At 34.7% G+C, this 72,089-nt stretch overlaps 4 protein-coding genes and 1 pseudogene across 5 annotated transcripts; 2 read left to right on the top strand and 3 right to left on the bottom strand.

Moving 5' to 3' along the window:
- The first annotated feature begins 15,992 nt into the window (after positions 1-15,992).
- On the top strand, positions 15,993-28,202 carry LOC11427231 (serine/threonine-protein kinase dst2). Of its 2 annotated transcripts, none has more exons than XM_003614082.4 (18): positions 15,993-16,811; positions 16,916-17,004; positions 17,105-17,212; positions 17,533-17,640; positions 17,865-17,955; positions 19,955-20,007; positions 20,860-20,922; positions 21,517-21,561; positions 21,938-21,973; positions 23,249-23,304; positions 24,012-24,093; positions 25,253-25,381; positions 25,535-25,685; positions 26,068-26,185; positions 26,558-26,780; positions 27,041-27,241; positions 27,335-27,423; positions 27,664-28,202. In XM_003614082.4, exons 1-18 carry the CDS (start codon positions 16,076-16,078, stop codon positions 27,761-27,763), a joined length of 2,478 nt encoding a protein of 825 aa, XP_003614130.1. In that variant the 5' UTR covers positions 15,993-16,075; the 3' UTR covers positions 27,764-28,202. The 2 variants fall into 2 exon arrangements, with proteins under 2 accessions (XP_003614130.1, XP_024639703.1); XM_024783935.2 differs by having other exon boundaries at positions 27,338-27,423; positions 27,664-28,164.
- A 4,191-nt stretch (positions 28,203-32,393) lies between these two features.
- On the bottom strand, positions 32,394-34,863 carry LOC11426644 (putative FBD-associated F-box protein At5g56700). Its single transcript, XM_003614080.3, has 4 exons — positions 34,135-34,863; positions 33,140-33,310; positions 32,881-33,042; positions 32,394-32,441 (listed from the first exon to the last, which is right to left on the bottom strand). The coding sequence occupies exons 1-4, from the start codon at positions 34,861-34,863 to the stop codon at positions 32,394-32,396; spliced, it is 1,110 nt and encodes a 369-aa protein (XP_003614128.3).
- An 8,253-nt stretch (positions 34,864-43,116) lies between these two features.
- Positions 43,117-45,405, top strand: LOC11435824 (uncharacterized). Its single transcript, XM_003614079.4, has one exon. The coding sequence runs from the start codon at positions 43,216-43,218 to the stop codon at positions 45,208-45,210; it is 1,995 nt and encodes a 664-aa protein (XP_003614127.2). The 5' UTR covers positions 43,117-43,215; the 3' UTR covers positions 45,211-45,405.
- A 5,627-nt stretch (positions 45,406-51,032) lies between these two features.
- On the bottom strand, positions 51,033-53,059 carry LOC25494665 (protein RMD5 homolog; annotated as a pseudogene).
- Positions 53,060-53,241: 182 nt separating this feature from the next.
- Positions 53,242-58,358, bottom strand: LOC11432553 (uncharacterized). Its single transcript, XM_024784807.2, has 2 exons — positions 58,274-58,358; positions 53,242-54,943 (listed from the first exon to the last, which is right to left on the bottom strand). Exons 1-2 carry the CDS (start codon positions 58,356-58,358, stop codon positions 53,397-53,399), a joined length of 1,632 nt encoding a protein of 543 aa, XP_024640575.1. The 3' UTR covers positions 53,242-53,396.
- Positions 58,359-72,089: the final 13,731 nt, after the last annotated feature.

The following is a 72,089-nucleotide window of genomic DNA, read 5'->3' as shown; positions in this document are numbered from 1 at the left end:
ATAACATGTTTTTTCATAAACTACATTGACAAGCTTATAAATAAGAGAAATGATATTTGAACATTCATTTTATGACAATTTTTGTGACAACTTTCTCTCTCATACTCACATTATTTTTTACTTTATATCTCTATTGCTTTGGTTTTCGTGCAAATATCAATTTTTTCTTTGTAAATTATGGTTGTCCCAAAAGTTATCAACCAAATAGTTGTTCAAATAACACGCCTCTATAAATAATACAAAACAGTTCATTGATTAGCATATCTTATTTTGCATAAGTTCAAAATAAGCTTTATCTAAACGGCCCTTATGAATTATAATTTCGTCGGTTCAATCACGATTTAGTCAAATTCATGAAAAGTAAATGAAAATTATTTATAAAAAAATACTTCTAAATGTAATTGAAGTTGAACCAACCAACAAAGTATAGTCGGTTTTTGATTGAATCATCCGGTCCTATTTTTGAAACATTGATAATAAATATGAATTTTAAAAATTTTGTAGAATCATCTCCCACCACACCACTAGCTAGTATTCTCAAGCAAATTGGTGAAACTGATCTGTTCTAGTCCAAAATATCCGGTCAGCAAATTGTTTCACACAAATCAAGGTGTAATTAACTTTGTTTATTATATATGTAGGATCTTTTTGTTTTTTTTTTTTTTTATTTCGCATCGATTTCCGACTCACTAAAGGTAGGCGACTAATCTGACTCGTATGTAGAGGCATGCGCACTGATCAAGCGTTGTTCCTCCTGAAAATTGAATCCGGTATTTTATAGGATCTTTTTTTTGAGGTTATTATATGTAGGATCTTATAATTTATTTTTCTTCTTTTTTGGTTTATGCAAAGTAAGGCTATATATGGTGAGATTCTCATCATGTGGCTATAGCAAGTATGGGATGCAGTGGTATTAGTCAAGCAAGAATCATCTCCATGCAATGGTGGATGTGGCGGCAGGAGATATACGTTGTTGTGATGGTCACACCATGCATGCAACCAGTCGTGCATATGCAGATTCCTTTCAACCAAGCGCACTATGGATTAATTTTCTGCTTTTTGACTGCTATAGTATAATTTGCAAACTATTTCTAGGAGTACACTCATGCAAGTGGTTTATGATGCATCAAATATTAGAACACCAAGATCAAAAGACTTTATTATGAATCAAATTTTCTTATTTTTCTCCCTTTGCCATGACCCGCTACTTTCAAATTTCAAGGACACAATGCGTCAACCCTCACCTTATTAAAACCACTTTATCCTTTCTCTCCACCACTTCACTCAAGATATCATTAAAATAAGGTTGATGTTAATATGTGTCATAATTTTTTTTTATAAATAATAAGTATTTATTAAGAAAAAACAATATTTAAAATTTTGAGAAATAAACTGACAAAAATTTCTAATACGTAATTTTCATATTTGGTATATAAAATGTGCCCTAAGATACATGTTAACATTCTCCTTTGATTTTAATATTATCTATCATATACTGTTTTGGTTTGTAAAGTGGGCAAGATGTCTTTTATGTTTCCGGGTCTTCTGATTGGTGGTGATCCGCGGAGGTTGTCTTTTTGAGATTTGGTTCTGACTCGCATTAAAATAAATTGTCTCGATGGAAGAGCTGATTCCTTTTTTTTTGTGGTCGTTTGATTCTTCTCAAGTCTGTCCTGACTTCTTTGCCTGTCTATGTTCTTTCCTTCTTCAAAAGCTCTGACAGGTACAATCTCTTCTGTTGAATCTTTATTGAATTTTTTTTTTTTTTTTTTTTTTGGGGGGGGGGCGAGGATCATAGGAAAATTTATTGGATTGTGATATAGGGTGTTGGTAAATGGTGCAGGAGGATGTTAGTAGATAAAGGAGGTTTGTGGTATAAGGTGTTGTTAGCTCGTTATGATGAGGATGCAGGGAGGTTGATGGTTAGGGGACAGAGTGGTTCTTTGTGGTGGCATGAGGTTGCGAAAATTCGTGATGGAGGAGGGTGGTTTGAGGAGTGTCTCCTGAGAGGGGTTGGGAATGGGGCTGAGACTTTTTATCTGGACGGATCCGTGGTTAGGAGGAGCTCCTTTGTGTGTACGGTTTCAACGCCTATTCGACTTGGATGGTAATAAGTTGAGTACGGTTGCGAAAATGCGCGGTTTAGGGTGGGGTGGATTGCCAGTGGCGTCGTCGAATGTGGGCATAGGAGGAGGATCTGTTAGTGGTGTGTAGGATTTTATTACATGATATTTCTTTGCAATTTAATTCTAGAGATGAGTGGCAGTGGAGACTTGATCCTAACAACGGCTATTCAGTCAAGGTCGTGTATACCTTATTAACTAGTAAGAAGGCTCAATGTTCGGATGCAACTTCAGATTTAATTTGGCACAAACAGGTTTCTCTGAAGGTATCTATTTTGATGTGTAGACTATTGCGGAATAGGTTGCCGATGAAGGATAATTTGGTGACTCGCGACATCATTCCTCGTGACTCACTTTTCTACGTAGCATGGTGTGGAGCCACAGAGACGGCTCATCATGTGTTCCTATCATGTCCCTCTTTTGCTTCTCTATAGGGTCTTGTTAGGTTATGGATTGACGTTGCATAAGCTGACTCGGATCAATTAAATGGCCATTTTGTTCAATTTGTTCATTAATCGGGTGGCTTTCGTGCTTGTCGCTCCTTTATATAGCTTATTTGGCTTTGTTTGTTGTGTTTGAGTTATATGGACCGAGCACAACAACAGATTATCCTAAAATATGGACAGCTTCGCTCACAAACTGTTTAGATAAAGTTGAATTAGATTTTTTTTGTGGTTGAAGGCGCATAATGCAAGTTTTGGTTTAACCTTTCATATGTGGTGGTCGAGCCCTTTTGTTTGTCTGGCCATCGACTAATCTTTTTGTTTTCCTTTGGTTTTAAGTGATTTGTTTGTAAACTATTGAGGTCCTTGTTGGCACACCTTGTGCTTTTAAGGGCTCTCTGTTGGTGTGTGTGTGTGTGTATATATATAATTTTTGTTTGTTAAAAAAATATATTATATTTTCTGCTCTGTTAACAATTTTATGGCTTTAAACAAATTTAAAAGTCAATGCTTAAATAGATTTGGCAAAAGTCGTTATGTGAGCTTAACTCAGTTTATAGAAATAGTGTATTATATATGTAGGGGTTGGAGTTTGAGCCCTAGACACCATATTTATTCATTTTTAAGAGGTGAATTTCTAGCCACTAAGTTGCTTGATAATTTTTTTTCTTGGCAAAAACCATAACAAGTTTAAAATTGATGCATAATTAAATTGGTAAATATATATACACACAAGCACTCACATACCCACACACTTATATTTGAATGTAAAATTTTATCTAATTATTTAAAAAAGAAAAATGCTAACATGTGATTGGTGATTGACAACAAAGAATAATATGATAAAAAAAAATAAAAAACTAAGTTAGTGATTTGATTGGCAACAAAAAATAAATGGTAAAAAAATAGTAAAATTGGAAGAAAAAAATGTTACTCCTAAATTTAGCATTTGTTAATATAAAAAATTATAGATGTTTGAAAAGATATATTATCTTATTAAATAAAATAAATAAATTGTAAGTAAAATGTTTTATATAACGGGTGAAATTGAAAAGAAAAACTTCACCCCAAATTTTTACCAAAATTTGGTATTTTTATCAAAATAATGATTTTTGGGCATTTTATGGACTACAAAAATTCCTCGTCTTTAAACTTTCGTTAGGCCTTCAAATGTGTTTGACCGATCCTGCCCAAAGTCTATGGAATGCAAATTTAATAGAAAAATTCCACTATAGCCTTAATATGAGAATCTACCACCAACAATCCCAATGAACCAAATTAAAAAAGAAATTCAAGGGGATAACAACCCGAAATAATATTCAGAAGTCCTAGCTCAACTGGCAAAATGTCGAAATTGTTAGGTCGGATGCTGTGACCGGGATTTGTATCCCGGTACCTCCACTTGTGCGTGTGAGTTTATAATGACTTTGTCATTTCGTCTATCTACAAAAAAAAAAAAAAACCCGAAATAATATTCAGTATTATAAATAAAATTTAACTTAATTAAATATTGTATCATTAAAATTTTCAACAATGAGCTCTGGTGACTCCGGAGCAGAGACACGGTGGTCCAGTCGCGGCACACGACAGAGCTCCAATGGCCGCGATGAATCAAGTTGCCACCCCTAACCCAACACCATTGTTAGGCCACAATGAACCAATGATCTTTCACCACCGTATTTTCGTTTCCCCTCATTATAAATAGTGAAAAACCTTTGTTCAATATCATTGAAACGACAACCACGGGCTGGTTCTTTTTCTTGCCAACCATTATGCATCCTTTTTCATTGAATCTTACTTAATAACCTTTTTGTTTGAGTTTTGCAACACTTGAGATATCTTTAGATGAAACACATACATTATTGATGGGTTTTCGACTACCCTCTTTTGCTTTGGACATCAATTATTCTTTTGCCTTGAACATTAAGTGAGTTGCTCTCTCTAAATTTTACAAACACTTAATTTCTTTCACTTTTCTCATTTATCCTATAGTTTATCATCATGCAATATGATTTCTCTAGCTGATACAATATATAAATCAATAGTGATATTTTGGAGAAAAAAGATGGTGTAAAAAGTACCCCATAAAATCCTATACTTGTAAGACAGAAGCCCAAATGGGCCATGAAAAGCCCATAAATATCACATGCGTAGAAATTTAACCATGTACCCCAATAATTATACTCACACCCTTGTATTTGTGTGAATTATCTATTTTACTCACACCCATGTACCCCATAAATATCACACCGCTTTCTACTGCGCTAACGCATGTAACTCATAAACAGTATGTTTTTCAACATCAATGTTGTTCACTCCCAACAATACCAATAAAAATTCACTGTATGTAAGCTTTCCTCATAGGCAACTGAAAAGTAGAAGAGGAAAAAAAAAAAAAAAAAAACAGAATATATATTTTTAAATCAAGTGCCAAAGAATCATAAATTAATAGCTTGATTAAAGAGACAAACAATAGATACCTAAGAGCACCAAAGAATTGATCTAGGACGGAAATAAGTAAAAACCAAACATATGCAAAAAAAAACATATGAACTATTTGAACACCAAATTACGTAGTTACTTCCTTTTTTATTAATTAAATATGATGCACAATAAGCTCTTATATATATAAAAGGGTGTATCACCTTTGCAATTTATTTATTAAAATGAGAATAAACATTACTATGAACCAAATATTATTCATTGATCCATGCAACACAAACGCCTTGATCTCAACTTGAAAAGAAAGAAAGATATTTCCATTACCATGGAATTGTTGAATACCCATAAAACCAAATTAAAAATGTCAACAAAAAAAAAAAAAAAGAACAATCATCAAACATAGAAAATATATAGAGAGAAGTCATGAGTGAAGATGAGTAATCATTGTCATTGAAATGGTACAATGCTTGATTAACCACCGTCTCCTAGGTGAAAGATGAATATTCGAACAATCAATTTGCTTATGGCGCTACATTGCGACAACCAAGTTTCTTGGTGGCAATTTCCTATTACAAAAATGTCATATGTTAATCTCCTTGTCTACCCCATTTCCTAATCTTAGCGGGTGTTTCAATTCAAAGAGAACTTACGTGTTAATAATCGTGGTGTTTCTTGGTTATATCTCTTTGTTGTCTTTCTTGCAATCTTTTGATAATAACCAACAAATTAAAGAGAGAGACCAAAGGGTTAGAAATACCACCGCCACCATGGTCCATATGAATGTTGTCCTCTGGCTACGACCGTGTGGGCTTCCCGGCTCATTACCTTTTGTATCCATGCAAGTTTATCTCTCTTCTCTCATCCTCCTTTTCTGATGATTAGCAGGATTCCAATTTCACTTTAGTGTCTGTATGTGTGACAATTAGTTTATAGTTTTTTTGAAGGGATCAATTACATGTTTCTCTAGTAAGTGGTTATCTATGATCTGTTCACTATGTTATACTTGTTAAATCCACCCAAAGTAAGGGAAATAATAAAAAAAAAAAATTGACAACCAAGGAAGATAATCAATTAAAACACAAAAAAAAATAACAAATTGTAGGTAAGAAGAAACAAAGATAACATAAAATGAAAATGAAAAAAAATTAAGTGTTAGCAAAATCTGTAAAAATGAGAGAGAGAGAGAGAGAGAGAGAGAGAGAGAGAGAGAGAGAGTAATCGTTTTGACCTCTCTATTCTGTTATGTGTTTTTCTCTTCTACAATGTGTTTTCCACTAAGACAACACAAAAACAATATAATACTAAAGGATAAAAAAATAAAAATGTAAAGTAATTAAATTTCAAGTCATAACCTTTAATTTGAAACACGCCATAGAATTTTCCATTTCCTTTCAACTCCCCGCCCCCCTTAAATTTTTTTCGTTATCTCTTTCCATTAGAGTTTCTTAATTATAATAAATGGCCATCCTTTCAATTTGCATCGCAACGTCACTACACAAAATCAAGGGGAAGAAGTAAATTAGTTGGAGATAAAATTAAGAGTAGAAATTAACTAAAAAGAATCTAAAAAATTTAGAAGAAAACAATCAATGTTTTCAAAACAAAGTGAATGTGCTTTCGTTAAAACTTTGTAACATGCAATGAAAACTATGAATAAACCACTTTCTCGGTCTTTTGCGCAACCTTTATCCTTCCATCATTGGTGTGATTGCCAAGAGAGTATAGTCTACGTTGAAGCCACCCTTAGAGGGTGACCTCCATATCCCCTACTTTCCTACCATTTTCTTTTTCTTTCCCCCTTTCTTTTGTGTTTGGAAGATGTATTTTTTCCTCTTTGCTTTCTGGATTGTTAATTTGAGGGCATCTACAAACTGAAAAAGATACAAAATAGTGATTGATAATCAAAAGTGCAAATTATAAGAAGATGCATCAATTGGAGTAACTTATATGACGATAGTGCCAGAAATGCATGTTAAATTGCATGTTTTTTTTCTTCTATGATAACAATGAATGGCATATTGGCATTGTCATAAACTCATATATAAACAGTCACTTGCACTTTGAAAAAGATGTTGGGTTTTCCTCTTTCCTGCCTCAAACTGTAACAAACTTTGGTGAACATAAGAACAAATTTGAAAAGAAAAACTGTACCAATTAATTATTGAACGTGACAAAAATATCAAAAATTAAAAAGAGTGTAGATAAAATAGGCTACACCTAAAGAGTGTTTTACCTTTATTAGATGTTATAGATATTCTTGTTAAAAAATCAAATAGACTGAAGATATAAAATAGATGTCATTTATAAGAAGAAATAAAAATGGAAGGTGTGTAAAAGGCAAACCTCATTGAATGTTCATAATGTTGCAACTCGAACCAAAAAAATCTGGCTTCAAATCAATCACAAAAACAACTTAAAGTCAAACTTACATTAAGGAAGAAAAGGTTTGACCACAATTCTATGCCTATTTGCGGTTTCCTTAATTTAATTCTAGTAGAAGTAAAGAATCTCATTGTTAGCAATTTAAAGGAATTGAATTAACAAATAAAAATTGGTTTGAGTCTCCCTTTTCTTAGATGAATTTTACTCCAATTTTATGACAGAAAAAATAAAGTTCACTCTCCCTGGAAGTAAATCCACCCTAGATGTTGTAAATTGCTTCTTCCTCTCCTGTTCATATGCAACTGCTGCCTTTTTCTTTTATTTAAAATTTAAAATACAAAAGGGTAAATATGGAAGATAAAAAGGCTACACCAAAAAAAAGTATTGCCTTTATTAATAGATTAATAGATATAGATTTAAAATACAAAAGGGTAAATATGAAAGATAAAAAGGCTACACCAAAAAAAAGTATTGCCTTTATTAATAGGTATAGATACATAAACTAAAACGAGTGAATAGACACTTTCATCGTTGAATTTGCACAGGCCTTTCAAGTTATGCCTTCAAATTATTCCAAATAGCAAAAACATCCCTGAATTTTACAAATGTTGATCAATTTCGTCTCTCTATCAAGTATCACCGTTAACGGTGATGACGTGTAAATTGCCAACTCAAATGTCACATATTCAGGGACAAAATTGATCAAAATTTTTGATTTATTTTGGATTTTTTTAAATGAAAGTCATTACAAATTGTTACATTGTCAAATTGATCCTTGAATTATTAATTAAAAATCAAGATGGTCTGTGAATTATGTCAATCACTATCAAATCGATCATTGAATTATTTATCTTAACGATCAAACTGATCTCTGATATTGTCAAATAAATGCTAAAAACTAAAAAAAAAAGTACTCCCTCTGTTCCTTTTTAAGTGTCTTTTTTAGAGAAATTTTTTGTTTCTATTTAACTCTCACTTTCAAAGTTCAATGCAACATTAAATGTTGTTTTACCAATATTACCCTTAACTATTTATTGTGGAAAGAGAAATATTAAATGAGATATTAAATGAATAAGGTCATTATAGTAAACATATAAATTATTGTATCAAAAATATTAACATTTATTGATTGTCTTGGTTTGTGTAAAACGTTAAAAAAAACAACAATTAAAAAGGAACAGGTAGTATATAATTAACTCTTATATATAATGAGGAAGGAGAGTTTAAAGTTTTGTTTGATCCTTCCATTAACACAATTTCGTGCAGCCGTAAAAAGTTTTAAAGTTTTGGCATTTTGTGTTGCCATGCAATCAAGGTTCTTGATGTGAAAGATATCAAATCAATCCCTAACCAATATATTTTGAAAAGGTGGACAAGGGAAGCAAAGATTGGATGTGCTAAAGATACACATGGAAGAAATGCCCAAGAAGATATTAATCTTGATAGCGCACAATGGTATAAAGAGGTTTATCCTAAATTAGTGAGAATAACTACCAGCACGTCTGATTGTAAGGAAGCACATATCTTTGTAGAAAATGTTATAAGGGAGTTGAGTAAGCAAGTTTATGACATGTGCGGTAAGAACTTGGGATTGGTAACAGACAATGATAATCCACAAGTTAATCATGATAATCCGCAGGTCAATCATGATAACCTGCAAGTCAAAGGCTTAAAAAAGAAAGGATGGCGTGAAAAGTTTTAGAAAGCATCCAAAAAGTTGTATTGAAAAACAACCAAAGAAGAAAAGAGGGGGTCAAATGTCCAATATTGCACAAAATAGGGGAAAGATAATTTAATTGCACCTTGTGTGTTTTAATTTGTTTAATTAAGCAATTTGTGTTCATTTAAGTCTACAACCAATTTGTGTATTGCTTTTACATAGGAAACTATAGTTCGAAATAGCATATCTGATGTGCCAAGTCTACAACCACTTCACTTTGTCCCACACATTCATGGCTATGAACTAAAGGTAGTTTCAGTTGCGGTTTCTATGTTTTTCACTTGTTCCATTAATAAATCTCTATGTTTTAACCTCTGAAGTTAAATTTAATTGTATATTGCTTTTACATAGGAAAATGTTGTTCCAAATAGCTTAAATAGTGTGTCAGGTTCACAACCACTTCACTTTGTTTCAAACATTCATGGCTATGGGTTGAAAGTAATCTCATTTGCGGCCTCTATATTTTTAATTTGTTCAATTAATAAATATCTGCGTTTTAGCTTCTCAAGTTAAATTTCATTGTGTGTTGCTATTAAATAGGATAATCTTGTTACAAATAACATGTTTGTTGTGTCGAGTTCACATCCACTTCAATTTGTTTCGAATACTCATAGTTTTACTTGACTATTAATGGTAAGTTTTATGTTTTCATTGTTGTGTTTTAACATCCACTTCAATTTGTTTCGAATACTCATAGTTCAACCGGTTGTGTTTTAATATAGGATCCACAAAATGATACTTATCTCCAATCATTAAGTGAAGACTTCTACCAAGTTTCATATCACAAGTCAAAATGGCTTCCTTAACCGCAACGGGATCAGGAGTTGATCGCAAAATCTGAGATTTTGTTATAGTGATTTCATACCAGTGACTAATTTAACAAACTATTGTGTATTTGGATTTGTTTGTATGCTCCACTAGTGTATTTTCCTTTTATTTTGGTGGATGGGTCTATGATTTTGTGAGAAATTGGTGAAAATTGTAGTAGCTATGGTGACAGTAATATTTTTACAATTTCACTAGTTCAGTTTTTAATTTGAATATGATCAAACTTTCTATGTCTTTCATTGCAGATACATGTTGGTTTCGCATTTTAAAATTGGTTTTTCTGCACTATTCTAACAGTACACAACCGTATCATAAGGGGTCTACAATAAAAAATACCTTGTAGCAGCAGTTTTATGTGTTCTAGCAGCAATTTTATGTGCTATTTTTCTGCACTATTCTAGCAGTTTTATGTGTTGTAGCAGCAATTTTATGTGTTGTTTTTCTGCACTATTCTAGCAGTGTACCCATAACAAAACTTGTAGCTCAGTTTTATGTGTTATTTTATGTTGTCGACAAGCAGAAAAATATTGCATTGATCACAAGTGCAAGCTATACAAATAATTAGGTTTCATTGATCGAAATTTCGAACTACAAGATCTTAAAGATCACATGTTAAAACCATAACTATAATTTTACATTGATGTACAAAGAACCTAATACAAGCTAATCAACCATGTTCACTTTGATGCTTTTCAAAATCTTCTTGTATTTTCCCTACAAGTATGCTTAGATTCTTCAACATGAACAAACCACTTGAAATTCCTCCACATAAACCATTATGTGACATAACCAACTTCTCCAAATAAACCATATCAACAATTCTTTCAGTTATTTCACCAATTAAGTTAGAGTTGTAGACATAAAAAAACCTTAAATTTTTTCAACCTGGGCAAACTCAAAGGCAAAGGAAACAATAGCACTAAAGGACAAATCCAAACACTCAAAGTCAACAATTCACCAATCTCATCAGAAACAAACAGTACCATTCAAACAAAAAATAATGAGACCAATGATTTGAACTGAAAATTAATATTTTGTAACCATTGTAATCAAATTAAGATTTTTCTTCTTCAAATTATCACTGTAATTACTCTAATCACTGTAATCCATTCAAATGATTGGAATTGAAATAAATTTCAAATTAGTATTCATCGTAATTCACTGTCGTGGTGCGCCGCTGCCGCCGCACAACATAAGAAAAGAAGGATTTTAAAGGAAGATGGAAAATAGAGAAGGAACGACAACCACCGCTATGGTTGGCCACCATACGTCTCCACTGTGAAACCACAATCACTACTATTCCACCGCTGCTGTTGAGATGGGTTTGGGAGGAAAATGGGTGAGATGAGTTTCTGAAATTGTGAGTGGATGAATGGTGTGAGGAAGAGAAGGAAACGAAACAACGTGAGGAAGAGAAGGAAAGAAATGAATGAACTTGTAAAAAAAATGAATGAAGGGCTAAAATTAGTTAAGATGTTATTAAAATGGATGGACGGCTAAGATTATTTCACAGGAGAAAACATGAGGAAATTTCCACCGAGACAATCCCCTCCCGTTATCTATAACCTTTTGCATGTTTGAAACGAAATTTCATGCATGTTCAACGTAGCATCGAAGGTCTTCATTCAAAAGTGTGAAAAACCACTTCAAATTGTCTTTGTTTTCTTCGTCCACAAGCATATGCTATTTTAGTTTTACATATTAAAGTCCTAAAGAAGCTCTAGTCATGGTGGTTGTGGGGCGATTAATGATTTGGTAGCACAATAAGGAGATGAAAAAACTCTCCACCATTTGAAACCGTGATCAGAAGCATTAGAAGAAGACACGTTGACCATTTGAGATACACATGCATTAATGTGTGTCTCATAGAAGTAACTGCAAATGAAAACATGATAATACAAGATAAAATTGTAGTATTAGATAATCCACATTAATGAATAATTTAAATTCAGGGTGTATGCAAATTTAAAGTGATTTTCAACACTTTTCCATGAAAATCTTGAAGGCTAGGTTCAACATCGATGAATCTTCATTTCAAATATGCAAAAGATAATAAATAATAGTTAAACACATTCTTTTAGTTTTTAGCATTTACTTAACAACATCATGGATCAGTTTTATAGTCAAGATAAATAATTTAAGAATCGATTTGATATTGAGTGACATAATTCATGGACCATCTTGATTTTTAATGAATAATTTAGGGATCGATTTGACAGTGTAACAATTTGTAATGACTTTCATTTAAAACAAGTCAAAAAAATTCAAATTTTTTGATCAATTTCGTCCTTGAATACTTGACATCTGAGTTGGCAATCCATGTCAACGTTTAACATCACACGTCATCACCGTTAACTGGGAGGCTGGACAGAGGGACGAAATTGACCAATGTTTATAAAATTTATAGACAATTTAACTATTTCGAATAATTTGAGTAGGAAATTGAACAACCTTTGCAAATTCAAAGATGAAAATGCTTATTCACTCAAACTAAAACTCTTCACCTTTTTCTAAAATTATCTTAGAGTTTTTTTTAAAGAAAAGAGAATAAGTGTTCAAAAACAACCTTTATTCAATACACATCTTTTTTCATGAAAATTTGTTTTAACTTTTCCTGTGTGCGCTATTTCCATGTTGAACTGACGTAAAGTTTTTGCGGGTTATAAAATGTTTCTGAACACTTATTTAGAGTTTTTTAGGTTGTAATTTTGTTTAGAAAAATGATATCTGTATAACCACTTTGTGACAATTTTTTGACAATTTTATCTCTCATACTCACATGATACTCTTATTCTCTCCATTGATTTTTATTAAGTTTTTAGTTATTTTTTTTGGCTTAAATGCAGTTTTTCCCTCTTATGTTTTAAAACATTGCGATTTTTGACCCTAATAAAAAAATGGCTTAATACATCATTTAGTCTCTTAACTTATTTTTGGTTTTCAATTTGGTCCCATAATTATAAAGTGTCTCAATTTGGTCCCATAAATCTTCTTCCGTTTACCATTTTGGTCACATCCGTTTGTTTTTTAATGTCTAAATTTTTTGATATTGTTTCGACCATTTGATTGCAGGTCCATCAGATACCACACTGAATCACCAACACCCAAATTTTCCCCTTTCTTCTTCTCATTCTCTCTACTTCCTCTTCATCTACATCATCTTAAATTTTATGTTCATATAAACCCATAAACAATTGAACAACACAAGCCCAAAAAAATAAAAAATTGATTAAATGATTTTCAACATGTTCATAATTATAATCTTTTTTTATTATTTCTTTTATTCATTCCTTATCAATTGATTCATTTCAACCCAAATCCCTAACCCCTTTTTTATTCATCCATTCTCAAATTCATTTTGACAAACAATTCGAATTCAACAATTCATCGTCAACCATCATCGTGTCTTTTTTCCTTTCTCACTTCCAAAACTTTCTCCCCCTTTCCACGTGAATCCTTCTTCCCTCCCTAAGTCCCATTTGACACCCACAAACCCACTTGTTTTTGTTTATTGTTCAATTTTGTTTGTCTAATTAATTGATACCTTCATCAGTTTAAATTCTCTCTTTCCCATTCAAAAATTCTTACGCTGATTTGCCTTAATTTTGTTCACTTGGAGTTTACTGTGTGTTGGGGGCACTTTTGTTTTTCGTTGCCTTTCAACTTGTAACGGCTTCTAATTGACTCTTGTAATTTCCTTATCAATTTATTTGCTTTTCTTATGCAAGGAGTAAATTTGCAGATCTGAAAAAATTAGAAAATAAAGAGGAGAGAGACCATGGGAGATGATAGGAGACGAGAGTTAGAGAGAGAGACTATGATATGAGATGAGTTCATTTTGATTTCTTTTAATAAATTTTTCTGGATTTATTATTGGTTTGATTGATGAACATGCATGAAGTTGTGAAGATGATAGTTTTTTCTGGGCTTGTTGTGCCTTGCTATTTTTTAAGTTGGGATGAAGATTATGTTGAAGATGATGAAGGATAGAAGGGAAGAAGTTGAAGAAAGGAACAAAAATTAGTTGTTGGTGGTTTACTATTAGCTAAAATATACCTTACTGATCCAATGGTTATCTTTTTCTAAAAAAAGATCAAATTGTCAAAATATAAGGTCTATGGTGGATCACATATAATGTTGGTCTACCTTATATATTTATGGTTAAAAACTAACGGATTTGACCAAAATAGGCAACGAAAGAATATATAAAGGACCAGTTTGAGACGTTTTTTAGTTAGGGGATCAAATTGAAAACCAAAAATAAGTTAAGGGACCAAATGATGTATTAAGCCTAAAAAAGTTAAAATTTTGGCCCATATCTATAGGAAAATATGCTCTTTTAACCTCTAATTTTAGGGAAATATACTCTTTTGACCCTCTATCATTAGAGAAATAAGATATTTTGACCTTTATCATTTTAAAAAGTTGTGATTTTGATCCTCTATTTTGCGACACGTGACACCTTCTCACTAACTTTGCAACATTTTGTAAAAATAAGAGGTAAAATCGTTAATTTTTTGTTAGGGGACAAAAATCGTAACTTTTTAAAAATTAAGGGGTCACAAATGCTTTGAGCCTATTTTTTTCAAACTGAAAAACTATATAATAAATTTGGCTTAAATATGATAATCGTCCTTGTAAAAAAAATTTGTTTGAAAAAGGTCCCTGACCCCACTATTCAGCTGATCTGGCATGGTTTTGGTCACGTGGCAGTTGCTGACTGTGCAACTTTTGCCACGTGGCGTGCCACATAATATTAAATTTTAAAAAAAAATTAAAATTCTGAAAATTGTTTTTAAAATAATAAAATAAATAAAAAAACAATTTAAAAAATCTGAAAATAAATTTTAAAATATTAAAATAATTTTCTGATTTATTTTTTTGTATAATTTTCAAAATAAAATTAATTTTTTTTTTCAAAATAATATATATTCAGAAATTTCTAAAAAACAATAATTTTTTTTTAAATTAAAATTTTCGTAAAAGAACAAGAAATTAGAATTTATTTTCAAAATATAATTGTCATTATTTTCAAATTAAAAAAACTATTTTCCGAAAATTTAATTTTCACATTTTTTAATTTTAATAGTTTTTATGTCAAAAAATTAAGTTTTCGAAAATTTTAATTTTCAAAGTTTTTTTTTCCGAAAATATGTTATGATTTTTAAATTTATTTTTAGATTTTTTAAATTAAAAAAATAATTTTTAGATTTTTATTTTTATTTTTTTTAATTACGTGGATTTCTACGTGGCAAAAGTTGCACAGTCAGCAACTGTCACATGGCGAATAACATGCCAAGTTTGACATGAAGTGGGGTCAGAGACCTTTTTCAAACAATTTTTTTTTTTTACAGGGATGTATTTCAAAGTTCTTTTTTACATGGAGGAAAATTAAATCTGACCCAAATTACAAAGTTGATTATCATATTTAAGCCAATAAATTTTGGATGGCATTTTAGTGCCTTTGGTTTTGGTGCCTTTGATTTATTTTAGATGAGAGAGAATGTTAGATGAATGATTAAAATAAATTATTTAGATGAGAGAGAATGAATGGTTTAGAGAGAGATAGGAAGAAAGGCACCCAAGCCAAATGCACTATCCATAAAATTTTCTAGAAATTTTATCAAAATAGAAAAACATTTACATACTGAAAAACTCGTAGGATGAACTGATGCTAAATCCAAGAAAGTTGAAGTGAAGTTTTTCGAAAATCTTTTATAAAAAGAAAAATCATACCGAATCCAGAAATATTAAAAGTGAGAGTGAAAATTTGGTGTAGAAAATTAAAAAAAGAAGGGTGAAATTGACACTTTGATAGTTTTAAGAAGTGAAGGTACATTTGTTGGAAAGGGTAAAAGATTTGAGAAATGATATTTGTCCAACCAGTTTTTAACAGCATTTATACAACTTTCTATCTCATAATCACATTATATTCTTCTTCTCTCTCTTCTTTTTTTTCTCTCCATTATTTTTGACAAATAAAAAAAATGAGATTGTCATAGAAGTTGTTAACAAATGGTTGTTCAAATATCATTTCTCAAAAAATTTCACATGCATTTTGCTCGTCAGTGTTTCAGCTAAGGTGTGAATGTGCGGGACAGATAGATTTCTTCTCACACTCTTTGCAGTTTGAAAAAATGGATCGGGGCTCTTTCTCCCCGCGAACCCGAAATACCCGACCCAAATCCGATATCTACTCTACTTTCGTAATCCATAACGACGACGATGACGACGGAGAAACCAACCGGCGGCGGAAAACCGCCAGCGCGGAAGCACAGGAAGATCCATACGCAACAATGAAGTTCAAAGACAACGGCCACGATGACAACGACGATGATGAAGATGAAGATTCCTTTCTCCCTCCGCTTCTCAAACGTCTTCCCAAGGACTTCGGCGGCGGAGCATCGATGGATTACGACGATGACGAAGATGAATCTGGTGATTTCGGTACTATGATCGTGAAAAACGATCGGAGCCGGCAGCGAGATCGGTCTTCTTCCGGTGTGGCTTCACCGGCGGGATTGACGTGGAAGACCGGGAATTCTTCTCAGGTGACTGCTTTGAACGATGAGGATGATGATGACGGAGGTGGATTTTCGACTTTTGTGATGCGGTCGACGGTGAGGAATAGCGAGAGAGAGTCTGTGAGTGGAACGATGGTGCGAAGGACGAGCGGAAATGATGGCGGTGGTGGTTCGACGATGGAGAGAGCGATTGCGAGTATGCAAGGTGTGGGAGAGTTTGGGAAGCAGAGGAAAGGAAGTGGATCTTCACAGAATGAAGCTATAACAACGAAGGTTTCGACGAGTTCGATTCCTGATAGTGTTATTAGAGAGGATCCTACTACTAAGTATGAATTGCTCAATGAACTTGGTAAGAGCTAAAATGATCAATTCGAGCTTTTTCGTTATGTATTCGCTGATTTTTGTTTTGGTTTGTATGAATTAATAATGGTTTTGTGTTTGGAATTGTTGCAGGGAAGGGTTCATATGGTGCTGTTTATAAAGCTAGGGATTATAGAACCTCTGAAATGGTTGCTATCAAAGTCATATCATTATCTGAAGGGGTGAGTTTTTGTTTCTTTTTGCAATTTAATTAATTGGATTGGATTGTGTATGAACTGTTTTGAATGAAGTATGAACTATTATGATTGTTGTGTTTATTAGGAGGAGGGATATGAGGAAATTCGTGGTGAGATTGAGATGTTACAACAATGTAATCATCCTAATGTTGTACGTTATCTCGGAAGCTATCAAGGAGAAGAGTATCTTTGGGTAAGAACTAAGAAAACTTTGCCTAAACCTGAAATCACTGTTTGCATGACACTGCTTTTCTGAAACCCTTTTTAGATTTAGTGGTTTTTTGTTTGTGATTTATGAATATTCATGTGTTTGCCATTGTCGCTAATGATTTATTTAGGGATTTATACGTATTTGGATTTTGTTATTTGTTTGTTGTGTCTTTTGCCAGGACTTATTTTCTTCAGTCATTTTTACTGAGGCTCCCTTTTTTGTATTGTATAAATATATTAGCGATGTGGTTGACGTTGCTTGTTAAACTATGGTTTCTGAATCACTGATTAAGATTTTGGCAGATAGTGATGGAATACTGTGGTGGTGGTAGTGTTGCTGATCTGATGAACGTTACTGATGAAGCACTGGATGAGGGTCAAATAGCATATATCTGTAGAGAAGCACTGAAGGTATAGTTGATTGAATGGATTGGAATTTGGAACTGGATGTATTTACTGATGTTGTCCTACTTAAAGATTTATCCGTTAACCTCTTCCTAGGTTTTCAGTTGAACTGTTCTTCATTGCTTCAAATAAAAAATACTTTTAACGGAATTATTTGGAGTAAGATTTGCTGCAAATAAAAATGATATTGTTTATTTTTTTCTTCTAATATCTTCCTGGATTATGCACAGGGGCTTGATTATTTACACTCAATTTTTAAAGTCCATAGAGACATTAAAGGTGGGAATATCTTATTAACTGAACAAGGAGATGTCAAGCTAGGTGAGTACAGTTGTTGTATTTGTTTAACATTTGCTGAGTGTGTGCTTAGTAATTATACTTTTTGATGATTATAATTGTGTCCTTAACATGAAAATCATGATTAGAATACATTGAACATGTTGACTACCTTATTTTTCCCTCCTCTCAAATAAAAAGTGGAATTCACTATTTAGTGCTGTTACTTTTTCTTGATGTTTTATTTAGGAAGTAGTTATGATGTCTTGGCTTATATGATTGTGATGGGTGTTTAGAGCTATAGTCTTCATATTAAAATGTTGTATACCATCTAGAGGCTATTCTGCTAAGAAAGAGTGATTGCTTGTAAACAACTCCCGTTGTAAATTCTAAATTGTTAGTTCAACTACCATAACGGTAAAGTAACTGGTCCCCTTATAATGGTAGTTAAGGATGAAGGTAATATTCATCACATGGTTGCTTACTTTTCAGTTTGTCATGGTGTCTACAATTTAAGCCGCCCCTTAATCTTTCCATTTACGGTTGTTATTGTGCCTTCTAATAGATGTATGCCATGCAAGCCAGTGTAGTTAGTATCCCATGTATCCCACGATACGATACGAAAACAGCCATGGGCGATACGTATCAGGGTCTGTATCCCAAATGACATTGCATCCCCGGCGTATCTCATGTATCGCGGGTGTATGCCATGTATACCGATTCAATCTGGTATCCTACGATACTGTGACATTTGCGTTTCAGATGCAGAAACCAGGTCGGATTGCGTGACCCGGCAAAAATTCCAAATTTTTTCCCGTTTTTTCATGTATCAGTTCTGGAGCCGGTCAGGTTTTGCATGACCCGCCAGAAAACCCCAAATTTACTTGGTTTTCTTGGGTCTGGTTTATGTGACCCATCAGATATTGCAAGTAAACCATTTTATATTCAAGAGTTTTGTTTTGTAACCTACCAATTAATTTGGACCAAAAGCCACTTACCTTCTCTTCCTTTACGGCTTTCAACACATACACGCGCTGTTTCTCTACACTATACACTTTATATGTTTGATTTGAGGATGCTTTATGTTATTTACTTTTGTTTATGATTTGAGTTGTGAATTATCTTGAAGTTTATATATGATATTTGAAGTATTTTGGAGTTTATATATGATATTTTAAGTCATATTTTTTTTTGTTCATGTATCTTACGATACACGATCCAAAAAAGTGGTCGAACGATACACAATACGTATCCCGATTTGACTACCATGATGCACACATCAATATTAGGTGTTTGGAAGAAGAATGTGACATTTAAGATTTTATTTAGTTAACCAGCGATGCTCTCTTCCACTCCTATTTTTATTCTCCCAATGTTCACTGAAATTAACATTGACGGCATTTAAATTTTGATATTTTATTATAATAACATCTTTTCCTAGATAAAGTTATAGACATCTTAGGTTTAATCCTATTCCTGATGCCTTTTAAAATGATAAAATTTAAAGAAATTTAATTCTATTATTTGATAGTCAATGTTTTGGAATTGCTCTTCATATATATTTTTTATTCTTATTTTCAAGTCTATTTTTGAAAAAAGTAGTACATGTGAAGTAATTGATATTATTCAAAATAACATTGATATTCATAATGTCCGTTTGACGCATTTCAATTCAGTTGTCATTGCTATGAAGCACGGATACGGACACCGGACACGACACGGACACTGACACTCCGACACCGCTAATAATTTGAGAAAATCATAATTAAGTACAATTATAAGTGTCGGTGTCGGACACCTGTCGGACACGACTGTCCGACACCGGGACACGCCTAATCAGAGGAGTGTCCGTGCTTCATAGAACGTCAGAAGCATTTATGAGCTTGACTTCATTATGTATATCAACTTATCAAGGATAAAATTGACCGTAGCATACTTCTTAGATAAAGTAGCAAGATATTATAATAAAGATTTATATCCAAGGCACTGATATTCTTGGACCTTTAGCAACAGACTGATTTAGATTCCTGGTTTTTAATGACAGGGGATTTTGGTGTTGCTGCACAGCTTACAAGGACTATGTCAAAGCGCAATACGGTAGTTGTTGTGTTTAAGATTGTTTTAATATTATTGTGTCATATAATATATGAAGTGAGAAGTAGGAACATGGTTTTAAAATCATAAATGACAAAGATATGGTGTTGATGTAAGATTGTTAATTTTATATTAAACAGTGAAGTCAGGAACAAACTTTTCTTACCTCATCGTATTCCAATTTTGAAACAGATACTAAATTGGAACTAAAGAAAATAAGTGCCATTAAATGCTCGTCCTATTGGGGGACATATCTTTATGTTTTTTGTTTGAATAAACTTTTCAGGTTTTAAATGAAATAAAACATGCATCCAACTTCCTTTTAGCTATCGAACATCTGTCCCTGTACATTTATATATTTATGTGTTTGTTTATTGAGATTCATGTTCTTTTCATCCATTAACTGAGATTGAGATGATTGTCCTTTGTGCATTGCGTCAGAATCATGCCAATGACATTGGCTTTTGGTGCGTCTAATTCTATTTAACTTGTACAATAGGAAATATTAAATTCCCCATCCTAGTTTCTGTGTGCAACTTATTGTGGCTTAGCAGTTGTTCTCAGTCCCATTATATTTACTTGAATGTTCCTTGCTGTCATGTTCAAAGTACTTTACCTTTAAAAAAATTCAAAGTGTTTTCCCTTAATAATTTGACTTCTATGGAGTTATAAGACATTTCAAACCTCGAGCTTTTTCCCTTTAGCATTCTTGAATGTGACGTGAACTTGTTATATAATTATATTCAAAAGCATTTTGATTTGCATTGAGGTGTTTCTGCCCATTTTATATGGACCTATTATTTATTCTTTTTATCATGGCAGGACTTTTGATGTTTCTGTTTAATGTGCTTGTAGTTCATTGGAACCCCTCATTGGATGGCTCCGGAAGTCATTCAGGAAAGTCGCTATGATGGAAAGGTATTGTGCTTTCTTAGATGTGCTTGTGCACCTTCTTTTGTTGGCACTGTACTGCATCTTCTCCCTGCCTTATGTCCACGTGCCTTAACTTCTTTTTTCCTCCGTAATTTTCTAGAATTTTAAATGGGCAATAATATCAGGGAGCCAATTTCTGGTTGCTCATAGCAACAGATTACTGTTTGTGATCTCAACTTTAAGAAAAACCTATCCCCTACAACAAAATATTGTTCCCTTCTTTCCTTGCTTTCATAATGCTTCATCTTCTCCTATGCTATAATTAAGTGATGCTTCATTTGATTAAGAGCTTCGTATCTTTCATTAAGTTCTGTGCCACAGCTTCTGCGTAAGTTTCTCTTTCTATAAACCGAACAACTATAGGAGGCTTTTTCCCATAGACCACATGAAAAGGAGTAGTAACGTGGAGACATGATAAGTAGTGTAAAGGACAGTTGTTTATGATGTTAGTTCTTTGCTTGGTCGCTTCTATTTCATGAAACATGAAAGGAACAAATAGTTCTATAGTATTTATTGCAGTTAGATTATTGGTCAGACCTGTATAAGATATGGTTTTACTTATTTAACTATGATTTTCAGGTAGATGTCTGGGCTCTTGGTGTGTCTGCAATTGAAATGGCTGAGGTATATCCATAGCTTATATTTTAAATTCTATGGCTTCCAAGCGATCTGTTAGTTTATCTAGTGGCGTCTCTACTATATATTGTTCCTTTTCTTTCCCCCATTTTGGCTCCCAACTTTAAGATATTTGCAATTGATTTATACTTACTGTTCTGTTACCCCTCCCTTCTTTTTGCCTTTCTTCCTTGAAGACACATTTGTTGCAGTTTTATTTGTGTTTTGAGAAGAAACACTACACATTCTATCGCTATGTGGTTGGGTTGTTATCCATAAACTGTTGCTTATTGTATCATGCAATTAAATGGAAACGTCATCTTAGATCTCGTTTTATATCCTGATGCTGCACTAAAAAAAGCACTCATTCTCTTGTAATTTTCAGGGTGTCCCTCCAAGATCATCAGTACATCCGATGAGGGTTAGTAACTTAAAACTTTGATTTTTACTGGTTTGTTAATGATAAGTGTTTGCATGAACTCTTCTCCTCCCCTTTTTTCATAAGTAATTTTTATCTGGTAATTTGTATTAATGTTCATATAATGTTCAGATGATTGATTATTTCATCCACTACAACATGTTAGTCACTTTGTTAGGAGAAACTTGGATCTTTGTATAGGTGAATTAGGAGGGAGAAACAGAAGAGTAACTGAGAGAAATAGACATGACATTTGAGATGCAAGGAGATGGAGGGAATATATATTTGATCTCCCGTGTTATTAGAGTGATAGAAATCTGGTACCTTATTACAAAGAATCGATAAAATTCTATCAATTGTAAGGCTCTGCTCCCTCCCTATGTTCAAAGGCCCTGGCTGTCTTTCAAATGACCAGATTATCTGTCCCTCTCAACCCTTCTTCTTATTGGTTGACAACTTGCCTGATTTCTCTATTTATTTTATTCCCTGTTCTCAACTACTAACTAACTAGCTCAAACTCCTTTAACTAACAAACCTATCACAGTTTTTTGGTGGACTATTACTTAATTATGAAAGAGGATCTAAATTCTACTTATTTCAAAATTCAGATTTATGGTATCTGTTATATTTGTTTGTGATAGGTGTAAACTTTTTATCTAAATTACGTCAAAGTAGTTATTTTTTGCAAATTTTCCTTGCTGTAAAAATATGATGTATGAAGTTTTTTCAGCAATAGATGAGTTTGTGAGAATCAATGTGTAAGGAGATACATTATATAGGTTGTTTCTTCTGTCAGAAGAAGCTACATAGATTCTTGCATTCTTGGAGAAATTTATTTGTATTACTATTACTCCCTCCGTCCCAAATTAAGTGAGCCATTTGATTATTTCACACATTAAGAAAAATGTATAAGTGAAAGAGAGAGAGAGAGAAAAAAATTGTTTTAAGTGCCTTTGTCAGTTATTTTGGGACAATTTTTTTTTACAAATGGCTCAGTTATTTTGGGACGGTGGGAGTAGTGTTTTTTTTTTGAAGAAAATATCAACTTCGGCATGCTTCCCTATTTTGGTATTATGACATATAAGGAAATATTGAAATTTTGGTTGTCTGCAAGCTCAACTAATTTACTAGAATAACATTTGTTTGAAGGTATGTACCATGGGCTTTTAATTCTTCAAATATTTATTTGGTAATTGGATATTTTTGGGATAGTCAAGATCATGGTTTGTTTTCCTTTTGAGGTGAGGGGAGTTATAAATTTTTGTTTTTCCTTTGTAGGTTTTATTCATGATATCCATTGAACCAGCTCCAATGCTTGAGGATAAAGAAAAATGGTTTGTTTCTATAGTCTATACTCTGAGCTCTTTTTGCAGATAATTTGTAAAGCAGTGAGCTTCAAACAGTTGGTTAATGATCCATGATGCTATTTGGTTTACTAATTCAATGGGATATTTTCCATATGCTATATCATATTATATTCTGTGCTTGTTTTTATCTTTTTAAAGGCAGTGATGAGTTTCTGCCTTGGGCAGAGCTTTATTGCGAACTTTTGATAAATGGACCCCATATTAAGATGCCACCAAATTTAAACCACATGTATAGTTAAAGTGAGACCTTGATTTAACAAAATCTTTTCTCATATGTTGCATCTAAGATACATGTGTTAAGCAAGAACTTCTTCAGTTGACCTATGTAATTAGATTTGAAGTCTGAACAAAAACTCATATGTTGCTTTTTAGTTAAAGAACTCCTTGTATTCCAAATTCATTGTAATTTCTTCTCTATCTCAACAAAACTTATTCTGTTATCGCAATATTTAAAAAATACTTGTCTTCTTTGTCCAATGGCATAAGTGCATCACCTCTTATCGTTATTTGCTAGTTAGTAGTCATTACTCACTCTTAGTGTGCTACTTTCGTAATCTCATTTTCCCAGAGCCAATATCTTGATGGCGCCTGAGAGTTGAGTAGTCTCACTTTCGTGAAGGTATCTTTGTGTAATGTATATGATGGTGTTTTTAAATTTGATTTTTCTTCTGTAGGTCTCTGTATTTCCATGATTTTGTTGCAAAGTGCCTGACCAAAGAACCTCGACTCCGCCCTGCTGCATCTGAGATGTTGAAGGTATGCTCAGTTATATGTTTCGGATAAAAATCTACTGATTTTGAAGAGTTTTACTCATTCAGAGCTGGTTGTATATTAACTATAGAAAATTTCTTAGAAGAAATAAGAAAAAACAATAGTTACAGTAAATGTAGAGGAAGGTGTAGCCGCTAATATATCAGTTGGTTAAAATATTTGTTTCAACTGTCAGAATATTAATTTATCCTTATTATATACTTCGATTTAAGTATTTAGTTTTAACTGAAGTTTCTTAAATTGTTGTTAAGAAGGAGATTACTGAATTTTTTCTGAACTATTTCTGCTCTCTTTTTTTCAAAATTTTATTTTTATGTGCTTCCAAGGCCATTGTTCTCCATATCTCTACCTTTTCATTTTTCTTTTCTCAACTCTCCAACTAAGACTATATTATATGCAAAAGCATGCACAAATGTCTTAGTCTTTGATATGTTCAAAGTTAAAAAGATAAGGGCTCAGAGTTAACTCTTGGTGCAAACTTAGTAGTTATAGTAAAGTCTTCTATATCTTATTCTGTTCTTATGCTAGTTAGTTGTAAACGACTTGTATATATATATATATATATATATCTTTGACTGCTGAAATTTTAGCATTTGAATCCGAATTGGTTTAGAACTCTCCAGGAACCCTGTTATATCTTTTACAAATCAATGAAAATCTTGTACAGATGTTTTTGATTTCATCAATATATCTCGATCTCTCTCTGTAATTAGCATTTAGCTTTCATAGTTGATCCTTCCCAATATAAACAAATTTAATTTTTGTGATATGATTCTTTAAATTAAATTGTGAAACTTGATTCTTGTTATGACTTGACTATAATAATAAATTAAATGTGAATGCTTATATATACTGTTTTAATATTTAACATTTCCTGCAGCACATATTAGTATGATAAAGAAAATAATCGTTCAAAACATACACAGATTATCTAAAATGACCATGGTAATAATTTAAGTGGTGACTGGTCACGCATGAGCTTTTATTTTGGCCATTGCTTGTATTTGGTTTCTAAACAAACTCGAAATGCGTCTTTATAAATTTTTAAACTACCGTGGTTTATGCTTATCAAGTTTGCAATTGCATATATTTTCTTCAACTGTTCGGTGTTTCCATTGAGTCAAGTTCTTTTTTGGCTGCACAGCACAAATTTTTTGAAAAATGGAAAGTTGGATCTGCTGCAATGTTTCCAAAATTAGAAAAGGCAAGGCAAGTCAGGGCTTCAATGGCTTTACAGGTGCAAACTCTTGCTCCAGCTGCTGCAGGAGATCAGGTATGATTTAAACTTCCTCCCATCCCTCTTCTCTCTTTTGGTTTTTCACACACATACACTTCTACTCAGATTCGTTCTTCTCATCTATCTGGATTTGCATAGTTGAAAAAGCAGAAAATAATTCTGTGTGTAATAAACATTCTTAATCTGAAGGAGCCAATGATAGCTTCCATACTTAATGACGAGTACGGAGATACTGTTCCATCCAGACCTCAGAACATGGGCGTTGAGGAGGCAGCTTATATCTCATCACATGGAACTACGAGGAAGCTGCAAAGGGTGGATGAGGTTGACAATAGTGAAGGTCTGCCCGTTCTTGTGTCTTATCTGTAGCCTGATTTTAGTTATTGTCAAGGTTGATTATTTCTTATTGTTACATAAAGGATGTGTTTCACGTTCTAGGATGGGAGAAAATAAGTGGGCATGCCAATTTCACTTCATAGATAATTTTCACACAGAGGCTGTAACCCTCAAATCCCGGTTTAACTTAATTTTACAATCTTTGTTGGACATACTTGTGGGAACTTGAACGTAGCTTTTGTTGGACTGGTTTGGTGGTGATTACTAGCAATTGTCAAATGCATGTTTATCACATTGAAATTAGTTTTTAAATCGAAAGACCTATTTTCTTAATCATGAATTTAATCTTATGCATCGTAATTATTTGGAATTTGGTATATTGGCAGGTAATTTTGGCACTATGATAGTCCATGGGGATGAATTTAAGACCACACAGGATACATATTCTGCTAGTTATAAAACGGCTTTCACCAGCAGCACAGGAGGCAGATTATCTGACCCTGGGTACTTACTTGCCTTTTATCTCTAACAATGAATTTCCTTAGATTTTTACATGACAAACTCATGTGTCAATTTTGTACTTGACTCTCTTCACAGCCATTCATAAATTTTGTTAGAGCCACCTGTATTTAATGGCTTTAAATAGAGATAGGCACAAAAATTTATTATGACATTGTCACATGAAAATGTAATTCCCATTTACCTCTACTGCCTATATTTTTCAAAAAAATTGGCAACCCATAATTTAACCGGTTTTACCTTTGCAAACTTGTAAAACGTGCATTATATGCTTACTAGAGAACCTTCCCTCTTTTTTTCCTTTTCATTCCTCATGTGTTCTAATGTAGTTTGCTTTCTTTTGTGGATACATTTTAGGGTTGGGAGTCTAAAAGTTGGCGACATGAACACTGCCTCTTTTAGAGGATCTGGTCCTACTGCAGATACAATACAACCGGCTTTACCATCTGTTAGTAATTCAACAGAGCAGAACCTTAAAACAAAAGGCACTTATCGAGCACAAGCTGGAATTGGTAGTGATATAGGAAATAGTACACTTAAGAATGAAACAGTCAACCGCAAATTCGCTTTACAAGATAAGGTATTTTTTGTAATTTGATTTATATATTTTCCGTCAAGTATAATATTCACGCAAGTAATCACTCCTTTTGAGCAAAGATTGTGCTTTTTGGTTTTGTCACTCCTTTGTGATTTGTAAGTATACAAGGACAAGGACATATTATTTATTTTTTTAAAGTTAATTGCCTTATCTTTTGTACTCTGCTCTGCTTTCATGAATGTCTACTGCGAGACTGGTGTCTAAGATTTATCACCCGTTTACTTTTTTCTCTCTTCTTTCAGCTTTGGTCCATTTATGCCGCTGGTAATACAGTGCCCATACCATTCTTAAGGGCGACAGATATATCGCCTATTGCTCTCCTTTCAGACAATGTGCTTGGCGGCATGCAACAGGATACAGGTGGAACTGGAACAGTAGAAGCATTGCAAGAGCTTTTTGGTGGCGATGGGCAGTCCAAGAAGGGTCGCAGAGGAATAAATGAGGTGACTGTGTGTGTGTTTGTGCACTCGTCATGCATAATTGTTTGTTGTGCACTTGTTATAGTCACTTACATTGATTTGCTAACTGTCATGCAGCAGATGCCACTTCCTCCAAGCATTTGCCAAAGATTGACCTCAAGTTCTACTCTAATGAATTTGGCACAGGCTTTAGCTTATCATAAGATGTACGTTCCTTCAGCTTTTGCACCAATTTTTTTCCTTTCTTCCAACTCAATGTGCAAATTATCGTAGTAGGTTAATTTGTGCAAATGCGCGTAATGGAGAACTATATAGGTTTTAACCTCCCTACTTGTGTCAATAAAGAATACTGATATGATGATTCCTTTCAGTTCCTCTTAGGCGTGTATTGGATTCCTATGTAAATTTCGTGTTTCTTTGCATAATTGTTTTACTTGCTATATTAGGTGTTACGAAGATATGCCACTACAGGAGTTGCAAGCAACCCAGGAGCAGCGAACTATTCAAAATCTCTCTGACACGCTTAGAACCATTCTTCGGTTGTAGATTATACCTCACTGCCTCTATTTTATATATCCCCAAGCCTTACGGGCTACAAAGATAAGTTGACATAACCATTTTCCTTTAGCGTGCCCTTATTATACGATGATATTTACATATCAGTGGCAGTGAAGCAATAGTTGTTTTTGTTTTTGTTTTTTAGGTGTTTGATTGTGACTAGTTAGTTTTGCTGGTTTGATTACTCTGTTCAAGTCAAACGTCGTGTAATGTATGGGTTAGTCAGCTGTCACATATTTTTATGTAAATATTTTGTATCTAGGTCTTTTATCAAATGTTGTAATGCAATATGTTGTAGTCTGGTGGAATTTTTGGAGTAATGCTAGAAATTTGTCTACCCATGTTAAATAACACAAGATGGAGAAAGTGCTTGTGAGTTGCAAGTTTCATTCAATGGTAATGTACAGATTCATATTTTATTTTACAATTTTTGCTCTGGTAATTTTTAAAAAGAGAATGAATATAAAGAAATAAATGTAAGCAAACATATTAAGATTATTGAAAATCTGGAAATTCAAAGATGGATGAGTGTCAAAGATTCTCCAAGATACTTCCCGGCAGCCTCTGTTGATTGCTTGTTCAGACTTCAGGGGAGTGCACATCTCTCTCCATTCTCCTCCAAAAAGATATAAAAGTGTAGTTTGTTGATACCATTGCATTGAACATGTGCCAAAGGTGCTTCTGATGAAGCCAGTTATCTGGTGGCAATCCACCTCAGAACAAGAGCCCGCTTTCTTACAAGAACCTGGAGATACAAATGATGTTTTTTCTACACCCAAAGACATTGGTGTTTGAGAATCTTTTCCCCTGATCTTCTCGTCAGCTCGGTGATAAGACGCCGTCCTCGTATAATTTAATGCAACTGAGGTTTCAAGTTTCAACCATGTTTCTCTGTTTCTGGGGTTTAGGGATTCTGGGAGCAACTCTAATGCAATGGCCATTTGTTGTTAATGGAGCTGTTTAGGTGTGATAGTTTATGTTATAAGAAGCCTTCATTTCTTAAGATGATGTACTGCATGAAATTTTGAATGACAAAAATTGGGGTTTTGAAAATTTCATCTAAATTCAAGGGCATTTTATCAAAATTGAATATTTTAGACATTTTGACAAACAAGATTTTCAGCATGTAGGTGTTTTTGTCAAAGACTTGGATCCTGTACGGGCCATAGCACGTTTCAGCAGTTGTACATGATCCTTATACCTTCGTTATATTGACCGTAATTTGAAGTAGTGTCCTTATACATTAGATATATGAAATGAGCTCATTATACTTATTGATCATTCTCTCACAATTGGTTAATTCTGGAGTTCCATTTCATTCCTCTTCGATAACAAAGCCTTCCACAGCCGTTCTTGCCAAAGTTTTCTCAAAACTACCGGTCGTTGCACTCTAACCTGCAAGATTCATTCTTTCTATCATCATTTGACTCTAATATATACTACTTCCTGTATGAGTGGTATTTCAAGAACGAAGAGAACAACATGTTGATCGGGACTCTACGCTGAAGTGAACAAGACTTGTGATGGAAACATCCAGCTCTGATCTTGACAATGATACCTTTAGCCACCACATCATTGTTTGAGTCACTGAATTCTTACACTCAATGTAGCTGAGACTATTTTACCACTAACAAGCAGCGAACATTTTTCTCTTCATTTGAGGATCGAGCACTGTAGCGGTGCTTTGTTTTTCTTTTTTACCATAGGTTGTACGCCCTCCACTTATACGAGTTCACGATGATGGAGCGTCCTGTGCACCCAAGAGGGTGAGAGTTCATTATATATAAATTGTTTTTTGAAGACACCTCAACGTTTACAAATCATAATTTTGCTCTAAATGTCTACATATTTTAAAAGTTATTTAATTTTTTTGGCAAAGTCATCACACCAAAGTGTGAATCTTAAGTCATTATAAATAATATCATCAATTGTACAAACATTCAATCATACAATTCCAGGGCCTGAAGTGCATTCTTAGCTCGAAAGGACATTCCAAATCAAAATGGAAGAAATTAGGATACAATGGAAAAGACATGGATTGAAGAGAGAGCACGAGCTCAACTTGAATTATCATCATCAACTACAGCTAAAGGACGGGCTAGACAGCATGGCTACTTAAACAGGAGAGTCGTCAACGACTTGTCGTCAAAGAGTCCTTGAATAGGCTAATCCTAATGTGTGTCCGAGGTCAAGGGCCATTGGAACAGTAACCGCATTTCCAACTTACATGTACCTCTGTTTGATAGGGCTGCAAAGTTTATAACAATCTGGAAATCCTTGTAGCCTTACATTCTCTCGGAGGCTATGAACTCTGCCTTCTTTTGGGTCGAGAAGAGACCAGTTATGAGATTATGCCCTTGTTGCCACAGCGTGGACACAACTTCATCCCACCAAAGTCGACCAAATAGCTTAAAGGAGGTTCCGCGAACAAATGTCATGGCACATAATCTGGAACCAAAGGCTTCCCAGATTTTAGCACCTTCAACTCCACCGAGGCTTTGAGTTAGGATAAGGATCCTTTGTTTTGTTTCATGATTAGAGTATTCATCCTGTAAACTCTAAATCATTCCTATATATTATTTGAAATCTTGAACCATTAGAATGCTATTGGTTGATTTTCATTCATGGTTGCATTTTCAACTTAATTCAATCGGGCTTAATTCATAATCATTCCGTTTTGTAATCGAATTAGATTAGGCCTCAACTCATAATAATTATCATTTCTTTTATTTTTGTGTTCCCGTAGTCATATACGAAACACAGTCGAGCCCTAACCCTGAATCTCCTATCTATTTCTTACCTTTTATGAGTTTTCTTCATAATTTCATCCTTCAAATTCTTCTCATTTCTGCTGCTGAAAAAGATTGAAACAAAACACTGATTTTGCTTGGACTTCAATTCAAACCCAAAAATTTATACCAATTTATTCACAAGTTGAAGCAATTTTATGTTTCTTCACACTTCAAATTATTGCACAGGGTGCAATTTTACAACATATATATAACAACTTGAAATTACAACGAACTTGCAATTCCACACTCCTAATGCCCAATACACTCAACCCTTAATATCAGCGAACAACCTGCCCTGGCAATTCACTTGCAAGTCATCAAAATGGGAGTTTCGTGAAGAAATACTTGTTTCAAATCAAATGCCTTCATACAAGAGCACTCCATTAGCAGAGTGTTAGTGGCTGATACTTCCATGATGCGGTCCCTTTTGGTTTCTATATGTTTCTCTTGGCTTCATTCTTGCTGAATGACACGACTCGAAGAACTTTGTTGGTGAAAAAGCCGCAGTTCTCTATGGTAAAAGTTTATATATGAGAATGCGCATGGGGTGATCGAGAATTGCAAATGATCTCATTTCAATCTTCATTTTAAAGGAAGCTTAACTAGAGTAACGGATTGTAATGAACTTTAAAAGCATTAACTTAGCAGTGTTTTTGCTGTTTAGTCATCCAAAAATATATTTTGTTTAATATATGACCAATGTGTATAACAAGAACATTGTGTTACATGTTGTGTTTGAAATTTTTGAGGATTGTGTATGCAACAAGCAAGCCGTGCTATATATAATCTAGCTATTAATACTATAGCTTACTTTAAATAAACAATAAGCTAGGTGATTAAATGATCACATTAATCTTGTTAAGTTATTTACTAATCGCGATCCTTTTTCTGTAAAGTTTGTCACTGTCTTGATCAGTGCCACAATTTTCGTAGCCATAAAACAACATGCATGAAGCTTATTCGATTGAGTGATCGATCAGTAATATATAGTGCTTTTCCAATTGATCATACTTCGAAACGTTGATGGCTATTAAGCTTTTTCTTTTAAGCACTATCGACCTTGACTAAATTTGTTTCACAGAAACAGATAGTTAGCCTCCAAATTTATAGGAATGATCAATCAAGTGTTAATACTTCTCAGTTTTGGGAGCACGATCAAGACAAGTCATTTCTCTTTGGTTTTGTTTTAAATTCATATTGCAAAAGGTCAGTCAAGGAGCAAACATACACACATTCACAAAGGATTACATTATTTTTTTTCCATACATGTATACAGATTAATGTTACTACCTATAGTATTTTTATGTCAATTATTTTGCTGTTCAAAAAAAAGTTCCGAAACAAAAATAAAATTGAAAAAATTTAGTAGAACATTCATATAAATTTAATGACTGCTTACATGTCGGAGAATTTCAAAAGAGAGACTCTAACAAGTTTCAAAAGAGAGACTCTAACAAGTTCCTTGTGCAGCAAAGTAAGAGAAAAAGCTTTGTTTATAAAAGAGAGACTCTAACAAGCTTTGTTTATGTGGAGCTGCCTGATCTTGATTTTTTTTTACATGTTATAAAAGCAAAGGAAGCTTGGGAAATTAAAACATACGAAGGAGCAGATCCAACATAACGGACAAGGTTGCGTGGCTTAAAAAGACAATTTGAGTTGATTGAACATTTCAAAGATGAAAGTATTTGTCATTATTTTTCACGAATGGACAAGTTGGTCGAGAAATGAACAATCGCAGTGATAATTTAACACCAAAACCTTTCAAAAATACTATAACACAAATAAGTCATGGAGAAAATTGTGCTAACACTAACAAGCTGATTCAATTACGCATTAGCAGCAATTGAAGAGTCAAAAGATCTGAACACAGCGACCTAGAATGATTTGCAATCACCCTTGCAGTCACATGAAATGCAAATAAGTGAAAAGTCAAGTGACACAATCGATCAAGCATTTAATGTCATAAATGCGGGATTTGTGCAAAGCAAGGTAGACCGCAACTAAAGAGGTAATAACTCTTTGAAAATAAATCCAACATTCAATGTCACAAATGCAACAAGAATGGACCAAATATATAGCAACTACAAATTGTCCTACTCAAGCAATTTGGTTACGGAAAATGCCAAGTGAAACGTACATTGTATTGTATAAGAACTAACGAAAACACCATGTATACATCTAGGAACTAGAAACATTTATATCAATTAATGATAGTTTACACACGGGAGAGATCCTTGGGAAGGATATCAAATCTTCTAAAAGTCGGGGGCTCGCCATTGGATTTTGGAAATCTGGACTATGGATTGCCATAACCTGTAAAACCCTTGCATTTTGCAAAATATATGTTGCAAATTGAAAGTCAGCTTCCATAGCTTGATAGTCTTCGATTTCACATGTTGTTAGATTAGAGGTAACACATTCAGGAACATGATATGGGTGTTTCCAATCCTTTGTGGTTTTCAATGAACCTATCCACTGTCAATCAGAAACAAAATATGATTTGTAAAAATACTTGAACATAAGAGAAGAACGAGTAAAAATCAATAACTATCGATTGATGTGACAAACAAACCTTTTTAATTGCAAGAGTTTGGAGTTTGGGACAATTTTGGAGCATTTTCACTACCTCATCCCAATCATGAGCGCCATTGCACCAAGATAGTTGAAGGTCAGTTAAGTTTTCAAACACGGAAAAGCCTTTGTAATATAAATTGATTTCTTCATTGGCAAGATTTGTCTCCATCTGCAAAGTCACACATAAGGTTAGTCGAAATGAAAATATTTGACTTAATGTATCCAAAATGTTGTGAATTCGGACTCAAAACTCACCAATACAAACTATGATGTGTGGGGCAAAGGAAAGTAGTAACCAATTTTAAAGTGAACATAGGCAATAGCAATAATAACAACACCTAAATCTAATCTAGTAATCAAAGTGAAAAGCTAAAAACCACAAGCAAAAGATAAAGGGAGAGAAGAGAGGAACAAACACCCCAAAGATTGTTGACCCAGTTCGGTCCAACTTGACCTAATCTGGGGGAGAGATTGATCTCTCCAATCCACTATCAAGGAGTTCTTTTAGAAGAAATTAGCTTCAACAAACTCACAAAGAACAACCTAATTTCTACCCATTTTTCCAATCTCACCAATGAACAAGACACTCAATGATTTCACTCACCCAAGGTGTTTACAATGTTTCCCAACCCAAGAGAACTCTAATCAAAGACCCTCAACCCTCAAGTTTCTCTCTCTTCAAGCTCTCCTTCAAAATCTGCAAAGAACACTTATATAGCAGTCTTCAGCTGTCAAAATCGTGTCACGTTTTCCCAAGTCGTGACACGTTTGGTGCGTACGACCCAAGGTACGACCAACCTTATCCTAAAAACGTGCCTAGCAAGCCGAAAATCGTGTCACGATTGGGCACCCTGCAAAACAGCTCTCGACATTGCAAAATCGTGACACGCGTCACAAATCGTGTCACGATTCAAAGTTTTTCCCACTTTGCAATTTGAAGACATAAACAACAAAAATTAAGCTCATATAATATTGATGATAAAAGTATCATACCTCATGTACACGTAGAAATCGGACATTATAAATTGCTCTGAACGGAAGGTCGAATAATCTTATATCAGCATTGTTCAACTTGGATAAGGATTTAAAGTTCCCTCCCGTTGTAACATTGGTTGTTGTTTTAACATATCTAGTTTTCAAATTCTCCAATATGGGACACCCAGAAAGAAGTTTCATGAAATCCTCGATATTTTCCAAATGAATATTAAACATAGTTAGGGTTTTCAGCAAAGGAAGATCAACAGAACCATGAAACAAAGTGCCTATATGTATTCCCGTCAAACCTAGAACCACAAGTGTTTTGCAGCAGAAGACAGTAGGTGCTAAAGGGACGTGTATCGAAGGTAAAAAGTGTAGCTGGAGATCCTTGACACGACGTTGTTTTGCTGCTTCGACCCATTTGTCGAAGCAGTCAGCCTCAGTCTCCAAGAATTTAGAACAACTTATGATCGTGAGATAAAAAGAGTTGAGAGTTAGGTTGTGAGAGTGTGGGGAGAACATAACAGCATCCATGAATCGACGGAAGTTGTGCACCCTTCTAATAACGGTGATGTGAAGATCGGGGAGTGAGTAGCATAACGGGCGCCACCTCTTGGAAAGAACACTGGTTTTGAAAGCTTGTTTGAACGGAAGAAAGGAGAGTATGTGAGTTAGTATCTCGTCAGGGAAGTTGTTGATACTCACTACCATCGTCGTCGCCGATTGTGACTGTGAAGGAGGCATTATTTTCCTCCTCTTATTACTTATTTCGTTTTCCATTGATTGAATGAATGGATTCTTCAGATAACAAAAGAAATCTACTGATTAGGCGATGATGTTGTGTGTGGGAAAATTGGTTGAGATTGACGATGCTGTGAAGAAAGGTTTTATTAGAAAAAATAATAAAATAAGGTTGTTTTTGGCGATGTTGACAAAAACCCTATTTCTGTTTCAGTTATTGCTAGGAAAGGGTTTTGAGAGGAATTCTTTCTGGATATGCATAGTAACAAACTAAGAATTTGTTACAATAATAAACATTGATTTTCTCATTTTACACTTTTATCATTTTAGAGGATCTAAATCCATAATAATAATATAATAATATAAATAGATTCAATTTCTCTAAACCTAACAATTCACTTTAGCATGTAAAGTAAGGTACCATTTAACCTAATTTTTTTTTCCGCTTCTTTAAAATTTTAAGAAAAAAGTAGGACAAACACAATTTATATCAAGCACTTAATAAATCAAAGTATTTTTTTTAAATGAAGAAAAATGAATGGAATGAGCTTTGTGGCAAAAGTTGTTGAAAGTTGAAACCAACTTTAAAACAAGGGTCTTGCTAACCAATGTCCTTAGAGAAATGGTTAAGGTAACTAAAATTAGTAGTTTTACATTGTTGACTTGACCATTTTTTATCACTTTTCAACACAAAATTTCTATTTTTGTTCCTTTATTCAATGCCACAAGGGCACTATTTAGCATTTCCCTTAAAACAACATCATAACTTTTTTGGCTGCCATAATTTTTTTAAGGACAATTTCCTTATTTTATTGTTATTTTATTTCAGTATTTTAAAAATGTTACTTTCTCCATTCATTTTTAAGTGTCTTTTTAGAAAATTAACACTAAATTAGCAATGTGTATTTTTGTACATTTTCTTCCTATTCTACCCTCATTTTAATCGACAAATAAATTCTTATTTTTTTGTACACACTTTATCTTTCCAACAAATTTAATATGTTATATTTCTCTGGTAACAAATAATTGTCAGCTATTATCTTTTTCTCCAACAAATTCCTATTTTTTTGCGCTCTCTCTCTCTCTCATTACAAACAATTGTCAATTTTCTAAATATTGTAAACATTTTTTTAATTATTTTAAGTCAATATAAAAATTATTCTAACTTCACATTAACCGAAAGTTAAGAAAAATTTAACTTTCTTCCAACTCCTTTAATCAAAGTTAAGGCTTCAACTATGGCTTAAACCAATGCTAGATTCACACTGTGTGATATAGATTTGAATGTTGAGATTATTCCTTTACCAGATTTAAATATTGTTGTTGAAACTTCATTAACAAACCAACCTATAGTTGGTTTAGAGGAGTCAGATGAAGAGAACTTAGAAGAGGAGACAGAAGAGAGCAACAATGATACATTGATACTGGTACAATATTTATCTCTTTGAAGATAACAATAAACAAACTTTGTTTTAAAAAAAAACAAACATTGTTTAAAAAAAAACAAACTTTAGTTTACCAAATAGATTATTAGTTTTATTGAAAAAGATAAAAGTAATTGACAAAGGGTATAATTGACAAATCGTACCCTTAAAATACCAAAAGACAGTTAAATAGAAACGAAAAATATACCCTAAAAGACACTTAAAAAAGAACGGAGCAAGAGTACTAGTCAAGGTCGGTTCAAATAATGTTTTTGTTCAGCATGTATACTGTTCATATTTTTATACAAATTATATATCGTTCATGTTGTTAATATGAACTTCTTTAAAAAAAAATGTTGTTAATATGAACTCGTTTACGTACAAATTAAAGTAATTTAAATACTTATCTCAACGGGTGAAAATATTAAATTGTTAAGTCAAATATTATGATTGAGATTCAAACTTCAGTCCATTTATTTATGTTTGACATAATTCTCCATAACCTCGTCTTACCGTTGACTTCAAAAAACGTGGATCTGGTGGTTTCGAGGAAAGGAACGGAGGTACCAGAAGGAAATCAGAGATTGACGATGGTGGTACAGTGAAGGGTGTTTGATAGTCGGTACCTGAAGCTTGATGTGGATGTAGAAGACATGAATAATGGTTGGTGTTGCCGACAGAGCAGTAGAGAAAACACTTCGATCCCGGGGTTTCCGCGGTGGTGACGATGGTGGGCTGAGAGATGGATTGCATAATTCCTTGATACTTCATTGTTGTATGTGACCAATGAAGTTTGTGATTTTCGGTTGGACAAGTTGCACTTCCTTCTTTGGTGTTGAAGGGAGTTCCAAACATGACCTATCCATGGACAATTGATTTGGCATTGAAGGCGGAGGACACAGTTACGTCAGTAACACAACTTGATTTATGAGAGAAGTAGTTGGGAATGTTAACACATGGTGTGGATCCTCTTCTTCATCGTCCACCGGCATAACTTCCATGAACTCTGGTTGAAATTGCCAGATAAAAGAGGTGGTGAATGATTCCCAATCCACATCTAGATGTCATGGATACCACCATTTTCACCGGTTGAGAGCACAAACTTGCAAAACACTCACCGCCGTTGGCAGTTGTGTAACATCCCGTTATCCCAAAATAATTAAATATAAAATATTCATCAGAGTAATTCACCAAACAGGCATGCTACACTACATTTTCAAAATTTCTTAAATAGAAAATAATATTATTTAATAAAACTTATTCATAAGCCAACATTAATTTGCAGCGGAATATTTTCAACGTTAAAATCCATTTTCAACATTAATAACCACAACATTCAACATAATAATTCTCCAATAGAAATCTTGGCATAAAAGCCTCAACATTAAATCCAACAATCAAACAAAGGGCTACATCAGCATAATCCAAAAATGTGATACATAAGGAATGAAAACAATAAGAAATCACATCCCGTACGTATCAGAGCCCTAGACACTTGAGCCACCACCTACTACTCAGGATCACCTGCAAGTTACCCATAGGAAGGGCAATATTTTCAAGCAGAAGGGGTGAGATTCATAACAATAATTATAGATAATAAATTCATCAATTGAATCTAACACCCTATTAAACATCAATACATCATCTTGTAAATATAAATATATATTTCACAAAGCAACAACATCATCTTCAGTATGGAAAATGCAACCAACAACAAAGACTCATGCATGACATGACGACACCACTAAGACCCCTCAATAAATGCAATTATGCATGTGGTACCAAAACAGGACCGAAGCCCTCACCGCTTTTGAATGGTTAAAGCATTCATCAGGACATAAGTCCTCACCGCTGTGAACAACTAGTGCTCCAGGACATGAGTCATCCCGCTGTTTATGCATATGCTATGGACCCACTTGTGTATATCTACATACAACTTGACCATGCATACATTTTCATATGACTCCGAGTTTATACAACATGTATGATTAGTAAGTACAACATACATTACAGCCATCAGCAATATCATCAATCAGTAATCCAACAATCCATGAATATGCACAATTAATCACAATTATGCTTAAACATCAACATCAATCATCATCTTTCATATAATAACAATCAGCATTAAAAAACTGGGCAACTCGCCTTGCGAGCTCATCTGCTCGCTATGGCGAACTCAGAAAACAGGTTGCTCGCCATGGCGAGTTCGAGGCGAACGAAAATATGGTGCTTTCGGGAGTTTTGACATTTTTCTCACTAAATCTTCATTTTAAGGTTCCCTAATCATCTTTTTAATCTGAAAATTGTCCCAGACATCTTTAAAATCATCTAGGTACTCAAAACTATCCTCCTAATACCTTATAACAACAATTCAAAAATCATGTTTTATACTGGGTTACTCGCCACAACGAGTTGTTCTGCTCGTGAGGCGAGCCATGAAGTTGCTCACTCGCCTTGGCGAACAAGGCTACTCGCGAGGCGAGTGATGAACTTCTGTACGGGCAGAATGCAAGTTTTTCCCAAAAATCCCATTTTTCTCCAATTCACTCCCCAAATTAGTTTACAGATGTGAATTAACTTGCTGTATACACTCAGAACCTATTTCTAACATCAGAACAACAATCTCCATGTAACACCCCGTTACCCAAAAGCAATTAAATAACAAATATTCATCAGAGTGATTCCACAACGGGTATGCTACACTTCATTTCAAAAATTCCTTAAATAGAAAATAAAGCTATTTAATTCAACATCTTTCATAACTTCAAAATCATGCAGCGGAAAGTTTGCATTTCAAATAACAACAACAAGATTAAATTCTCCGAGCAACATCTTGGCATAAAGCCTAACAACAATTTCAACCATCATAGGGCCATAACAACAAGTTCCAAAATACGATACATAGGAAAGAAAACAACAATAAGAATATCTCCCATCCCACGTATCAGAGCCCTAGACACGACATTGAGCCACCACCGACTACTCAGGATCACCTGCAAGTTACCCATACGAAGGGCAACATTTTCAAGCAGAAGGGGTGAGATTCACAACAATAAAATATAGATATTAAAATCTTCAATTGAATCTAACACCCTATAACATCAAATACATCATCTTCTAATTATAAATAATTAATTCACAAGCCACAACAACATCATTGAAATCCATCCATCACAATATGTATATAAATATATATTCATCAACAACATCGTCATCATCAATGTAACAACTATAACCAACAACCAAGACTCATGCAATGACATGACAACACTGCTAAGACAACACCTTAGACTCCTCAATAGATGCAAATATGCATGTGGTACCAAACAGGACCGAAGCCCTCACCGCTTTTGAATGGTTAAAGCATTCATCAAGACCGAAGCCCTCACCGCTGTTGAGCAACTAGTGCTCCAGGACATGAGTCCTCTCCACTGTTTTATGCATATGCAGTGGACCTACTTGTGTATATCTACATACAACTTGACCATGCATACAAACTCCATATAAACTCCACTTAAACAACATGTATGGTTAATAATAAGCATACATTTCAGTCATCATCAGTAATCAACAATTCAGCAATCCAATCATCCAGAATAATGCATAATTACATGAAACTATGCTCAACACAACAACATTAAATCACTACCATTCATGCAAGAAAATCAGCACACAAAATAGGGTAGCTCGCCTCGCGAGCACATCTGCTCGCTATGGCGAGTTCACAAAACTGACTGCTCGCCATGGCGAGTTCAAGGCAAACTCGAGGCGAGTGAAAAATAGATGCTCTCGGGAAAAATGACATTTTCTCACTCAAACCTCAATCCTAAGCTCCCTATTCATCCTTTTACCCTAAAACTTGCTCCAGTCATCATTAAAATCATTTAGGTACCTTAAACCATCCCCAAAACATCTTATAACAACATTTCAAAAATCAAGTTTTGTCCAGGCTTGCTCGCCACGACGAGTTGGTCTGCTCGCGAGGCGAGCTATGAAGTTGCTCACTTGCCATGGCGAGCACAGCTACTCGCGAGGCGAGTGATGAACTTCTGTACGGGCAGAAAACATGTTTTTCCCCAAAAATCCCATTTTTCTTCCATTCACTCCCCAAATCAGTTTACAGATGTAAATTAGCTTTCTGTATGCACTTAGAACCTATTTCTAACATCAAAATCACACTCACAACTCCAAAATCATCATTCCATCATAAAACCCAAAATCCCCAATTTTCACCAAAACCTGTTAAACTCAAAATCAGAAATCAATAACTACACAATTGAAGTAAACCTCACCCTTACCTTAGAATTTGCAGAAAAAAGCACAACAAAAATGATTCGTGAGTTCTACTTGCTCTTCTCTCCTTCCTCCCAAAACTGACAGTTCTTACGTACAATGTTTTCTAACTTCTATTTTCTAACTTCCTATTTACTTAACTCCCTTTATTTTCACTTAACTCCCCATTAATAATAATAAATTCTATTAACTCCCCAAACACCAAAATAATTATTATTTCTCACCTAATCACATAATATTAAAATCAACCATATAGTAGAATATATCACACCACATAAATCACCAATATTAATTAAAATCACATATAAGACTCTAATTAAATCAAAATAATTAAATATATCGACTAGGGCGTTACGCTCCACCCCAAAATCATCATTTCATCACAAAACCCATAATTCCCAATTCTCACCAAAAACCTGTTAAACTCAAAATCAGAATTAACATCTATACTACTGAAGCAAACCTCACCCTTACCTTAGAATTGCAGAAAGAAATGCACAGCAATTGGGTTTCTTGGCTCTACTTGCTCTTCTCTCCCTTTTTCTCCCAAAACTGACAGTTTCACGTAAAAGTGTTTCTGACCCTTCTCTTACTTTCTTAACTTCCTTCTTAACTTCCTTTTATTTCACCTAACTCCCATTAATTCTAATAAATTCTAATTAACTCCTCAACCCTCAAAATAACAATTATTTTTCACCTAATTAAATTAATATTAAAACCAACCATATGATAAAATATAGGCTTAAATGCTCTTTTGGTCCCTTAAGTATTTATTTGGTATCACTTTGGTCCCTTAACTAAAAAAAAGATTGTTTGAGTACTTTATCTTTATCTCTGTTATCTGTTTCGGTCCCTTCCGTTTGATTTCTGTTAGATTTAATAAAAAACATTAACTGTTGTACACGTGTCATTATAGCATTGGCTTTGCACATCATCTTCTTCATCTTCATTAAAACCTTCATCATTCATCAACAAAACCCAGAAGAAGGAAAAAAAAAAACAGAAAAGCGAAAATCAAACCTTGAAATTGAAATTCATCATAAAATCAATCCTAATTTCAAAATCAAATCCTCCAAATTCCAAACCCTTTTCCCCAATTTCAATTTCAGTTTCCCCCAAATTTATTAAACCCTAATTCCATACCTAGGTCACCATGCGTATCTGCCTTTTTTCTTTCTTCCATATCCTTCATATTATCTACTTTGTCCCATAGAAAATGATTTGAAAAGATCCATGGCAGAATGAACTTTGAAAAAGAAAAGGGATTAGAAAATTGAGGAGTGATAGTGAAGAAGGGATTTGTGTAAAGATGAATGCATAGAAAATCTCTTGACTGAATTGTAGTTAGCGAAAAAAGAAACCAGATTGGAAGGGATTGGGGGTAGGTTATGTATATGTCTCTTTTTGCAACTATGTTTCTCAAACTACCAATTCAACAAACAAAGAGGAAAGATTGAAGGATTTGCTGATTTGATAATGTTTTTTTAAGTTGTTTGGATTATTGCAATTTAATAATTTATTGGTTTCTTGAGTTTTTTTGTTTTTACTAGGTTTGATGTTGAAGTTGATGAAGTTAGATGATGAATTTTTCTGAATTTATTTGATGCAGATGATGCTGAATTTTTTTTTCCTGGATTGGTGTGTTGTTGATGATGAAGATCATGAAGAAGGGGATGGAAGGAGAAGGAAGAAGATGAATAATATAAACCCTAACGTTTTTTTAAATTTATTTAACAGAAGGGACCAAAACAGGTAACGGAGATAAAAATAAAATACTCAAACAATCTTTTTTTTAGTTAAGGGACCAAAACGATACCAAATAAATACTTAAGGGACCAAACGAGCATTTAAGCCTAAAATATATTACTCCACATAACATCATAAATATTATTTAAAAATCACATATAAGACTCTAAATAAATTAAAATAAATAAAACAACGACTAGAGCGTTACAAGTTGCACTTGTTTTAAGACTCCGTTCACCTTGAAATGGTCCTCGGTGCAAAGTATTCATCAACAACCATCTGAATCACCAGAAAACATGAAATCCCCATATCGACCTCAAGATAGCGGGAATAAGAACGAAAATGAAAGCTCCAAATGATACGATAGCCAATAATAAGATAACTACAATAGTTACACAATAACATTGCTTAGTAACTAACCAATATAATATGCCTAAAAGATTCCTTTTAAATTAAGAGGAATCATTCTACCTTCCAGAACTAGATGAGTCATCACATTTATACTTGTTATTCTAAATATCCTATCACTAAGCTTTAAACAACTAATTTTAGTATTAAAGACCAAACTGACTAACGAATAATATACAGATACACAAACAATTTTGTATTTTATTTTGAATCACATGATAAAGGAAGATTAATTTTTTTTTTTTTTTAAAGGTGGTTAGATCAAAATGATTGTTTCTCGTACATGTGTCACCACACCACATAAAGAAAAATATTTAACTTAATAACTAAGATTTGAGTGCGCTTTGTGGGTAACGTACTTGGAGCCCACGCATATCCATCAATAAATACCATCCAAATCAACATCGATTTTCGCAACTTTCTTTATCTTTTACCCCACCTTCGAGTCAGTCCAAATTTCATCTTTCTCTTCTCAACAACAATGGCCGCCGTCGCTCTCGTTGGCCCACCTGAGATCTATTCACTCAAATCAAACCCTAACCCTACCACCACCACCACCGCTCAAACCACTGAAACCACCGTCACCACCACCACAACCACTAACGATGTCTTCCTCGATCAAATGGTCGCCAACTTCAATTCTCTTGGTAGAAACCGAAACCCACCGATGGGGTTGACAGAGAACATGTCACCAACGTTTCTCTCCACCGGTAACCCTTGCCTCGATTTCTTCTTCCATGTTGTTCCTGATACTCCTTCTGAAACACTCGTTGAGAGACTCAAACTTGCTTGGTCCCAAAACCCTCTCACCGCCCTCAAACTCGTCTGTAACCTCCGTGGCGTCCGCGGTACCGGAAAGTCCAACAAAGAAGGCTTCTACGCCGCCGCTCTCTGGTTTCATGAAAATCACCCTAAAACCCTAGCTACCAATGTTCCTTCTCTCGCTGACTTTGGCTACTTCAAAGATCTCCCTGAGATCCTCTACCGTCTTCTCGAAGGTTCTGAAGTTCGCAAAACACAGAAAGAAGAGTGGAGGGAAAGGAAATCTGGATCCAAAAGGAAATCTTCATCAGGATCAACCCCTTTTTTAAGGAGAGGAATGAAGAAAAAACAACGACACCACCACAACAACAAGAACAACAACAAGGATAACAAAGGGTGGAAGGGTACTGAGAAAGACTCCATCGTGACTGAAGAGGTGGCAGCGAGAGCTAAGGTTGAGAAAGAAGGTGCTCACGTTTTGAAGGAAGAGAAGAGGATTGCATTAGCTAAGAAGCTTGTTGATCGTTATACTACCGATCCCAATTTTAAGTTTCTTCACGATTGTATCTCTGATCATTTCGCTGATTGTTTGAAGAAGGATCTCGAGTTTTTGAAATCCGGGTCGCCCAATAAAATCAGTCTTGCTGCTAAATGGTGCCCTTCTGTTGACTCTTCCTTTGATCGGTCAACTCTTCTGTGTGAGACCATTGCCAAGAAGATCTTCCCTAGGGAGGAGTATGAAGGTGTGGAGGAGGCACATTATGCTTATAGGGTTCGTGATCGGTTGAGGAAAGATGTGTTGGTGCCGTTGAGGAAGGTGTTGGAGTTGCCTGAGGTGTTTATTGGTGCTAATCAATGGGGTTTGATTCCATACAATAGGGTTGCTTCTGTGGCGATGAAGTTTTATAAGGAGAAGTTTTTGAAGCATGATAAGGAGAGGTTTGAGAAGTACTTGGAGGATGTGAAGGCAGGGAAGACTACTATTGCTGCTGGTGCTTTGCTTCCTCACGAGATTATAGAGTCTTTGGATGATGAAGATGGTGGAGAAGTGGCTGAGTTGCAGTGGAAGAGAATTGTTGATGATTTGCTCAAGAAGGGAAAAATGAGGAATTGTCTTGCTGTGTGTGATGTGTCTGGGAGTATGCATGGGACCCCTATGGAGGTGTGTGTGGCATTGGGGTTGTTGGTGTCTGAATTGAACGAGGAACCATGGAAAGGGAAGGTTATTACTTTCAGCAGGGAGCCTCAGCTTCATGTGATTAAGGGGGATAATCTCAAGTCCAAGACACAGTTTGTGAGGAACATGGATTGGGGGATGAACACTGATTTTCAGAAGGTGTTTGATCGCATATTGGATGTAGCTGTTAATGGGAATCTCAAAGAGGATCAGATGATTAAGAGGATCTTTGTCTTCAGTGACATGGAATTTGATCAAGCATCTGCAAACTCTTGGGAGACCGATTATCAAGCTATTACTAGGAAGTATAGAGAAAAAGGGTATGGTTCTGCTGTGCCTCAGATAGTTTTTTGGAATCTGAGAGACTCGAAGGCCACCCCGGTGCCATCCACTCAGAAAGGAGTGGCGCTGGTAAGTGGGTTTTCGAAGAATCTGCTGACATTGTTCTTCGATAACGATGGTGATATAAGCCCTGTAGAAGCCATGGAAGCTGCCATCGCTGGCCCCGAGTATCAGAAACTAGTTGTGCTGGATTGATTTTCTTCTGTAATTTTTAGTGTTTTATTCAGTGCAACATTAGTAAGTTGATAAAAAGGAAATAGGCGAGTCTGTTTATAAACTACTGCTTGATTAGATTGTTGGAAACAAATTTCTGATATGCCTGTAGTTGTTCTTCAGTTGAAATGGCAGTGTGTTTTTAATGCAAATTGGTTACCTCTTTCATTTGTGTTACCTTTTATTTTGTCTTTGAGGACCAATCTCTATTTCCTATATAAATACCATTTAGTAAGGGCTGGCTATATTCACTGGTGTAAAGTTGGGGCCAACACATAGAGTTACTCTCAACTGATACATAAAGTTTTACTAAATGCTTCACGTGTTTGCATATACTTCTACTTAGGTAAAAGTTATTTGGTGCATTTGCTGGTATAAGCACACCAAGGTCCTTTTCAGACTTAAGGTCCAAATTACTGAAGGAATCCACAAGCTTAGTATGATTTGGGTGCTATGTTCAAATCTATGTTACTGAATTGCTTCTACTTGTCTTTTTTCTTGTCCAGGTATTTCTATAGTCTTAGAATATTGCAAATACCTTCACTCACTACTCAACTACTACGTACTAACAACGGATACACAAGTCTTGACCTATTTCAAATCTGAATGTATTATATGAAAGTTGAGGCAGAATTCCATGTTTTTATAGTAAGCAATATAGACTTTTTCGAATAATCATTCAAGAAGAACATCTCCGATGTTGTCATTGGTAGGGGAGGAATAAGCATTATTTTAGATTTGGAGTATTGAAGTTCTTATAAGGATTTACTTTGTCTACCTCTGGATGACAGGGCCCTTCTTTTTATGCCTTGTCACAGTTTATTCAATAATAGATTTGTTTTTCATTTTTACAAAAATTTGCTCATCTCGAACAAAACCACTTTTTCTTTAAAATGTCATTTTGTTGACGGAAAAATTTCCAATCACTCAATATTGAATGGCTGAAATGAATAGTTTAAGAGAATGAGGTGGCACATCGAACTAGAATTTAGTGTTTTTATGTAATAGAACTTTGAAATAGAACAGGTACTGTGATACAGTGTTTAAATTGCAGCTGTGGTGATTATGCTGCGAATTTTGATGTTGCGGCAAAGTATAGCGGCCGACGCAGCCACAGTTCCTTTTACAATACCGTTATGGAGACCTCTAAAATCTTTATATATTATGGCTGTAGTTTCGGCTGCGGTAACATATGCTTGATTTTTACTTTTGACTACCAAGCTTATTTACAGTTGAACTTAAGAAGATCAAATGAAAGTTGTATCAACTACAATATATCCACTATTCCCCTCATTCTTTTCAATATGCTTGGAAACACAAGGAGCCATTTTTTTCGAAATTGGTTTTTGACAGGAAGTGGAAATATATAGAAGAAATCTTGAAAATAGACATCAAACCTGGTGTCATAAAACCTGGTTTATCCATCTACTATTCTAGAAGAGACATTAAATGGTTTAAAGTTAAATAAAGGTGTCATGTTTTATATGATGTGCCTAATTTGAAAAATTGAAATTGACTTATATGGAGATATTTCCTTATAAGTTGGAATCTGCTTCGTATCAATTTTCATTAGTTTTTAGACCTGTTATTTATCATTCAATTTTCACATTTTTTAATTTTATAAACCTTTTATTTGGCTGATAGTTTGAGAATTATTTTCTCTCTTTTTTCTTGCAAGACAAAACACAATTATGTTATTGAAGAATCCAATTATATTGATTGCAGTTCATGGATACCCTTTTATGTAACCAAAACATGACATATGACATATTATACTGTATCATCTAATATGATAAAAGAATGACACCTATTCTTTTAATTATTTGAGTGAAAATGATGACACCAACTTATTTCATTCAAAGCTTGTAGGTTTTTCCCTTGTAATCAAAAGAGAATGAACTGCAGAAATTGTGTTTTTGTTACAGTGAATGATTATACACTTAGTTTCCATGCTTTTCAATCATCTGCTGTAAATCCTCCTTTCACACCTTTGAAAGCAGATAATTTCAACAAGTAGGTTTGGCACAAATCATTCCATTGAAAGTAGTAGTGTTTGTATGGCAATTATGTCACAATAGGATATCTTCGAAAGATAACAGATTAAAGCGTTGTCGAATAATTTGATCTTTGAATGACCTGTGTTTTCTAAATTACAATATACTTTGGCAAAATGGTTGAGTATATGTTGTGTTTTACAATGATGGGAGCCAACATTTAAGCCAATTCTCTGGTTTTATTCAAGGGGAAGTTGTGGAGTCCAAATTATTTACTCTATGGTTTGCACGTATTTGAGTCAATTGGAATGCTCGCAATAAAGGTGTTTTTCAAGACAATATGCTTAATGGTGTGCAAGTTCGTTAAAGTGCTTGTGAAGAAGCCGACTAACGGTCTTCTATATGTCAAGTCTTTCGAAGAGTTTAGTGTTGTTTTAAAAATAGATATTAAAATATGGTTGTTAGTTATAGTGGCTAGCTAGTTGCATTTTGGGCATATACAATAGAGTAATAAGCAGAAGATGAAAACAACTGATATACATTAGAGTTAGGATTAGGAGGAAGCTGTGATTATAGTTAACATCGCTAATTGCATTTTGGTACCAAATTATAATTGAAACTGGCAATCTATTTAGAATCAAACAGGAAACATGAAATCAACACATAAGATCCTAAGGGTTAAATCCGAATTAACCACAAGGAACATAAATGCATTTTATGCATTCTAGTTAACCATGTAAAGTTAATTGCTCGAGTTAAAGGACACTTTGTACCCAGAGGGAAGGAAAGAAACAATTTACTTTTAAGTCTACTACATAAGTTCTATGATATGCATTCTTAAAAGATCATAGCTTAACATCACGCCATTTGAATGAACAAGTGTTTCTAACCTCAGACACCGGGAAGTGCAAGTGAAAGGAATGGACGGACACTCACTACACAAGAAACATTATGTAAATAGAAAATTAGCAAGTGCAATAATTTAAGTTTGTCAAAAAAATCCAATGATCACTGATGCTAGCTACCGGAAGTAGAAGTTCACGATCCTAGTTGCAAAAGGCTGAGACATAGTCTGATCGGCGTAAATTTGACAAAAATAAAATTGATATGTGTGCATCAAAAATCAAAATTGGACTTATTTGTTTTCTCTTATTTGTCAAATCGGCTCGGATCATGTTATTGTCTTAGTTGTGATTACGATGAGAATCGTGAGCTGCTACTTCTAAAGACAACGTCGCTATGATGTTTTAAAAAGTTTTCAGTCCATAACCAGACCACCCTTAGAACGTTCTAATAGTTATAGCTAAATCAGCGATTTGTAAATTGTTAGAATCAAAGATGACTTCAATTAACTTCACCAAATATTACTTCAAATACAATTTTCGTAAACCCAAATAATAGAAAAGTATATAATCAAATTTGTATGAAGACTTTCAGAAACAAAATTTAAATTCAGTAATCCTTTACTCAGCTAGTTAGGAGAACCGTTAGTCGGTTATGCAACTGGTTAAATAACCAACTATCAATAAAACCGTTAGTCAGTTAGTAACACCAGAATATTTTCAAACTTTCTCTGCAAGAAACCATTAAGTAGTATCAGTGCTGTTGTGTGATTGTGAGTCAGAAACCGCCATGGACCCAAAGGGCAAAGCAGTGGTTGAAGAACGACTTCCACAGCAACAATCACCACGGGCCGACTCCTCACAACCGCCGCAAGACTCTCTTCTGCAATCATCAGCCAACATTCCTTCATCATCACAATCGCCACCACACTCTCCATTGGTATCAAAGAATTCTCCTTTACTTCATTGGGATTCTTGAACTCATTTAAAAGTATGAAAAAGTTTCTAATTTCTGTTTCAGGTGTGGTTTTTTGTTAGATATTCTCACATAAAGCATCACCATTGAGATCACCAATTATTTTATTAAAAAAATCTACCATAAATAAATTACACTCTAAAAAATACAACATCATCATGCAAATTAAGTTGAAATATTAAAAGAAAGTCTTATTTTGTTTAAAAAACAAGATTCTATGCTTAAAGATATTATTAAAATAATTTGACTAAATTTAAAGTCGGATACACTTTCTTTTGTTTTCACCTATTACACATTGTTAAATCAGTTACTCTGTTTTTAAAGGAATTAATAAATAATAAATTTACAATTATTATAAAATAAATATAAATTAAACTCAACAACTAAGAATAATAATAGGATAAAAATTATTTTCAAAAGGACATAGAATCATCATGTGGATTAATTATTTACATTTCATTAATTAAATTACAAAAACGAATAATTTTCAAAGTTGGAACTGAAGTATTAGAAGACTTTCCAGTAATTCTATATATGTTAACCATTTTACATCATTAAGTCATATGACACGTCATTTAAAATATGTTATAACACCATTTTTTAAATTCTAAAATTTATTGGAGGGATCAAAAGTGTGTGATTTTTAAATAGGGGAACCAATTTTGTGAGTGAGTTAAACTAGGAGGAGTGAAACAATGAATAAGCCTAAGAAAATGAGTTTTATAATATGTTTGGCAATGCCAACTTGTGAGCTTACAATCACTAGCTAATAAGTTCATATGACCAAAATAGATTTGTTTGGTAACAATCATTTCTCACAAGCTGTCATTTCTTCTTAACTAGAGTTTAAATTCGGATTTTCTATTTAATACAAACAGAGCTCAAGGGAATTAACCTGCATTTTACATGTTATATTATCCCTCATACATTGTGTTTTGAACTGGTATGAATATATAGAGTGAGTAAGGAACCCATATACACCTTTGTTGATTATTGTGTATGCAGAATGTTCCATTTTCACATGGATTGGATGTCAAGATCCAAACATAATTGGTATTAATAATACAACACAGGTTTGATTTGTCACTTTATATTGACGAAGTGTACATTTATGTACTTGTAAATTGAGTATTTTGTTATACATTTCAACATACTTGGGTTTCCTTTCTATTCAGAAGTCTTATTTTAAACCTTTTGCACTTGCAGACTGGTCTTTCAGTTTATGCTCATCAAGGGCAAGTGAGTCCAAAGGATATTGAATTCTGTCGAAATCGTAGTCCTGACACAACAAAATTAGACCTTGAGACACCCACCATCAGCAGTTTTTCAGCCAAGTCATTGTGTATTTTTCATGTTCTCAATTGGCAAGATAGCTTATATTTCTTGAGATGGGAGCAAGGAAATCAGTTAATATGGTTATTCACACTTATTGGAAGAAGAGATCTGGATCATGCATCAACTTTGTTCTTCACAATAAGATTACCATTTGAGATTTATGTCATAGTTTAGGTACATAGCAAAAGAATTATGCAATAACTTCTCTGTTTTCCTAGATAACTGTATCAATTGCAGCAGCAAATTGATTTCATTAGAAATAAGAAACTCTCAATTGCAGCCTTTGCTGTGATTCTTTAGTTACCTGGGTTATGGAATCGTACTTGTTATCGAGTGCTTAATATTGAGTCAAAACTACACATCTAAAATAATGAATGTCCTCCACTACCAAAGAGAACATCAGAAAAATATTCTTCTTGAATGGTTATTTGAAAAATTCTATGTTTCATACTATAAAAGAATGCAATTCTAGATCAACTTTCACATTCTGAATAGGTTAAGACTAGTCTATGAAACATTATTCAAAATAGAATTAAAAAGAATTTTTATTTACAAGTATATGAAACATACACAGACATCACAACTAGCCATGGGCCATTGCAATCATCATACTAAAACGTGAATCAGATGATACAATTTAATACAAATCCATGAAAATCACAAACATAGTTGCATGCACTGTGCTGCATCAATATCAAAGGGACAATATGGGAACTTAAACGCTTCTGTGCTGTTCATGGACATTTTCAAGATAGACTGATCACAGAGGACATGGCCACAGGACAACAACATTGGATGGTTATCCTCAGTTGCTTGTTCCTTCGAGACGAGACAAAAGAAAATAATGTAACTGGAATTCTTTGTCAGTCTCAATTGCTACTGTTAAAAGGCTCATGACTGCCATTTCTGCTTTCCTGACATGATATTCATAAATTTAAGGAGAGCTGGCAAAAACAGGACCCCTGCTGCCACAGTCAAACTCAATGGACTGTTGTATGACTGTCCCAAAAGATCGCAGAACTGCCTTTTAAGTTCCTCATCCAACCTATCCGACTCAATGGACTGTGATATGACTTGCCAAACTTTCCAGGCCGCTGAAGACAAGTCATATGCTTCTGGATATCAGCAATATGTCTGGTAGCAAAAGGAGAAAGGTGAGTTTTGTCATAATGAAGTACTTCAACTATAATTCCATTTGAAAGTATTCTTACAAATTGCATTGAATGAAGTTTTAACACAATGCCAGATCCACTTTGAGCAAGTGTCAGAATTAGCGGCAGCCTAATTGAGGGCTGGGTCCTCCAGGTTCTGATTCCATTTGAAAGTATTTCTATGAATGGATATTTCATAATTGCGGCAGACTCGGGCTCTCCAACTGCCCTTAAAAAAATGGTCCCTTACATCAAAATGGTCCTGGTGAAAAAAATGGTTGGCAATAATTTGATTTAAAGTGTGTATAAAAATGTCGATGTTTCTCTAAGCTTTCGGTGTATCAGCGTTAAAATATTTCTCAAGGTATTCCCATAGTCGCTGAGTTCTACATTTAGGTCCTTTTGTGTACTTTCCATTTGCCAAACTGGAGCAATTTTAAGTAAACTAGCCTTCAGTTCAGCTCAATCAGGACAGAATTATAATCAAGCACATAATCAGTGTCAAAACACAACTCAATTTCCTGTCTGATTGGATCAATCATCTCTTGAGGCTTGGAACTGGATAACTTTTGCTTCTTAGTAACTTTATCAAAAGCATCTTTAACAGAACTTAGCTTCACGATGAGTATTGACTGTAACTACAGTTTGTAAGGCCATAAGTTAAGATACACTGAAAATGGAAGGAACAGATCTATGGCTGGCATATCTACTCACTGGTTAGTGGTTGAATAGTGACTAGTGAGTGAACTTAAATTAAACAGTTAGAGTTATTTGCAATATTCTAAGACTGAGACTACCTGGACAAAGAAAAATAAATATAGAAGCAGTTAACTAACATGGTCATTGAACATGGCACCGACATCATAATATAATAAACTTGTGGATTCCTTCTGTGATTTGGACCTTCAGTCTGAAAAGGGCCATGGTGCGAATATGCCAACAAATGCACCAATTGACTTGTACCACAATTTATGTTTGTGCTTGTCTTTAGAGCTGTATTTACAACTTTCCTAATGCTATTTTCCCGCAATCAGCAACATACATTATCAACTGTGGCAGTAATTTAAAAGTAATTATCAAACAAAACTCAATTAATTTGATTGCTATGGTCAATTTGGTATGCATGAAACACTTGAAAGAATAAGAAAAAATAGGATAGGGTTAAACACACGAAGCATATATACAGATTATTCCACTCTATAGCCCACAAAAATTAAATGTGTTATGCATTTAGCAAAGCATGAATGAGTCTTGGCCTTGGCCCCAACTTAACATTTCATTAAGACAGTGATCTTATGGCCAGCCCTTACAAAACCATATAATACTAAAAGTCGAGATAAAGTTTCTTACATCTCATCACTGGTGCCTAACATTTGATTGATTAGCTTCAAGTTTCAAATTACCAGACAAGTGAAATCCGTTACATATTCGTCATAACTGGAAAATGTGGAGCTTGTGAACAAGATCTTCTGATGCCTTGACTGCAAAGTTATCAGAAGGATCAAAGCCTCCTTTATTCCTTAGCAGAACCATTACGCTGGAGATTACTCTGCCTCAGCATGGTTTGCCGGTGACTATAAATTCATTCAATCATACAGGGAAAGCAGGAAAGACTACTAGGCGACGGGGAAAAACAAAAGTTAATGGGAGTTGTTAACAACTTAACATGGAAAACAAACAATAACAAAGGTGGTTAGTATTATAGGAACGATGAATAAGAAACTGTATGTAAGTTTTGCTGATTTTCATTCAATACCAAATTTTTTACTCATTTGTGTGACTCCAACGGATACAAAGTTACAGGAACATTGAGCTATGGCATTGCTGAAGTTGTTGCACTAAATAAAACACTAAAAAGTACAAAAGAAAATCAATCCAGCACAACTAGTTTCTGATACTCAGGGCCAGCAATGGCAGCTTCCATGGCTTCTTCAGGGCTTATTTCACCTTCATTATCTAAGAACAGTGTCAGCAGATTCTTAGAGAAACCACTCACCAGCGCAACTCCTTTCTGAGTAGCACGCACTGGGGTGGCCCTCGAGTCTCTCAGATTCCAAAAAACTATCTGAGGCACAACAGAACCATACCCTTTCTCGCTATACTTCCTAGTGATTGCTTGGTAATCGGTCTCCCAAGGGTTCACAGACGCTTCATCAAACTCCATGTCACTGAAAACGAAGATCCTTTTAATCATCTGATCCTCCTTGAGATTCCCATTAACAGCCACCTCCAATATGCGATCAAACACCTTCTGGAAATCAGTGTTCATCCCCCAATCCATATCCCTCACAAACTGTGTCTTGGACTTGAGATTATCCCCCTTAATTACATGAAGCTGAGGCTCCTCGCTGAAAGTAATAACTTTCCCTTTCCAAGGCTCATCACTCAATTCAGACACCAACAACCCCAATGCCAAAGACACCTCCATAGGAGTCCCAGACATGCTCCCAGAAACATCACACACTGCAAGACAATTTTTCATCTTTCCTTTCTTGAGCAAATCATCAACAATTCTCTTCCACTGCAACTCAGCAACTTCTCCACCATCTCCATCCCCCAAAGACTCTATAATCTGGTGAGGAAGCAAAGCACCAGCAGCAATAGTAGTCTTTCCTGCCTTCACATCCTTCAAGTACTTCTCAAACCTCTCCTTATCATGCTTCAAAAACTTTTCCTTATAAAACTTCATCGCCACAGAAGCAACTCTATTGTAAGGAATCAAACCCCATTGATTAGCACCAATAAACACCTCAGGCAACTCCAACACCTTCCTCAACGGCACCAACACATCTTTCCTCAAACGATCACGAACCCTATAAGCATAATGTGCCTCCTCCACACCTTCATATTCCTCCCGAGGGAAGATCCTCTTTGCAATACTCTCACACAGAAGAGTCGATCGATCAAAGGAAGAGTCAACAGAAGGGCACCATTTAGCAGCAAGGCTGATTTTATTGGGCAACCCAGATTTCAAAAACTGAAGATCCTTCTTCAAACAATCAGCAAAATGATCAGAGATAGAATCATGAAGAAACTTAAAATGAGGGTCGGTAGTGTAACGATCAACAAGCTTCTTAGCCAAGGCAATCCTCTTCTCTTCCTTCAAAACATGAGCGGTTTGTTTCTGAGCCTTAGCCCTCGCCGCCACCTCTTCAGTCATCAAAGAGTCTTTGTCAGTGAGTTTCCACGCACCTTTGTGCTCCCTGTGGTTGTGGCGTTGTTTTTTATTTATTCTTGTTCTTAGAGCAAAAGGGTTTGATGGTTGCAAGCGCTTATTGGATCCAGATTTCCTTTCATTCCACTCTTCTTTCTGGATTTCACGAATTCCAGAACCTTGGAGAATACGGTATAGAATTTCAGGGAGATCTTTGAAGTAACCAAAGTCAGCAAGTGTAGGAACATTGGTAGTTAGGGGTACTATTTATTAACTGCTCAGTGCGTTGCGTGGGATCCAAGTTGTTTAACTACGCAAATCTTACTCGTTAAGTTAAAATATTGTTCCTTGTTTGGCTTTACTGGCTAAACTATCAATATCATTATGCATTTCTTTTCTCCTCTCTTCAAACGTGCTCTTTCTTTAGTAGGGAGGGATATAGTAATTGTATGTTTGGTTATGCGGTGAATATAATTGATTTTGATTGAATTGATTTTATTTGAATTGATTTTGGTTAAAAGTGAGTTGAATGTAAAGTGGTTTATGTTTGGATGTACAAATAATAAAATCAATTCACACCAAAGATGTTGTTTGGATAGTTTTGATCAAAATTGCTTTTAAATGTGTAAATTACCAAAAGAGCCTAACATTATAAAATCATACTTAAATAAAACTTAATACTCCTTTCATTTTTAAATATAAACAAAATTGATTTTTAATGATGTATGTGGTCCATATTATTAACCACATACTCCCTCCGTTTCAAAATATAAGCAAATTTTACTTTTTAGGTTCATTCAATTAATGATGTATGTGGTACCACATACATCATTAATTGAATGAACCTAAAAAGTAAAATTTGCTTATATTTTGAAACGGAGGGAGTACATCATTAAATGAATGAACTTAAAAAGTCAATTTTATTTATATTTAGAAGCAGAAGGGTAATTTGCTTCAAATACAAAACCAAATGGTAAAAAATACAACAATTATCTAATCAGAATGTCGTGTCCCTAAATTTTAATGGTACAACCACCACTTGTCCACTCACTTTATTTATCCAGAAGCTTCAACTTAATATTCAAGCTTACCCATTTTACTATCTGGTCCATTTCTCCTTCCCCCATGTATCAATTTTCTTCTCCCATCACAGAACAATGCTTTTCATTATTAATAAACTTTGTCATATCTCATCCCCCTTTTCCCTCAGGATATTTTTTGAAGAAGTTAAAGGGTTTATAAATTACTGGAATAAATTATAGATTTAAATAAATTCTTGTTTCAAAAAATAAATGTTTTCCCTCATCGACATTCTTGTTGGGAGTGACACATCTGGGTGAAGCAATGCAAATTAATGAGTCTGTAAAAGAGTAATTGATGATAGTTGTTAAGGGCAATGAAGGAATTAAAAAAACTACAAAAGCGTAACCCACCAAGAAATGAAGAATTGATTTTGGGCTCAACGTGAAAAGCTAGGATTTCTAGCTTTTGGTAGAATTGAGTTTGGAAGATAGAATAGCTTTTTGAAGAGAAAACCAAACATACTCAAAGAAGACAAGAATCACGTTTTCTTCTCAAAACGTGAGTTTGGGGTGCGGAAACGTGAAACCAAACATGTACTAAGACTTACTTCAACGTGATTTATAGTAGGAATATAATACTCATACAAGGTGTGTTTTTTTTTATTTTTTTTAAGCATATTTTATGTATAATTGTTGCTGTGAGCTTAACTTAGTTGATAAAGACAATACATAATATATGCAAGGTCCGATGTTCGAATCCGGACACCACAAAAAAAAAATTGTTTCAAAAAACTACATATATTATATCTTTTTCTTTCTTTTAGAAGTTTTTGTTATATTTTATCTTTAAAATCTAATTTTTTAAATTGCTTAAATTATTTGTTATTTCTTTATCTTTTAACATCATATACCAATTCAAATTTTAACTACTCATAATATTTTTAGGACTATAAAATTAATGTTATGAAATAATGACTTAGTGGATGTCCATCCTTAAGTCTTCCACCTTTCTATAACTCTCATTTTCTACCTTCCTATAACTCTCATTAGTAAGTGAATAGTTAGTGGAACTTAATTGCTTTCATCACTCACTTACTCATCTTGTGTACTATAAATAGTGCTCATATTGTATGCAAAGACACACTCTTGAAGAGAATAATACAAAGTGCTTTTATCTTCTCCTTTCTCTTCTTTTTTGATCTTATGCTTTTACTTTATTTTATAACACGTTATTAGCACGAAGCTCTACCAACACAACTTGAGGTAATATTGGTTTTTGCTTGCATGCTTAATTGTGACATAATTTTTCAATTCTAATTTTACTTCCATGGCAATGAATTTTTGTCTTGCAATTTATAAATGCATTACGAGTAATTTATGTCCTCCCCTTAAACAAGTTGTTGTTTGTCTCATTGTCCAAGTTGTTTTTGAAGTTTATGTTTTTTTTTAATTATAAGTAATTGAGTTATCAAAACACGCAGACTTGGTTTCTAGTTTGTGTATGTGATGATTTATTTTCAAATTATCTTAAGTTTGTTTTTAAGAAGATGATTGATTTTGAAAATGAATGTGTTTTAGTTGACCGTGTCCATTCTTTTCTGCCTTAATATCAAATTCCTCAAGTTGCATTTCATGAATAATTTTGTTTAGAACAATCACTAGTGCTAGATCAGTTTGTACAAGATTCTCAAATGTTCATCTGTTGTGATATTTGAAGCTATTAATTAAGAACACAATACTTTATTTGTAATTGTCATGTGGTTACACATTAGGAGCTGTTACTAATACCATCATGAGCAGTATATTAAAATATCCATAATTGTTCAATGGTTATACTTGTGTCTGTTTCTTTATTTTGAGTATAATCAGATCATTTGAAGTACTGATCAATGTATCATACATGTATGTACATATGTTCTCTATGTGTAAACAAAAGAAAAACTAAATTTAATATCAAAGCATCCCCGAAGGATCACTTAAACAATTAATTTTTTTTATGATTGTTTAAAAAGATTTGAGATATAGTTCCTGAAGAACTAAAAATTAACATTAAAGCATCCTTGAAGAATTGCTCAAACAATTTCTGAAGAGCTTAAAATAAATTAAGATTAAAACATCCCTGAAGGATTGCAAACAATCAAAATTTTATCATTGTTTATGAAGGTTTAAGATAGTTCTTGAAGAACTAAATATTTAATATATAGCATCCTCGAAGGATAGCATAAATCATGACCTTCCTTGATGTTGATAGATTTATGATTGAAAATAAGATATATTTTACCTTTGTATAACTTTTAAAATGAAAGTGTTGAAGAGTTACACGTTGTGAATGTAATGTAGTTATCGAAGAATTACATTGTTGTTTTTAAGGATCCCTAAAGGATCGCTCAAATAAAGAATTTTCTTGATCATTGTTTATAAAGATTTGGAATATAGTTCCTTTTTGATCATCTGTGGACCATGCACTATTTTCCTTTACAACTCCTTCTTTGGTTGTTGGAACAAAGTCTCCATCTGTGATAACTGTCCACATATCATTGTCTTGAGATCTAAGAAAGAGTTACATCTTACCTTTCCAGAAGTAGTAGTTTGAGCCATCAAAAAGTGGTGGTTTGTTTGATGATCCTCCTTCGGCTATGTACTTGACTTTAGACATACTTCATGAATCTTTTCTCTAACATTTGTTTAAGTGTTCAAACCCTTAGAACCGGGGGGGGGGGGGGGGATTTGAATTGTGACCCTTTAAAATTATCCTGTAACATAAAAAGTAATTCTCAAGTTGAAACTTGGAATAGTTAAGTTAATGACAGACTTCAGAACGTTCTGATGTCTGAGTGCCAAAAACAGTTTAACAAAGTAAATGTGTTTGTGTTTGCAGTAAGTAAAGAGTATAGGGAAGAGAGAATCAACACACAGAAATTTATAGTGGTTCCCCCAATGTGGGTTAGTCCACTCCTCACAATCTTGTGAGAGTTTCCACTATGATGCTTGAGATAACCTCTCAAATCCTGCATCTTACAATCTGTGTTCACCTGAACACTTACAATTTTGTGTTCTCTAAGCCTCGGCAGGCTTGCACCTTGTTGCTAAGTTAACCACTTAGACTTTCACAATCTTTGCTTAAGCTAACACTTTAGTACTCATAAAGTTAGATGAGACTTGATTACAATTTGTGAGAAGTTTGAATGTTTGTGAAAGAAATAGAAGAGGAAGAAGAAGAAGAAGAAGTTATCTTTAAGAAAGATAACAGAGAGTATTGATGTGCACTTATAGGAAGGTAACAAAAGCCTTCAGTGATTGATCAATTTCAATTGCAAGAGCTGAAAACAATCTCAAGTTGTTTATTTGTATGCTTTGCAATGGTGCAAGTTTTGCTAAGGCCTTGATCTCTATTTATAGAGTCTTTGGGCTCATATAGCCGTTGTAAGGTGCTCAATGGTGTTATGTCATGTGTCCTGGGCCCCACAAGCTTTTACTTGAAAATCTGGGTGAATATTTTGACCATCAGAATGTTGTTGTGTTCCCATGATGAACATCAGAATGTTGCTGTGTTCTTCATCAGAATGTTGATATTCATGATGTTCTTCATCTAGGTTCATCAATGATGAATGTCAATGGATCCTGACTCTCTCTCTCTCTCTCTATATATATATTTATATATATATATCGTGGTATTTTAGTTTTGTAAATACATATATTGCAGCAAAGTCAAGCATACAATTTGTTTCTTAGAGAAAGAACAATATCATTCAATCGTTTGAAAATGCTAACACCACATCAAGGAATTGGAGAATGCTATTTATTAAAGATTGTGATTTTATACATACAAGAAAGTTGCAGTTTTCTAATTTAAAAGGAGGTTCTTTCAACAAATCAATACGAAGATATATCAAGAGTCGCTAATTTGGAGAAGAGTATGGAGATAGATAATATCTTTCTACAGAGTCACCGCCAAGTAAAGATTTTGAGCAACTAGTATAAAAGATTATTTGAACTTCTTCGTTGTCTTTACGAGGGGGAGACAAATATGTGTTCTGCACTCTTTTTCCCTTAACCATGGTTTTATCCCATTGGATTTTTCTGGTAAGGTTTTTAACGAGGCAGATTATGACACAAAAGGATGTTGTAATCTTTTTCCTTCACTAGAATTTTTTTTCCCAAGTAAAGTTTTAATGAGGCATATCCCGATGGACATCCAAGGGGGAGTGTTATGAAATAATGACTTAGTTGATGTCCATCCTTAAGTCTCCCACCTTCCTATAACTCCCATTTTCTACCTTCCTATAACTCTCATTAGTAAGTGAATAGTTAGTGGACCTTAATTACCTTGATCACTCACTTACTCGTCTTGTGTACTATAAATAGGGCTCATATTGTATTACAAAGACACACTCTTGAAGAGAATAATACAAAGTGCTTTTATCTTCTCATTCCTCTTCTTCTTTGATCTTGTGCTTTTACTTTATTTTATAACAATTAAAGTATTTTTGCTAAACAACTACTCGCATAATTTTAGCACAAGTAGAATTGCACCTTTGAAATTAACCTTTCTCATTCTTCATGTTTGACAAATATCACTTCTATAATTTTTTTTATACACTTTTTCATATACTATTTTTTTTATAAACTTTATTAACATTATTCACACTATAAATATAAAATATGAAGACTTAAGGTTACGATCATTAGAATGTGAAGAATACCAAATTTTAAAGAGATCACATATATTTAATCGATGTGATTTTTATGGATGATAGATCATGCATCAAATTTTGTTCTTCGTGAACTTTTAATAACATGATTTCATATTAACTTAATTATTTTTCTATGCTAATATTTATTTAATTTTGTTGTTGATGATATTCTATGGGATCAAAATTCAATACACTATGTGAAGCGGCATTGTTACAAAATATCAATCTATTTTATTATAAAAAAATAATATCAATCTACGTTGATTTATGTAATATGTTATGAGATAAAAAGTATCTTAATTTCTAATAACAACCATAAATTTAAACCAACTTCCTATGGATATAGAATATTTTATAAAACTATAACCATTGTGAAGCCGTATAATTTTTTTAAAGAGTTAATATATGTCCTTTGTCTATTGATTCGTTGTACTTTTTTTGGGTAACCATGATATAGGTTCACAAATTGCACCATCATTTGGGATGACTAATCTCCATTAGGAATCAGTGGGGCACAAAAGATGCTCTTCCCTTTTAATCGATTTTGTTTTCTCATACACATGAGCCATGAAACAAACCCATGACCACATGTTTAAAGGGACACAAAACTCTTACCGATTGGACTAATTCATTATTGATTTTGTTACACTTTTTATTCTTGCATTGAACATTCATTGCACCATTTATATTTATTTTTAAGATATTATTATTATTGTAAATTTAAATAAATTCAATTTAATATACTTACACGTGTATTCGTTCACACAAACTTATTTAATATCTAACCCGGGCAACGCCGGGGCTCTAAACTAGTTTTAATCTAAAGAGTAGTTAAGATTGGCTAATGCGTCTAAATAATGATTTCCTTCCGACTCCAGCTTTCCTCCATTTAAGAAGCCTCCGTTTATTCCTTTTTACTTTATTGATGTTTGACATGTGGCAAATGTAAAAATAAGGGTTGAGATTAAAAGCTCTAGCATAAACACTTGTGTAATGAAAAATAAAATGCATGTTTTTCCAACAAAACACACACACTTTCTCTTTCTAACGTGCACTTTTCTTCCTCCTCTTAACACCATCGTCGCCTCTCCCTCTCACTCTTGCTGATGTCGTCATTTAGTCCTGTCGTCGCAAGCAGAACCACAGTGAATCAAGACAACCACTGAAAATCAAAGCTCTAAACATCTTTGAATTGAATCACACCTATTTGTAAATCAATTAAATAATTGTTGAGCTTTTACAAGTTTCTAATAATTTAATTTAAATCAGTAATAAATAAGCGATATGAAGGACAAAACGGCACCAGGAACGAAGTTTGCGGAAAAAAAATAATGTGAGGTTGTGCTGGAGAAGAAAGGGGTGATCGCCGCGGTGGAGGGCGAGGAATGGTGGTGGCGGCGGCGCTGGTGAGACAGAGAGGCAACCATGGTGGTGAGAGGAAGAAAGAGGAGCATGTGTAATGTTTATGAGAAAGAAGAAGAAAAGAACGTGTTTTACTTTTCATTAAAAAGGTGCTTATGTTAAAAAATTTAATCTCAACGCTCGATTTTATACTTGCCAAATGTCACACATCAAGAAAGGCAAAGGGGATAAATGGAAGATTCTTAAATGGAAGGAAGTAGAACTCAAAAAGGAGACACCTCTTAACAAGCAAGGAATATTCTTCATAAAAAATGACATAAGACTTTTAGGGCCCATTTGAATTAGGCTTAATTTTGAGTTTGTTTAAAATAGTTTATGCAAATTGAAATTATAGCGTGCTTGTTTAAAGATGTTATATGTGATGTTTCAATGTTATACACACAGACAGATAATGTTTCGTTTAATGTTCCAACATCATGCACTAAAGAGAATAAATAACAAGAAAGTAAATGACAAGAAAGTAATTGATTTAGCTCATCTTGCTTAGCAAGAGTCCAAAATTTGTCAATTATTGCTTCCATAATGGTTTTAAGCTTAATTTGAGAAACGAAAGCGGTAAAACCACATAATTTACTTACTTGAGACCTTGTACTTACACCCTTTCTAATATCACCAAGAACGTTTTCCAAGGGATGATCTCTCGTGGTGATCCAATCATGAAGAGACGATGGTGAGGTTTCTTGTTTTTCGTCCTCTTGTAAATCTCCCTCAAATTCCTTATCGTTGTTGTCCTCATTTTTTGAAAGAGCTTCTTGTTGGACACCATCCTCCTTGGTATCTATTCATGAAATACCAAAGCCAAAAGTACCTTTCCCAACTTCTTGGGGAGGCGTCTCATCAAAAGCAACATGAATTGACTCTTCAACAATGAGAGTCCGTTTATTAAAAACTCTATATGCCTTGCTATTAGATGAGTAATCTAAGAAAATACTGTCATCGGCCTTTGCATCAAACTTACCAAGTTTATCTTTTCCATTGTTTAAAATAAAACATTTACATCAAAAGACTCTTAAATGTGACAAGTTTGGCTTCCTTCCCTTAAGTAGTTCATAGGGTGTCTTATCTAGGATCGGTCTAATGATAATCCTATTTAAGACATGGCATGCGGTGTTGATAGTATCCACCCAAAAATGCTTAGGGAGGTTCATTTCATTTATCATAGTTCTAGCTAATTCCTCCAAAACTCTATTTTTCCTTTCAAACACACCATTTTGTTGAGGAGTTCTAGGACATGAAAAATTATGTGAAATGTCAAACTTGTCATAATAGTTTTCAAAACGATGATTAACAAATTCACCACCATGATCACTTCTAAGAGAGATAATTTTTGAAGAAAGTTGATTTTGAATTGCATTGGCAAATTTGGTAAAGGCTTTAAAGGTATCATCCTTGCTAGACAAAAATAATGTCCAAGTAAATCTAGAGAGGTCATCAACGATAACAAATCTATAATAGTTACCACCTAGACTTCTTGTCCTTGAAGGTCTTAGAAGATCAAGGTGGAGAAGTTCTAGAGGTTTTGAAGTAGAAATAGTATTTATGGGTTTAAAAGACACTCTAGTTTGCTTCCCCTTTTGACAAGTATCACATAATTTGTCTTTTTCAAATTTTATTTTAGGTAAACCGAAAACTAGATATTTGGACACAACTTTGTTTAGCAAATCAAAGTGGACATGACTAAGGCGTCTGTTCCATAACCAATAATCTATGGGTTTAAAAGACACTCTAGTTTGCTTCCCCTTTTGACAAGCATCACATAATTTGTCCTTTTCAAATTTTATTTTAGGTAAACTGAAAACTAGATATTTGGACACAACTTTGTTTAGCAAATCAAAGTGGACATGACTAAGGCGTCTGTTCCATAACCAATAATCTTCATTTTTGGCTATGAGACACTTAGCACCACTTGGTGATACATGATAAGCACATATACATTATCGACACGCAAACCCTTAAACATAACATTCTTGTCATCATTGTGTTAAATTATGCAACATTGGGTATTGAAAGTGATTGTAAACCCATTGTCGCAAAAATGACTGATGCTAAGAAGGTTATGTTTAAGCCCATCAACTAACATAATGTGTAACGCCCACTTTCGTTTAATCGTTATTTAATTGAGTTTAGGCAATTATATTATAATTATATAGTATATGCATGATTTTGTTATGTTTTGGTGATTCACGATGAATTTGGAGGATTTGATTATGATATGAGATTTATTTTATTGTTAAATAGAATAAAGGTTTGAAAATAATATAAAATATTTAGTTGAGGGCTGTTTTGATATTTTGGATAGTTTTGGGGGTGAAAGTGAGATAAGATAAGTAATTAGGAAGAGATATAAATAGGAGAAGACCTAATATTTTAGAAACTCATTGTACGTGAAAACTTTTGAAAAAGGGAGAAGAGCATAGAGAGGGCTGCGATTTCTTCATAACCAGGTAAGGGTGAGACTAATAACTCAGTATTGTTAATTGAATGTGATTCTGATGATTAGTTAACAAGAATTAGAAGTGAATTGGAGAAAACGAAAACTAGGTCAAAACCTTAGAATTGATGATCAAACGGTGAGAATTGGTTTAATTGATGTAGAAAGTGTTCCTAGACCTTAGATAATGTTTAGGACGAACTTTGGAACCAAAAACAAGCTTAGAACCATGTGAAACGTCGAGTTTTTGTGAATTTAGGAAGTCTGGCTGTAGCGACATTCATCGCTCGCCACGGCGAGCTATGAATCTCGCCTCGCGAGTGATGAACATTCATCGCTCGCCTCGCGAACCCTGTTTCCTCGCCTCGCGAGTTGTGCAATGCAGCTCGCCATAGCGAGCGACCTTACTCGCCATAGCGAGCTAAGGCAGAGTGCATGTTAGATTTCGTGTTTCGACCTTTTTAGTTGGACCTTGAATGCCTTAGTGTGCCTGAACATACCTAGTAATGATTAGGAATGAATGTAGGGCAAGATTAGACCCAGAACAACTTTAGTTTGGGAATTGTTTAGTACTCGCCATGGCGAGCAAGAACCCTCGCCTCGCGAGCACCTCCAGCCTTGAGCGTTATGAGTGTTTGTGCGATTTGTGTCGCACGTTTTGATCAAGAGCGAACCCCCTTATGATAATAAGACCTAATGATGACGTTAAATGCAGTCTGTAAGCTGTTTAAGATATGTTGATATTGATTGAGTATGATTAAGGTATTGTATATTTATGTAAGATATGGAAGTTTAATTATGAAATAATTGATGTGCTATTGATATAATGATATCATCCTGTTATGTGACTTGATTATGCTGCTGCTGTTATTTAACTAAGTGCATTGTATGTATTTATATATGATGAAATGATGACGTTTAGCTCCAAATTGTTGGATGCATGATGATATGTTGATTACGATGTTTTGTTCATAAGAGTCCATGCATAGCATCTCATTGAGCTTAGTCTTCACCACGTTTATTAGGAGCTTTGTCCTCCGCACGATTATTAGGAGCTTTGTCCTCCGCACGATTAAAGTATATTAATACTTATGATGACGATTGGTACCACATGCATATAAGGAGTCTAAGAGCATTGTCACATTGTCATGTCCATAATGCTATGTTGTTGATGACGATTGAATAAGTGAATATGTGATATTTGTTGAATATATGAATACGTGCTACTTGTTATTTGAATATGCAAAGTTATCCAAGAATGATTATGATGTTAATGTTAATTATGATTCGAATTACTTTGATTAACATTATTTTGTTATGAAATCTCACCCCTTCTGCTTGAAAATGTTGCCCTTCGTATGGGTAACTTGCAGGTGATCGTGCTTAGTGTGCAGTTTGCTTTCGTGAGTTGGCCTTGCCTTCACTGTGTCGTCTAGGTCGCTCTGATACGTAACGGGATGGGGTTATATGCTATAACATGCTTCATTCTTTTACTTGAACTGCTATGACAATTTTTTTGTTTTGATTAACTCTTTTGAGATACTTATTTGGGGCCTGCGTGCCAAAACGTTTTATGAGTTATGACTATGATTTTCCGCTGCAATGTTTAAGATATTGGTTAAATTATTATTTAACTGTTTTGGATTATGTTTTATGTGATATCCCGTTGTTTATGATGCTTTCTCTGATAAATGTTTTTAAGAATTTTATGTTGGGAAAACGGGGTGTTACAATTGGTATCAGAGCAGGTCGGTCGGTCCGGTCAATTAGAAGAGTCGTGTCGAGTCTTAGTAATATTTATATTACTATCTTATGTTGTTGTTGCTACTTTTGTAGAATCTTGGAAATGGCTGGAAGAAACGATGCTGCGTTAGCTGCTGCTCTACAAGCTGTTGCCCAAGCTGTGGGACAACAACCTAACGTGAATGCCGGTGCGAATGCTGAAGCTAGGATGTTGGAGACGTTCATGAAGAAGAACCCTCCGACTTTCAAAGGACGTTATGACCCTGATGGAGCCCAGACGTGGCTTAAGGAGATTGAGAGGATTTTCCGGGTTATGCAGTGCACGGAGGATCAGAAAGTGCGGTTCGGTACTCATCAGCTAGCCGAGGAAGCTGATGACTGGTGGGTTGCTCTTCTGCCTACCCTTGGGCAGGAGGGAGTTGTTGTGACTTGGGCTGTTTTCAGGAGAGAGTTCCTGAGAAGATACTTTCCGGAAGATGTTCGCGGGAAGAAAGAGATCGAATTCCTTGAGCTGAAGCAAGGAAATATGTCCGTGACAGATTATGCTGCCAAGTTCGTGGAGCTGTCTAAGTTCTATCCGCACTATACTGCTGAGAATGCTGAGTTCTCGAGATGCATCAAGTTCGAGAACGGTTTGAGGCCCGACATTAAGAGGGCGATTGGATACCAACAGCTGAGAGTTTTTCAGGATTTGGTTAATAGCTGCAGGATCTATGAAGAGGATACGAAGGCTCACTACAAGGTAGTGAATGAGAGGAAGGGCAAGGGACAGCAGAGTCGTCCTAAGCCGTACAGTGCCCCCGCTGATAAAGGGAAACAGAAGATGGTCGATGTTAGGCGGCCTAAGAAGAAGGATGCTGCAGAGATTGTGTGTTTCAATTGTGGTGAGAAAGGCCACAAAAGCAACGTCTGCCCTGAGGAAATCAAGAAGTGTGTCCGGTGTGGCAAGAAAGGTCATGTTGTAGCTGATTGCAATCGTACGGACATTGTGTGCTTTAATTGCAATGGAGAGGGTCACATTAGTTCACAGTGTACTCAGCCTAAGAGGGCGCCGACTACTGGTAGGGTCTTTGCTTTGACTGGGACTCAGACAGAGAATGAGGATCTTTTGATCAGAGGTACTTGCTATATTAATAATACTCCTTTAGTTGCTATTATTGATACTGGTGCTACGCATTGTTTTATTGCTTTCGATTGTGTTTCTGCTTTGGGTCTTGATTTGTCTGATATGAATGGAGAGATGGTTGTCGAAACTCCGGCTAAGGGTTCGGTGACTACTTCTCTCGTATGTTTGAAATGTCCTTTGTCTATGTTTGGTCGTGATTTCGAAATGGATTTAGTTTGTCTACCTTTGAGCGGTATGGATGTGATCCTGGGTATGAACTGGTTAGAGTACAACCACGTTCTTATTAATTGTTTTAGCAAGTCAGTACATTTCTCTTCCGTCGAAGAGGAAAGTGGTGCAGAGTTTTTATCTACTAAGCAGTTGAAGCAACTGGAACGCGACGGTATCTTGATGTTTTCGTTAATGGCTACTATATCTATTGAGAATCAAGCAGTGATTGATAGGTTACCGGTGGTGTGTGAATTTCCTGAAGTTTTTCCAGATGAGATTCCTGATGTGCCTCCAGAGAGAGAAGTTGAGTTTTCTATTGATCTTGTTCCTGGAACGAAGCCGGTCTCGATGGCACCTTATCGTATGTCTGCTTCTGAGTTATCTGAGTTGAAGAAACAGTTGGAAGACTTGCTTGAGAAGAAGTTTGTTAGACCGAGTGTTTCACCTTGGGGAGCGCTGGTTTTGTTAGTAAAGAAGAAAGATGGTAGTATGAGGCTATGTATTGATTATCGGCAGTTGAACAAGGTAACTATCAAGAATAGGTATCCACTTCCGAGAATTGATGATTTGATGGATCAACTAGTGGGTGCACGTGTTTTTAGCAAGATTGATTTGAGGTGAGGATATCACCAGATTAAAGTAAAAGATGAAGATATGCAGAAGACAGCTTTCAGAACGCGTTATGGTCACTATGAATATAAAGTTATGCCTTTCGGTGTGACCAATGCACCTGGAGTGTTTATGGAGTATATGAATCGCATCTTCCATGCATTTTTGGATCGGTTTGTGGTTGTGTTCATCGACGATATCTTGATTTACTCCAAGACTGAAGAAGAACATGCCGAGCATCTGAAGATTGTTTTGCAAGTGTTGAAAGAGAAGAAGCTTTATGCTAAATTGTCTAAGTGTGAATTCTGGTTGAAAGAAGTGAGTTTTCTAGGCCATGTTATTTTTGGTGATGGAATTGCAGTGGATCCGTCTAAAGTTGAAGCGGTATCACAGTGGGAGACTCCTAAGTCAGTTACTGAGATTAGAAGCTTTTTGGGTTTAGCTGGTTACTATAGAAGGTTTATTGAAGGATTTTCTAAGTTAGCCCTTCCGCTAACGCAGTTGACTTGTAAAGGTAAAACTTTTGTGTGGGACGTTCATTGTGAGAATAGTTTCGGTGAATTGAAGAAGCGTTTGACGACTGCTCCAGTGTTAATTTTGCCGAAGTCAGATGAACCTTTTGTGGTTTATTGTGATGCGTCCAAGTTGGGTTTAGGAGGTGTACTTATGCAAGGAGGTAAAGTGGTAGCTTATGCTTCAAGACAGTTGAGAATTCATGAGAAGAATTATCCTACGCATGATCTCGAGTTAGCGGCCGTAGTCTTTGTATTGAAGATATGGAGACATTACTTGTATGGTTCGAGGTTTGAGGTGTTTAGTGATCACAAGAGTTTGAAGTATTTGTTCGATCAGAAGGAATTGAACATGAGGCAGCGAAGATGGCTAGAGTTGCTAAAGGATTACGACTTTGGTTTGAATTATCATCCGGGTAAAGCTAATGTTGTTGCGGATGCCTTGAGTAGGAAGACATTGCATATGTCCGCCATGATGGTCAGAGAGTTCGAGTTACTTGAACAGTTCAGAGATATGAGTTTGGTTTGTGAATGGACACCTCAGAGCGTGAAACTGGGTATGCTGAAGATTGATAGTGAATTTCTGAAAAGCATCAAAGAAGCACAGAAAGTTGATGTAAAGTTTGTGGATTTGTTGGTTGCTAGAGATCAGGCTGAAGACAGTGATTTTAAAATCGACAATCAAGGTGTGTTGAGATTCCGAGGAAGAATTTGTATCCCAGACAATGAAGAGATTAAGAAGATGATTCTTGAAGAGAGTCATAGAAGTAGCTTGAGTATTCATCCGGGAGCTACGAAGATGTATCATGATTTAAAGAAGATTTTCTGGTGGTCTGGTTTGAAACGAGATGTGGCACAGTTTGTGTATTCCTGTTTAGTTTGTCAGAAGTCGAAAGTTGAGCATCAGAAACCTGCTGGGATGATGGTACCTTTAGACGTGCCAGAATGGAAATGGGATAGTATATCCATGGATTTTGTGACAAGTTTGCCAAATACTCCGAGAGGGAGCGACGCAATTTGGGTTATTGTTGATAGGTTGACGAAGTCAGCTCATTTTCTACCTATTAATATTAGTTTCCCTGTTGCCCAGTTGGCAGAGATTTATATCAAGGAGATTGTGAAGTTGCATGGTGTTCCTTCGAGCATCGTGTCAGATAGAGATCCAAGATTTACTTCTAGATTTTGGAAAAGTTTGCAAGAGGCCTTGGGTTCGAAGTTGAGATTGAGTTCGGCGTATCATCCACAGACAGATGGTCAGTCGGAGAGGACAATTCAGTCGCTAGAGGATTTGTTGAGAATTTGTGTTCTTGAGCAAGGAGGAACTTGGGATAGTCATCTTCCGTTGATCGAGTTCACTTATAATAATAGTTATCATTCTAGTATTGGAATGGCACCGTTCGAGGCTTTGTATGGTCGGAGATGCAGAACTCCGTTGTGTTGGTTTGAATCAGGAGAAAGAGTGGTCTTAGGACCAGAGATTGTTCAGCAAACTACTGAGAAAGTTCAGATGATCCAAGAGAAAATGAAGGCGTCGCAGAGTCGACAAAAGAGTTATCATGATAAGCGTAGAAAAGATCTTGAGTTCCAAGAAGGAGACCACGTGTTTTTGAGAGTCACTCCTATGACTGGTGTAGGACGTGCTTTGAAGTCAAAGAAGTTGACCCCGAAGTTCATTGGTCCGTATCAGATATTGGAAAGAGTCGGAACGGTGGCTTACCGAGTGGGTTTACCGCCGCATCTTGCGAATTTGCACAACGTTTTCCATGTGTCGCAACTTCGAAAGTATGTTCCGGATCCATCTCATGTAATTCAGAGTGACGATGTGCAAGTTAGAGACAACCTTACGGTAGAAACTTTACCGTTGAGGATTGATGATCGTAAAGTGAAGACGTTGAGAGGCAAGGAGATACCTCTCGTGAGAGTCGTTTGGTCGGGAGCGACTGGTGAAAGCTTGACGTGGGAGCTTAAGAGTAAGATGATGGAGTCTTATCCAGAGTTGTTTACTTGAGGTAAATTTTCGAGGACGAAAATCTTTTAAGTGGGGGAGAGTTGTAACGCCCACTTTCGTTTAATCGTTATTTAATTGAGTTTAGGCAATTATATTATAATTATATAGTATATGCATGATTTTGTTATGTTTTGGTGATTCACGATGAATTTGGAGGATTTGATTATGATATGAGATTTATTTTATTGTTAAATAGAATAAAGGTTTGAAAATAATATAAAATATTTAGTTGAGGGCTGTTTTGATATTTTGGATAGTTTTGGGGGTGAAAGTGAGATAAGATAAGTAATTAGGAAGAGATATAAATAGGAGAAGACCTAATATTTTAGAAACTCATTGTACGTGAAAACTTTTGAAAAAGGGAGAAGAGCATAGAGAGGGCTGCGATTTCTTCATAACCAGGTAAGGGTGAGACTAATAACTCAGTATTGTTAATTGAATGTGATTCTGATGATTAGTTAACAAGAATTAGAAGTGAATTGGAGAAAACGAAAACTAGGTCAAAACCTTAGAATTGATGATCAAACGGTGAGAATTGGTTTAATTGATGTAGAAAGTGTTCCTAGACCTTAGATAATGTTTAGGACGAACTTTGGAACCAAAAACAAGCTTAGAACCATGTGAAACGTCGAGTTTTTGTGAATTTAGGAAGTCTGGCTGTAGCGACATTCATCGCTCGCCACGGCGAGCTATGAATCTCGCCTCGCGAGTGATGAACATTCATTGCTCGCCTCGCGAACCCTGTTTCCTCGCCTCGCGAGTTGTGCAATGCAGCTCGCCATAGCGAGCGACCTTACTCGCCATAGCGAGCTAAGGCAGAGTGCATGTTAGATTCGTGTTTCGACCTTTTTAGTTGGACCTTGAATGCCTTAGTGTGCCTGAACATACCTAGTAATGATTAGGAATGAATGTAGGGCAAGATTAGACCCAGAACAACTTTAGTTTGGGAATTGTTTAGTACTCGCCATGGCGAGCAAGAACCCTCGCCTCGCGAGCACCTCCAGCCTTGAGCGTTATGAGTGTTTGTGCGATTTGTGTCGCACGTTTTGATCAAGAGCGAACCCCCTTATGATAATAAGACCTAATGATGACGTTAAATGCAGTCTGTAAGCTGTTTAAGATATGTTGATATTGATTGAGTATGATTAAGGTATTGTATATTTATGTAAGATATGGAAGTTTAATTATGAAATAATTGATGTGCTATTGATATAATGATATCATCCTGTTATGTGACTTGATTATGCTGCTGCTGTTATTTAACTAAGTGCATTGTATGTATTTATATATGATGAAATGATGACGTTTAGCTCCAAATTGTTGGATGCATGATGATATGTTGATTACGATGTTTTGTTCATAAGAGTCCATGCATAGCATCTCATTGAGCTTAGTCCTCCGCACGATTATTAGGAGCTTTGTCCTCCGCACGATTATTAGGAGCTTTGTCCTCCGCACGATTAAAGTATATTAATACTTATGATGACGATTGGTACCACATGCATATAAGGAGTCTAAGAGCATTGTCACATTGTCATGTCCATAATGCTATGTTGTTGATGACGATTGAATAAGTGAATATGTGATATTTGTTGAATATATGAATACGTGCTACTTGTTATTTGAATATGC

Source organism: Medicago truncatula, chromosome 5, assembly GCF_003473485.1.
Source record: "Medicago truncatula cultivar Jemalong A17 chromosome 5, MtrunA17r5.0-ANR, whole genome shotgun sequence".
Lineage (NCBI taxonomy): Eukaryota > Viridiplantae > Streptophyta > Magnoliopsida > Fabales > Fabaceae > Medicago > Medicago truncatula.
The sequence above is the reverse complement of the archived record's forward strand: the minus strand, read 5'-3'. Positions and strand labels throughout refer to the sequence as shown.

Bases quoted from the DNA above. Each gene is read 5' to 3' on its own strand.
- LOC11427231 (XM_003614082.4), top strand. From the start codon at position 16,076: ATGGATCGGGGCTCTTTCTCCCCGCGAACCCGAAATACCCGACCCAAA. The intron at 16,812-16,915 runs GTAAGAGCTAAA...GAATTGTTGCAG, and splicing joins TGAATTGCTCAATGAACTTG to GGAAGGGTTCATATGGTGCT. The intron at 21,562-21,937 runs GTATATCCATAG...TGTAATTTTCAG, and splicing joins CTGCAATTGAAATGGCTGAG to GGTGTCCCTCCAAGATCATC.
- LOC11426644 (XM_003614080.3), bottom strand. From the start codon at position 34,863: ATGCCTCCTTCACAGTCACAATCGGCGACGACGATGGTAGTGAGTATC. The intron at 33,043-33,139 runs GTTTGTTTGTCA...TCTGATTGACAG, and splicing joins AAACTCTTGCAATTAAAAAG to TGGATAGGTTCATTGAAAAC. The intron at 32,442-32,880 runs GTTATGGCAATC...AAATCATTCTAG, and splicing joins AAAATGCAAGGGTTTTACAG to GTCGCTGTGTTCAGATCTTT.
- LOC11435824 (XM_003614079.4), top strand. From the start codon at position 43,216: ATGGCCGCCGTCGCTCTCGTTGGCCCACCTGAGATCTATTCACTCAAA.
- LOC11432553 (XM_024784807.2), bottom strand. From the start codon at position 58,358: ATGTCTAAAGTCAAGTACATAGCCGAAGGAGGATCATCAAACAAACCA. The intron at 54,944-58,273 runs GTAAGATGTAAC...GTTAATAAATAG, and splicing joins AAACTACTACTTCTGGAAAG to TACCCCTAACTACCAATGTT.